Raw genomic sequence first — 70689 nt, 5'->3', positions numbered from 1 at the left:
TTTGGTGGCTGGTCTTCCTGTTTTCCCATTGTTCCAGATGTGTTCATGTATTTTGTGTTGTTTTGCATTTTTTTCCACTACTGTACAGAGGTGACTGTGGGGTCTTTATGTCCTTGAACTCTGAATTTTTGCAGCTACAAGTGCACATGTGTACAGATATGCATGTAATGTCAGGCATGGTTGTAAGGACATAAGAATATTGTATTAAATTTTTAAAACCACACTACTAACCCTAAATATTATAAAAGGCTAGAGAAAAGCAGCATTTTATGAAAATGTAATATTGAGCTGCAGCTGTATGAAGTGCAGGCACAGGAAGGAAGGAATGGGTAGAGGAGTTTGAGATCAGACAGATCAAGGTTAAGCATCTTTTCATGCATAGGAAAGCTCTTGTCTGCTTCCCACCAAGCACCAATGTGCCCGTGTCAGGCTGTTAAAATTTTGAGACATTCAGGTTGTTGAGTATTCTCTGCTTCTGCATTTTTAGGAAGGAGAAATCACAAAGAACTGGAAAGAGCTGACTTCCGTGAGCAGAGTCAGAAACTATTTGTGCATGTTCATCGTTTCAATAAACAATGTGGTGTTTCCTCTGTAAAAGTTTAAAAAAAAAGAAAACAACTCTGTTGAAAATGTTTTCCAGGTTTCTATTCAAGACATAATCAAGAAATCAAGAAAGGCTTGGGATTTTTTCAATACGGTACTTTCGAGTAAAGAAAAAAAAAACCCTGGAATATCTTTTTTCCTTTGCAAATTAATTTTTTTCTAGTGGAGCTGGAGTTGTAGTCTGAATAGCAGAGAAGTTGGAAAGTTCTTTGGAATATTATTCTTTGATATGAGTACTAAACTATTAAAATAATAAACTAATTGCAGTTAGACCCATTTAATTTATCTTTTTTGTCGTTTTTTTACTTAAAGCTTTACAGTGCTAATTTTTTGTGATGCATTTAACTAGAACATAGTGTAAGTATTTTCCTTTTTTAAGACCCTGTACTGTGATTCCTGTGTATCTGCACTCTTGGAAATGGGATTTTCTATCTTTTATTTTATTTTTAATTCCTTGGCATTTTTTAGATTCTGACTTCAATACCATTCAACACAGGACAAACAAAATGTTTCTTAATGGTTTCAAATAGTTTATCATCCTGAGTCTTCCTTTAATGAAGCTTTTGAGGACTTATTGAAATCCAATCCCTTCTTATAGGGATTGCAATAGGATATGATGATGAAATACCTTCTGCTGGCCTTCAGATAATTTTTGAAAGTCTGTTCTGTAAATCTTTTATGATTTAAGAAGACTTAAATCTTTTATGGTTTTGATTTCTTCAGTTGATTTTTTATGGATGTCTATGTGTTTCAAGCTTGTATAATTATGGAATTAGGCAGTCACCTTTGGAAATATCTTTCTGGATGATGTCTTGTTATCTGGGACTGATTTTTTTTTGTGTATAACTGGTGAGGTTTTAGAGGTGAAAGACAGTGTTGTGCTTCTCATTGGCTTCCAGCTGTGGTAATCCTTTGCTGACTTGTCATAGGGGAGCAATGGGATGGTGATGCTGCTGCTGCAGAGCTCACCCTTGTGTATCCATTTGTCCTCAGTCACCTCCCCTCTTCTTGTTCCTGTGAGAGAAGACCACTTCTGACACAAGTTGCTGATATTGAATAGTGAATAACTTATCAGAAAAACTTTATTTCAAAGGCAGGTTTTTGGGAGAGTAATTTTTATTAGTGAGGTTTTAATCCCTCTGGCCCGCTTAGAGGGCAAAGGTGATTTACACAGGTGAGCATTGATGCTGATCCTTGCTTTCCATGGATTGAGCACTTGCCAAATCACTCAGCTGAAACTTGCCACTTACATCCTGTCCCTGTTTTAGAGCTGACTTTCAGCCCTGTGTATTTTCAGCATGCTTTGGAAGTACTAAAGATATGGATTAGAGGTACATGAAGCATTAGTATTTCACATTACGGTTGTAAACTTTTTCATGGTCGCTAAGCCTAGCCAGATTTATTTGAGGTTTTCAGGTTGAATGTCCTCATGACCAACATATTCAAATGCTCATGTTCCCTAGGATTCCCAAGGTGGGTGTTTTCCACTGCAAGCCTGCATATATTTTGTTTATTTGTTTTTGTTTCACAGTCTCATGTGTATTAAAACCCCAGAACTTTCTTAGCCATCACAACTGCCAAAAGAGGCAGAAATATAGGGACTATTCAGAAAGTGAATTTAAAGACTCCACAGTTTTATATGGTGCAAATCAAAGATTACAGAATATTTAAATGAAGTTTATTGTTTTTTAGGTGGCTCTGGTTAATGGATTTTTTTCATGTCTGTCATTGGCAATACTCTTCTCTTATAGAACCAAGGAAGTAGCAGGAGTTAACGTTGTGACTCTTCCCACAGAATTGTGTTATTTTTGTGAAATTAATTTAAATTTCCAAGTTATAAATTGGAGGAGAATGCTACTACCAGCTTCACACAGTCAAAGCTTGTTTTCCTATAACTGTTCGGAAATAATTGTCTTTGGCACCTGGAAAGCTTAGCTCAGTTTCTTTTCTGTTAAAAATTTCTCTATGCTCATTCCTGTTTTACAGGTAACTGAATGATTTTTGTAGTTATGGTAGTCAGCATGTGGGAACTGTTGAAATCATAAAATGATTATCAGACCCATTTGACCAAGATTTTAATTCTGGAGTTTTTTTATTCTGCAATAGTTGAGGATAAAATGCCTTGTCCTGTTGTCAAGACCTGAATTAAAAGCAATAGGGGGCAATGAGATGCTTTTATTCTCTTTTTTTTAAATTCTGGTCTTATCTCTGCAAATTTGAAATACATAAATATGCTTGCAGTTCACCTGTTTTGTAGTCCTGATTACTGCCTTGAGTGGAAGGAACATATTTCAGTTGGCTTTAGACATTTGCCTCATTTTTCTGTGCTTGCAGGTTCTAATTGACTGGATTAACGATGTGCTGGTGGAGGAGAGAATCATTGTCAAACAGCTTGAAGAGGACCTTTATGATGGGCAGGTGCTGCAAAAGCTGCTGGGTGAGTCCACACAAGAGAAAATGACCCCAAAGCCTGGGAGGGCCCAAAATTAACCCCTTCCAAACTGCAGACCATGCAGTAACTCAACTTCTCAGGGAGATAGTTGATTTCACTGAAAGCTGCTTCAGCCATCTGCTGAGAGGGGAGGAAATCCAGATGATTCCTAGGTATCTGTTTCATGGACTAACAGTGATCCAGACAGCTGAAAAATGGGGTAGGAAAGGAGTGAAGAGGTTCATGTCTGTGGTGCCAGGCAGGAGCCGTGCGGTCCAAAATTTTGTCAGTCCAGTTTGCTTTTGAAAGCTTTTGGGCTGGGAGCTGTTCTGTGGTCCTGATAGTATTACTTTGGGGGAGAAAAAGAGAATGGATGGCAGCAGGCATGTGTTCAAAATGTGCACTTCTGTGTGAGTGACACATGAAGGGATACACTCGGTTGAGAATTTGGGATTTTGCAGCCCCCTTCTATCTTTGCAATGTGTGTGTTGATGCAGGAAGCACAGTGGAGAAGACTCAGGATAATGCAGTGATTTATGGGAATGCTTTCAGAAAACAAAGAGGCTCGAGGCTTCCAGTACCATGTAAATCCACACTTTTTCTTAGCCAGGCTACTCTCAGCTCATGTCTGATGTGTTTTCAAAAGTGGGCTGGGCTGTGGTGGGTGTGTGTGTCACTGTGGGGCAGGGGCATCTAGTGCTGCTGGTTCCCCTGGTTGCTGGACTTTCTGCACAGACCCCTTAAATGTGTTTTGATGACCATCCACAAGCTTTAAAAAATACTTAATGACCATTACCTTCGTGGGCAGTTGAAACCCCTCAAAAAATAATAACTTGAGGAATGAAAGAAGAGTACTTTGAGCACTTCTGGGTTAGCCTGCAGCCAGAAACCTCCAAATGTGGTATGGATCAGTTGTACGAGAAATTTTTACTGGGGAATATTTGCTGGAATCCAGTTGTTATTCATAATTCTGTTTCTGCTGCTGGCAGTGGGTTCACTGTAGCTGTCTCTGGTGTCACTGCTTTCTCACACTCCCTGTGGAGCCACAACTCAAGCCTCCAGACATTTAGAAGGTGCTTAGATGTACCTAAATATGTGTTTAAGTAAGACACTGAGGGGCTGGAGCATGTCCAGGGAAGGGAATGCAGTTGGGCAAGGGGCTGGAGCACCAGGAGGGGCTGAGGGAGCTGGGAAAGGGGCTCAGCCTGGAGAAAAGGAGGCTCAGGGGGGACCTTGTGGCTCTGCACAACTCCCTGACAGGAGGGGACAGCTGGGGGGGGTCAGGCTCTGCTCCCAGGGAACAGGGACAGGACAGGAGGAAACAGCCTCGAGCTGTGCCAGGGGAGGTTCAGGTTGGATATTGGGAAAATTTTTGCACTGAAAGGGTGGTTAGAACTTGGCACAGGCTGCCCAGGATGGTGGTGGAATCACCATCCCTGGAGGTGTTCAGGAATCCTGCAGATGTTGCATTTGGGAATGTGGTTTAGTGGTGGACTTGGCAGTGCTGGGTTAGTGCTGGGACTCGGTGATCTTCAAGGCTTTTTCCAACCTTCCAAATGGTTCTGTGGTTCTCTGTGTAGATCAGTCAGGCCTAGCATATCTCACAGGAGGAAAGATGGACCTGGACATCTTGCAGCCTGAGATCTGTAACTGCACCAGCAATTTACTAATTTATTTTGTTTTGTGCCTCTGACTGGAGAATAGATGCATCCCTCCTGACCTGGAGCTACCACAGCTCAGCCCCAGTCTTGTGCTGTTCTTCAGTAGTGTCTCTGTTTCTTCCTTCAGCTTCCTTCACCTTTCAGGAAAAACTAACAAGGTGGAGTCATTGAACTTCAAGTAGTAGTTAACCATTCCTTGTGAGTGAGAGGTGTTTTGTCTTGATAGCCGGGCCCAAAAAAAAAAGAAAAAGGGTGAAAGACAACACCTTGTCACAGGGCTTTTGCTGAAGTGGTTTGAAATAAGATATAAGTAAATGACTGATGGACGTGGAGCTCCTTGCTTAAGTAACTTTATCAAGGTGCAAGCAGTGCCAGAGGAGCTGGAATTGCCTGGTATAGATGATGTTGGTGTGAAAAGAAGTATATTTGTTTGCTGACTGACAGCTAACCTGGGAGCCCTAACATGTGACTGAAAAGTTTCTTTGCTTGTTTTGATAATCTTGATTAAATAATATTGATAAAAATTTCCTACTTTAGGTTGCTAGAAACAGTCAAGATGTTCAAAGTATTTGTTGGTTGATAACCTGCAAGTCTTTTATCTTTGGGTTACTAGAGCACTTCTGTATTGCTGCCACTTTAAAAAAAAAAAATGCCTTGTGCTGGATAAAACATCCAGAAGAAGCATATTCTTGAACTTGAGAGCAGAAATACATCCATTATTGGAATAAGAGGAATTTTGACAACTCTGAAACATTTCTGAAAGAGTCTTCAGATTCTTTAGAATCTCATTTTGTGAAAACAGTTTTGGTGAAGTATGTTTTTTGTTTTAGAGAGTGGAATAGTATATAATTGGAATATGGCCAACCAGTCCTGACCTACTGGACAGATCATCACAGTGAATTTGGCCACATTTTTCATGGGTGTGGAGAGAGAATAGAGATCAGCCATCAGATCTGATGGCTGGAGGACTCTCCCCACCTTCAGCTCCTTGCTTTTTCTTTTCTTAGAGACTTTTTCCTCCTGTCTCTTTTGCAAGGGCCACCACACAGAGGAAGAGAAGAATGAGTTGTCTATGACTTTGGCCACAAATAATTATTTTACTAAACAGAACTGAAATTTTAATAATGGAATTTTACACATTTTCCTGTATGATTTCATTTTGAAATCATGATGTGATAATGCCAACAACATGATTATACCAACTTACTCTTTAAATTAGTTCCACTGAACTAATCCTGGGTTTTATGAGTCTTGGGAGTTTGAAGATGCAAAATGTGATTTAGCTTAAATTCATACTTTCAGCTAACCTGACATAAAGCTTATCAAGCTGGAGTAAATGGTCATACAAAATATTTCCCATTTATTGTCCTAAACTAACTTTAAAAAAGTCCTGTACACCTGTGCTGATTCCTTGTGCTGTGAAGGCTGTGTTGTGACAAATGCTTTTTCTCAGTGTAAGAAATGGGGAGGTATAATTAATATTGCTGTTACCTTGATGTCAAGCTGAAAGTTGTTACATATTTTGATACCTGATTGATGAGCATGTTAGCCAGACCTTACCGTTTTGTCACATTTTTATTTGAACTGACACACTTCGGTGAAAGTTTTACTTTCAGCTATTTTTCCTTCCAAGGAAAATAATTCTCTTAGAAAAGTTCTAGTGGACTCCAGTGCTTGTTATCTCCACACAGTTTAGTCTGGTTTTGTCTGCCCTTATTTATTTATTTATTTATTTATTTATTTATTTATTTATTTATTTATTTTGTTTTTCGAATGCAGAAAAATTGGCTGACCGTAAACTGAATGTGGCAGAGGTGACACAATCTGAAATTGGTCAGAAGCAGAAGTTGCAGACGGTCTTGGAAGCTGTCCATGATTTACTCCGACCCCATGGCTGGACAATCAAGTGGAATGTTGACTGTAAGGGCTCTTATCATGTTTTCTGTCTCAGTCAATGTGATATCACTTAGGAAGTCTGCTAAGAGCACTTTTCCTCAGTATTCTCCAGCGCAGTGAAAAGCAAGAGGTTGGGTCTGCCTGTCTGTGATCAGAGAGTTCGGACTTATAAGTTAGGCTTAAAGGGAGGGCTGAATCTAGGCTTTGCTACCTGTGATGTTCCACTGTAGGCCTTATTAATTCAGGAAATAGGAGAAGAAGGATAAAAAGACTGTGCTGACCAAAAGCACTGCCTTTCCCCCCACCACCCCCCGCCCAGAGATGTTTCTTTAAAATAACCCCTCAGTATCCTTTGACTTGCTTCATTTCCCTTGTTCCCTGCAGCCATCCATGGCAAGAATTTGATTTCCATCCTTCACCTTCTGGTGGCTTTGGCCATGCATTTCCGAGCTCCCATCCGGCTGCCCGAGCACGTGTCTGTGCAGGTGGTGGTTGTACGGGTGAGTACCAACTCCTGGGAGGAGCAGAGGGCATTTTGGGCTGCTCCCACCAACTGCCTCCCATCTCTTGTCATTCAGAAAATGTGTGTCCCAGTTGTTTAGTGAGCCCCATGCCCAGGAATGCATTTTTGGATTGCATGTGCTTAAATGAGACCTAAGAACAGCACATCTTTAGTAGTTTGGGACTACCCTTTGCTATTGCAGTAGCAAGCTCAAAGTATGCAATGGAATTTTGTATAAGGAGGCATTGGACTTGTAATTTCTGTCACTCCAGTACAGTTCTTCTTTGTCATACATTTTTTGCAGAGAAGCCATTGAAACCTAAACAGGACAGGAATGAGTTTCAGCACATAAAATCTCCCTAGTCTGGAATGCCTGTTAGCAGTGTTGTTTTTCCCCAGTGACTTCATGTGCAGACTTATACATGTTGTTTTCCTTGGCGGGCCTGATAGACTTTCATCATTTCTTTCACAGTCTTGTGTTTTTGTTAGCTTTCCTTAGATATGGGGAAGAGATCTGACCTAAGGAGTCCTGACTGCTTCCCCCTGCCCTAGATACTGGTGTAATTACTCCTTTCTCTGCTTGGTGTCAACCATTTCCTTTCCCTCTACAAGGACTCTACTTTCAAGCATCTGTGCTTCTTTTTCCTTGCTTTCTATCCCAATGAAAGCTTCCCATGGGAACCCAGTTTTTCTCCCAGCTGCTGAACCCCAGGCAGATGTGTTCCAGCTGGCCCTCTGCTCCTGCCCGTTTGCTGTGGCACTCATTCTGCAAGTGCCATTTACTGTTCCAGCTGTGAGTTTCCTTTCAAGAATGAAGAAGATAGAAGTGATCCCACACCCTGTTTTGCAAACCTGGATCCCCTTACAAGATGCAGGGTGGTTGATAAGATGAGCTTCATTTTGCTTTATATTTAAGTAATGGTGTTTTCCAGCATGCCTGCCTGGATGCTCTAGATGTGCAGGATGTGATGTAGTGAGAAACAGATGGATGCTCCTGGTTCACAATAGGTGTTTGTATTATCTACAGGAGGTAATTTTGAACTGCATTAGTTCCTTCAGAGCTAAAGTCATTTAAACACAGTGTGTTAGTTATAAAGTAACATGAATGTAGATAGGAGACTGATTTATTTTTAAATTTATTTTGTCTGTCTTAGAAAGATAAGGAGGAATATATAAATATAAGCTGGTCAGCAGCTCTCTCACACCCTGATGCTAAAAACTTCCTTCTGTCCAGTACAGTGAAGTGTCTTCTGTGAATATGGCAAAAAAAAAAAATTAGGTAGAAAGGTAAAGCCTCCCTTTCCTTGTCCTTAGTTCGAGCTTCAGAACCATCTACCTCTAGAGCAGAGGGAAGGCTGTGGAGAAAGTTTTCACTTCTTTTCCTGTTGTAGGGACATAGGGGAGACAACATCTGGTTCACCAGAGTCCTTGGATCTTGAGACTAGGATGGCATAAAGGCTGACAAGAAACTAGGCAGGAGAGAGAGCAACACCTGTGTCCCCAGGGGAGTCAGGTATAGTCCCCTGAAGGTGTCAGGTATAGTGGGAGTTAGGCCAAATCCTAGAGGCTCTTGCTCTTGGATCTAGAGCCTGGAGTCCTGGAGATGGGCATGGCCACAGCTGGCCCTGGCAAAAGGAAGCTTCTCTCAGTCCCTAACCCACTGCTAGGAAAAGCTTGCAACTCTTCATCTTTGTTTATTTAAATGGAAAGCAAGGGGTGGTATGAAACAGAGCATGTTTGTTTCTGGAAAAAGAGCTTTTGTCTTACAGTTTGGTAAACGGAATTTTTGTAGTTCAGCATCCATACATAATCTAGTCTAAAAATACATACTGGATCTGTAAAAAAGATCTCTTTAAATGGAATTTGTTTAGCCTTTGTTATACTAATGGCAGACAGAATGGTGACGAGATGAAGATTGTTCCTAATCCAAACAAGAAAGCTATTATTAAGGAGATTATTGCCACTGTTACAATTTGTTTTAAAGTGATCTCTTGTTACATATCTCAGTAGTGAACATGGTTCTGTCAAACTAGATGGCATGTTAACTAAGCGGTGTTCATTTAAATGCCTCTTTTTGCTTAGATATACATTTGAGGGGGTAAATAGACAGTTTAAGTGACCTCTGTGCAAGTCTTTCAGAACTGATCCTGCATCAAGAGATCCACGCAAGATGCTGTGGGAGTATGCTGCAGGAACACACCCACACTGAATTTTTCAAAACTAGCTAAGTCTCAATTTCAGGGGTGACTTTGATTATCCACCTATTGAGCTGTCCTCACACTGTGCAGATCCCTGAGGTGCTTTTTCCCCAAAAGGACTGTGCTTACATCATTAAAATAAAGTGGTTTAGCAAGTTACTGCTCAGCCACGATGTGTGCATTTCCACGGCCCATCCCAGAGCAATGCAGAACACCTTATGGGCTTGTGTAAGTGCTGTGGGCTCTTTTTTTTCTTACTGTCACTGTCCTGATCCATAAAGTGAGATAATATTATGACAGGACTGTGCTACATGGAAGGTATTTATCCAGATCTCCACAGTTCCATGGAAGTTCTGCACTTGCCTTAAATTCTTCTCTTCCTTTAGCATCTTGAGGTGATAGACTGAGACTTTCTTCAGGTGCTGCATATTTTTTTTAAATTAAAAATAATTGATTTGCAGTCTGAGAAGTATCTGTAGCTCAGTTTGGGTCTGTCAAACAATGCACTATCCTTTTTTGGTCCTGCACTGTTAGTTTGCTCAGAAACCCACAAAAGTTTTGGAGATGACTTTGTTTTACCTTCCTTGGCAGGAAGAACCTTTAGCTGTCTACCTGTCTTTCCATATTGTGTGGAACAATTACAAGACCAACCCAGCAGAAACCACTTTTGTTTTTATTATTTCCTAATGGCCTCCATGACGTAGCCCCTCTCAAGAGCAGAGTTACTTGGAAGTAACTTGAAAGCCTTTCTGAAATCAACCTCCAGAATTAGTTTTCTTGCTGGTTTCTTTGAGTGAAATAGGAAATTGGGTAGCCATGGCAATGTGCACCCAAGAAGGGTCCTGGCAGAGCAAGGGTTTAAGTGGATCTTCTAGTTAAAATCCTGTGAGCAGCTACTCATAAGTGATTAGTTAAGAGTCTAGGGTGATACATGCTTTAATGCTGGTGTCACTCAACACATGCCTGTCATTCCAGCCCTCCTCAAGGAGGGCAGGGACAAGAGAAACTCTGTTGGTTTTGGTGGTACTTCCAGTGAGAATTGAAAATACTGAGATTTTCCAGCTGACTCTGCCTGCTGTTCAAAATGTAAGCTTCTACGGTGAAGAAATACCCTAATTCAGGAAAACAAAAAAGTTCTCAGAATTAAGTGTAAAAATTGTCCTTAAGGCTCACTGTGTTGGTTATTTTTGCAAGGCTCAGGAATTGTCATCTTTTATGCTTAGCTTGCCTCAGCCTCATTCTTAAAATTGCAGCATGTCCCACCTTGGTGCTGCTGGGAGATCTGGGTTATTTTTACAGTAATTCCCTTTTAGTCTGAGTTGCAGACTGAAAGGTCAAAGTCAAGCCAGGATGAAGAATAAATGTGTCTGGTGCCAGTGGTGAAAGGAATCAACGTTTTATCAAGGAATGATATTTGCTTTTGGATTGCAAGGTCAGGAGACCTAGCAATGCCCAGCTGCCTGGGAGGGGGAGCAGTGCTTCCTTTTCCACCAGCTGGGGAGCCAGTGTTGGAATCATTCCTTTTTCTTACTAGGCACTTGGAGGCATTACTCACAAGTCATCACTTACCGAGGTTTTGTTCACAGGTTACACCATCTTCTCCTGGGGCTCAGGGTGCCTGGAAGGTCCTGAGCCCTGTGTTAGTAAAGGACAGACATGGTGGGATGGAATAAAGACAGCATTGTTTTGAGTGCAGGAAAATACTGCCCTGTCAGATGCCTCCTCATTTTTCCATCCATGCTGTCATGCTGGCTTTTGCCCCAAAGCTTCTGGCACCATTCCCATGGCTCCCTGGGGGCAGCAGGATGAGATAGGAGTGTGATAAGGAAGTGAGGGCTGTGGAGACGTGGCCAGCTGGCAGCACAAAGCCCAGGGCTCTGTCAGGCATGGAGCTGTGACAGCCCCCCCCTGCCTCCAGCCAGGCTCTCTCCCTTCCAGCAGCTCTGCCTGTCTTCATTTCTTCAGCAGTGAGTGGAGGGGCAGGAGTTCCTCTTGCTGAGTTTCAGATTTCAATTCTCATTTCTCAGGCTGCTTCTGGGGAAGGATGTGTTTCTCCTCAAAGATGTTCTCCCTGATAAGTTCTTGCTTGAGGTTCATCTGGTGAGCATGACTGAGATGGTAAAGGTGTGCAGAGCTTGTGCCTGGGGGGTTGTTTCCCTGCTTACCTGAGCTGGAAAGCTTTATTAACCCTCCCCATAGTCATTCTGACAGACCTGGTTCCTAGATGGCTGCTGAGATTCGAGCTCTTTCTGTCAGCTTTGGGAGCACAGGAAACAGAGGAAAGAAATTCCTCCATTCAGGCATAGTTTTGAAAGGAACACAGGGAGATGCTGAGCAAGTTTTTCACTCAGGTGAAAGATCTTCCACCATCTGAAGTATTTTGAAACTGTCTCAACACATGCTCTTTCTCTTGCTTAGAGACTTCTTATTCATGCAGAAAATTACGCCAAGGAGAGAGTCAACCTGGTGTCAGGGAAGCACTGTTCATTGTGACATCATTAGCTGAGCTTTGTGCTCCCTGTGTTTCTGTGGAGGATGTGTCCCTGTCAGGGGTGTGGCAGTGGCCCCAGTGCCATGCCTGCTGTGGCAGAGCTGTGCCAGCACTCTGGAGCCTTGGCCTGGGAACAGCCACCCTGTTGGAACCCCAAAGCCTGGGAGTTTTGAACTTTCTGTGCTTCTGTGAAGGGTTTGGAATTTGAGGTTTTAAAATATAGTAATAGGTATGAGACAAAATGGAGGTTCTTAGGTATTGGCTCTTCTTCCTTCTTAGTCTTAGGTAGTAAATTTTAGTTAAATGGAAAGTACCACAGTACAGGTCACAACTGTTTAATCATTGAGTCAAAAGTATAATTTATATAGATGTTAGTTTTTAATTAAGATAGTTAGGCCTTAAAAGACCTTGTAATGAACAAGATACAGCTCCATGTTTTTATTTTTAGCTTAACTGAAAGTACTGTAGCACTCACTGTACTTTAGATAAGAATTAATAAACAACTAAGTCCAAACACAAAAATCATACTTCAGTCCTAAAGTAAAGGCAAAAAACACCCCCAATAAACTAGCCACTAATGCCACCCATGTAATTTCTGTCCGAAGAGAGTCAGGCTGCCAGATGTGGCTGGATGACACCATGACATGACCAGCTGCCCTGTGGGGATCTGAGATGAGGCTGACAAACTCCTAATTTGTGTTCCAGGCATTATGCTGACTGTGGTTGGAGGGGGAGAATTGTTAGTGAGGCAGTTAGCTGAAAATAAATGTGTAAATGCACATTTCCATACATCCCTTTGGCTGTCAGCCTGGTCAGTGCCACTGTTCCGGGGCTGAATCCTCCTGTGCCTCGGCTGTTCCACCTCTGCCTCTGTGAGACTTAGTGAATTCATGCAGTTCCGTCCTCTGGTGCTCTGAAAGATGCTGAATGAGCCCCTGATGAGCTTCTCCTTTGCTAATTGCATCTTCCTTTCCAGAAACGTGAAGGCCTCCTTCAGACCACTCATGTTTCAGAGGAGCTGACCACCACGACAGAGTAAGCACAAAACGCTTCAGTGCAGGATGTGAGACCATTCCTGAGCATGAGAGAGAAGTTTAATGGTCCCCCACCCTTGCTAAATTAATGAAATCCCTTCATGTGGTGCTTTTTTAACTACATGGCAACGACTTGGTCTCTGAAAATATGCTACAAGGGAGAAGTGTCCTCTGGAATTTCTTGTGTCTTGGAAACTTCTAACTGAAAGTGCTTTTGTGAGCCTTTTTCCCCTTGCCCACTTGATGTAGCTATACATATCTGCTTTGTGCTTTGTACTATTTTCTCTATTAAGTGAAGGGCTAATGTAGATATTTTGGGGAAGAATTAGTTTGACAAAAGGCAATTCTTCAGCATAGCTCTCTAAACTGAAGTGATGCAGTTAAAACTGCAAGGAGAAAAGAGCTCAGCAAAAACAAACGAACCTCTTTCCTCTCCAGTTTTTGTCCCAGCTTACTTTGCTTTATGTTTTTACAGTCCTTTTTATAAGGAGAAGGCTAGACATGCATTTTGGCTTCAACTGAAAGCTGAGGTTTTCCTTCACATGGCCTGAAGGCATCTTTTCTAAGAGGGGCTTACATGAGCCCTCCCTCAGTTTATCAGTGTATTGGCTCCCTGTAGAGTTGGCTCAGCTTCCCGTGGCTTTGAAGATAAATGAAGCACCATGTGGTGCTTAGTGGGGAAGATCTTTCAGATGGAAGCACTCAGAAATGAGATCATAACGTCTCTGTGTGGACATTAAAAATCTCACAGTGGTTTTTGCAGGATCAGAGCTCTGGCTCAGGTTTGTGGCCAAGATTCCTCCCCTTTCTTTTGTGCCCTTGAACAATGCAGTGAGCTTGTGCTCTCCTCCAGATGTGGTTTGCAAGATGTGATCTGCAGGCTGGGGCTTGGACATTTTTTAGCAAGATGTTTGGAGATTTGCATGTGTGTTTATACATACATTTTATGGAACTAATTAATATGAAGTATTGAGAGGTTGCTGCTTAATGTGTTGCATATCCAGATACAAGTACACCTATGGAAAATGCTGTGATCAGCAGAATCCAGCACTCACTGAATACTTTCAAATTCCTCTGTGCAAATCAGGGCTTGATTCTTAGCTGATAAATACCTGCATATGTCTGGTGATGTTACTGGCTATGTGTGTATTTCATATGTGGCAGTTTTATTTACATAATGTTATATTCACATAGAATGTGTTTTCTTCAGAGAAGAAAGGTTAAAGTGAGATAGATGGCTTTGCTTCTTGTAAGGTGTGTGGTTTAGATTATATTTGTGGAAATGCACACCCAAGCACATTTAGTCATTCACCCTTCATCATAAAAAGTATGGATTAGAAGTCATAATTGTATATAAAATGTAATTAAGCATTTCCATTAATTTGAAATGGGATTCCCTGACATCACTGGTGCTCTGTTGGGGGCATTCCTGCAGCACTTTGGGTCTGGTCTGTGATGTGCTCAGCCCCCTGAGTTTGCACAAGTTGTTGGCCCCCTGCATAATGAAGGGAAACTCCTTTTAGGGCCAGTTTCTTGCTTTCCCAAACTGATTATTCATTAACTAACTTAATGTTTTTGAATTCTCTGACTTGCAGGATGATGATGGGAAGATTTGGTAAGTAACAAACTTGACTCCTCCTCTCTCTCCTCCTCTCTCTCCTCCTCTCTCTCCTCCTCTCTCTCCTCCTCTCTCTCCTCCTCTCTCTCCTCCTCTCTCTCCTCCTCTCTCTCCTCCTCTCTCTCCTCCTCTCTCTCCTCCTCTCTCTCCTCCTCTCTCTCCTCCTCTCTCTCCTTCTCTCTCACATAAATCTGCTCATTTTTTCTTTCAACAGATCAAGACAATGGGTTGAGCAATTCCATTAGGTTGGAATGTGTTGTGGGGGCAGGTTTTGTTACATCATGCAGATGTGGAGTATAATGGGTAGGACCAGATCTAATTCCTTTGTATGGAGAATCTTATCTCCTGTATTTGCTAGACTTTGAAGTTTAGGCCTTGCCACCTGTATGTCTGGTCTTCTAAACAAAACCCATTTCTTTTGGTGTTGCTGCCAAGAGATTTCCCTTTTTGCATTTATTTTTTTTTAGTGCCATTAAGTAATTTCTCATTTTAAAGATGGATGCTCCTGTAAAGGATGAAAAAAGTAATTAATTTTCTGTATTTGCCAATTATAATATGTCAAAACTAAAATTTCTCCTCTTGTAATGTATCTATATTAAATATTAATAAGACACTGGGAAATAAGTAGTGTCAGGGAGCTATAGGGGCTAAATAATGTATCTTCAAGTAACAAGGAAATTTAGATTAAAACATGTTTAGTTGACAGTAGAAAACGATTAAAATGTGTTGTGTAAATAAAAAGTCTTTGATCATGGAAAAGCTGTTAAAACCAGGTTGAATTAGATATAGATAGACAGTGCTTTGAAGGTAGAAACATTATTTAAATATTTATACCATCTGTAATCTTTGCTCTTCATACACTGCTGAATCAGAATTCACTTGAGTTCAGTTCTAAGCTTCACTGATGTCAGGGGTACTAAGAGTAATTTTAAATTAACCAGATTAATGTCTGAATTTGACTATGAATGTGGATGCAACCATAGCTATTTAAGTTAGGATTGGGGTATAGTCAGAATTTGTTTCATTTTATTTTTTTCTTTCACCCACATACTTTGTGTACTAATTTTGAATGGCAGAAAAGGGGAATCAGTGATTATGTTTATTTTCGGTTACCTCTAAAATTCCCAGGGCAGTTTGCTCTGGCATGTTGCCTGACACCAAAATAGGGTGCTTACTTTTAGCTTGGGTCTCTGTTACGTGACTTTCTGAGGAGAAAAACCTTTAAGCTTTGGACAGGAAACCTGCTTCCCACACTTGTGCTGTTGGAGGTGTTCTGATTTCAATTTTTTCCCCCCAAACCAGAGCGTGATGCCTTTGACACGCTTTTTGATCACGCACCAGACAAGCTCAGCGTAGTCAAAAAGGTAAAAAGCAAAATCCTAGCTTTATTTTCCACGTTGCTTTATGTTCTATGCTTTTGGGAGGATATCCAGAAATATCCAGCAGATAACAGAAGAGGAATCTGAAATAGTGAAAAGGGTGTTTATCCCTAAGGATCGCTGTTTCAAAGCCAGATGATGTTTTCCACAGTACCCTAAAATGTGATTCACCCATAGAGAAGTTTGCTGAATATAAAGCTTTTACAAAAGAGCTGCTTTTGTCCAGGTGCTAAGCACTTATTCCTGTGGTCTCTTGGCTTGTCCTTTAAGGCTGAGCATCATTGCACAACACATCCATCCAGACACGTTTTTGACACTTCTTTGTGTTAGAGCAGAGGGGTAATGTAGCTGTTTATCTCTCTTTGCCAGCTCTTGCTGCTTTGGGGGAATATATAAGAGGCTCCATGTAGTTCCATCGGATAGTTCCACCTGGCTGTTAAGCAGCTTATTAGGAGAGCAGCATGTGAAGATCAGTGTTGTAAATTGTCCCTTCCCCTTGTGTGAAATAAAGGATGTGTGCTTTTAAAATAATGCTTTGAAATCTTGGGAAGATTTTTATCTTTCCAGCCTGAAATGTCTTCTAGAAAAGTGTTTTTTAATGGATAAAGAACTAACTTAACTCTTTCCACACAATAAAACTGATAGCACTCTGCTCTGTGTCCCTTCTGGATGTGGTGTAAGTGAGCTGACAGATCTCTGTGCTTCAATCCATTTGCACAGATCTGGTTTGTAATGCCAGGATTTGCATCTAGAATAGAAATCCCAGACCTGGGCTGCATCTTGGCTGTAATCTGTGTGCTGACTGCACACATCCCTCCAGGAATAGAGTTGTGTGCACAACATTGTGTTGTTCACACCTTCAAGAACCTGGAAGAATCAGTGGGGACAGCAAAGGCACCTACTGCTCACTCCAGGCAGCAGTGTCATCACAGGGTTCTCCCAGGACACTAAAGTTTGCTCGATGTGCTAGGAATGCTGCATGTAACAGCACCATCTGCCGAGTTCTGGCATCTGGTGCAACAAACCCAGCAGTTCTGTGTACTTTTTTTGTGCAGAAGCAGGCAGCCAACATGCATATTGTGTTTTAAAAAATGTCTTCAAAGGTTATGTTAACCCTTTCATATCAGCACTGAGTCAAGTGTCTCACATTGCTGTTTCTGCTGTTTTAATCAATAGTCTCTGATCACCTTTGTGAACAAACACTTGAATAAACTGAATTTGGAAGTAACAGAGCTGGAAACCCAGGTAGGAGGCTTTGTCTTCTTGGATGTAATCTGTGTAAATTGAAAATTTTCAGACATGGGCTTGGCTAAGCAGAATCAGGTCTTGTTTCCAGAGTTTAGTGAGCTGTGAGAGATGGTTATCTTATTGTGTCAGCAAAATGATAAGCACAATATCCAGGGAATTATACCAGGAGTATGGGTAATTTATTTGAGCCTGGCTTAGTCTTTCATTCACTGCTGTTTTACAGCTTGGCTGGAATAGATGGGCTATTGGATCTTACGTGACGCAAGAAATTGTTGCTTCATGCCTTAGAGATACCCAAGAATTTATATTTTTAGAGGATGTCACATGTGCCATATTGGGATCACAAGTGGGAAGTCTTAGAACTGCATAACATTATCCCCCTTAGCCAGTCATTAGCCATCTGGTTTGGTAGGAACACTGAATACGGTGGCTGAAAATATGTAGGATTTTATTTAGTGTTTGCTGAAACCATAAACAATCTATTTTGACTTGGGGGGAAAAAATTCTTTTGTGAAATCCCCTGTGAGAGGGGAGTCTTAATTTCACGTTTTGATTTAAGGACAAAGATTCGAAGGTCTAACACATACAGCTAAGAAGGATTCTGATTGAAATGAGAAATACTGTAGCACTGGGACTGGGGTATATAATGTACAAACATGTTTCCCAGGAAGTGTGGGGGTTTTTTTTTAACTACTGCTGTGAAGTTGGCAGGATTCCTCAAGCAAATTAAATGAACGTGAGGAAAGCAAGAAGAGATTCCTGAACCATATCACACATCTGTGCCAGAAAAAAAAAATTAAAATACATAATTTGGCCAAGCATTCTTTGTTTTTGTTTATGAATGCTGATTTACAAACAGATGCTTTCTCCTCATATTTCTCTTTAGTTTGCAGATGGTGTTTACTTGGTTTTGCTCATGGGTCTCCTTGAGGACTATTTTGTTCCACTTCACAACTTCTACTTGACACCTGAAAGTTTTGATCAAAAGGTGGGTAGAAACTCCAGGTTATGTTCTTTCTGCATTATTATCACTTTTTTTTTTTTCAATTGTTTTATCCTTTCTCCTTCTGCCAGGTGAAACAGAACCTATATTTTCTTCAGGAGATCTAGCAAAGAGGCTGTGGCACTTGATGGTTAAAACCACTTAAAGTTGTGGAATGAATGGGTAAATTCCCCATAGTTAAGGAAGAAAGGTATTCTGTTGCTGGCATCAGACAACACATAAAGCTTATGAACGTCCAGCATGAATAAATACAATAATGAGTGCTCTGTACTTTGTAGTACTTTGCATAACCAAAATAATTTTTTAGACTGTAGAACTGCCTGAAGCATTCTTCAGGTCTCTTGCTCTCAGCCCCACACTTGCTCTACTGTCCTGTGTCCCTCCTTGGGTTCACAATGAGAAAAGTGTTTAGGCTGTGTTTTAACGTCACAACCAAAAGTTTGCCTCTGTCTACAGTTGTTCCCAGACCTGCACATGCATCTGTGTATATTTGCTCTCTCTCTATCAGAATACCCTGAGCCTGGTCCTGCTGCAGTCCTGCATGTGCCCCCTGCTCATCATTCTGCCAGGTTCTGCAGTGCAGAGGGCAGGTTTTGTGTTGGCTGAGCTGCAGCAGGAGAGGGGCTAGGTCAGCAGTGTAAACACTGGCTAAAGTTAAAAGATGGAAAGCTTTGTGAGTGCTGTTTAAAATGGGGTTTTCATAACAGCTTCCACATGGATTGCTGCTGTCAGCCCCTCAGCAAAGGTACGTCTCTGGGAGGGATGGTTCTCTGTTACATCTCACACATCCTTTGGAGCTTTCTCTTGCTGCTTTATCCCATTATCTTCAATTTTTGCCCTTATAGAAATGCAGGCTGCTGAGTTGCAGCCAGTGTCTGTTTGGTTACAATTTTTTTATTACTGGTTGAAATTCATAGTGGTTACCAGTATTCCTGAAGTCATGGTGTGGTTTGGTGTGGAGATTCAGCCTTGAGGAATGGGGATTTGTAAATTGAAGGAGAGGTAGGCTCTGTGTTTGGGAGGGGAAAAAATACCACATTGAAAGTTTGGTTGATTGGTTTTGTCACAATGAATGAAGAGGAAATGCAGCAGGTGAAAGAGGTTAATAAAGTCCTGAGTAATAAGCTATGTATCTCCAGAACTGTTATGTGCTGTAACAAAACTCCACAGAATTCATAATGCTAATTACCTTGCCTAAATTTCAGTAAGTGTGGACAAGAAATCTGCTATGCAGATCTCTTTAAATTGTCATTTTTGTTCCTCAAAGGAGAGATTAAATGAAGACACCTACCTTCTTTTGCTTTCCCTTTTTGACCATTTTCTTTCCTCTGAATTTATGCTCCTGTGTGATCTGTGGAGGCTTGTTCAGAAGCTCTTTATGTACAGTTGGGCTTAGCTTGTTTTGCAGGTTCTCTGCACAGCCTGCCCAGGAACTGCTGTCACCAAGCACTTCATGCTGTGCTTAAATATGTAAATGTTTAATATTGATTTAAATAGAATTATCAAGTATGGAGAGAATAAAGCACCTAAAATTTTTTGATTAAAGGTTTTTGATGCCTATATAACTCTGAGATTCGAAACCCTTTACCTTTTTCAGGTGCACAATGTTTCTTTTGCTTTTGAGCTGATGCAAGATGGAGGTCTGAAGAAGCCAAAAGCTCGCCCTGAAGGTATGGACATGCCACTTACCTTTAAACTGTGTATAAAGTCATCAGAGCAGGTGCACTTCAAGTGCAATTGCATTCAAAGTAGCAACAGTCCCACAAAGTGGAGCTGTGAATGGACCCCTTGAGAGTTTTCCAAAGGATTCCTGGTCTGTGCCTGGGGTATATCATGCCCATGCTTCTTCATTGGAGCAGATTCACTGAAGTGTCCAAGTGGAGCTGTAGTGAATCATTCAAGAGCTGTTCAGTGCTACATTATAAATTCAGCTGGTGTTTTCAATAACAATCCAAGCAGAAAGCTTTTCATGGTCTAATTCTTGGCATTCTTACAGCTGGTGATAGTCTGGACTCCTGTGGTTGGATTTCAGTGACAGATAACTGGAAGGCTTTAGGGCTCTTTTTAGGACAACCAGTAGCAAATGATGATCTTGATTTATGTGGATGTGTAAGTCAGAACTAAAAAGTGTAACACCCAAGTTTTCCCTTTAAGTCTCTGAACTTTAAAATTAATTATTGATGAGGTCTGCATTGTTCCTTGCACTAGGGATAAAAACAGGAATTAAAACTTTATAACTGCAAATGAGCAATTTTTATTCCCGGTGTTACAGACTATGTATGTGTTATAATCTTCTGCAGAACAAAGGAAAATGAGGATCCCCCCCCAAGAAACATTTGGTCTGACTTAAAATGAGACAAAATGCTGATAGTAAATAGATTAACAAACAGTGGAAATGGTTACAGAGGGGAAAAAAGGCAAAAGACCATATCAGTTGGCTTATGTATGCTATCAGTACTGTTGTTGTAAACTGGGGGATGAAAAGTGATCCTGAGGAATGCAGAAAATTCTGAAGAGAATGATGAAAACCAGAAGAGGTTACCTTTTCATAAGGCTTTCTTTCATCCTTACACTATCATGAATAGTAAAACACTATAGCAGGTCTTGCTTGTGTAGATTTAATAAGCAGCAAAATGTGCTTTTAAATGTTTTACTGATTGAAAATTTGAATATTAATATAAGTTGGAGAGCCAAATTAGCTTGTACCACATTCATTTTTTGCTTTTTGCTGCTGCAGGATGTGCCATCTTTTTTTTTCTGTGTTTTCCTTCCTCTTCTCTGTGTGGCCATTCCTGGCAGCAGTTCCCAGCTGTTGGAGTGATTGTGCTCCTGTGGTATCTGTGTGCCTGAAAGTGACTGTGGCTCTTGAAAATCTGCTCCCTTGGAGAGGACAGCCACATCTTGGCAATGGCTTGTCACTCTAGTGTCATTTGTAAGGTCTTGGCAGTCTGTTTCACAGAACAAGAATTCATTTTGACAGAGAATCTGAAGCTCTGTGAAAACATTCTGTGTATAGTTATGCTCTGTTAATGCTGTACTCTGATCCATCGTTTGTTCATTAATAGGCTTGGAAACCTGGCAGGTGAATCCATGCCCTGAATTGGGTAATAATTGCCTCTTGGATTAGAATCATAGAATCCTTAAGGTTGGAAAAGACCTCTAAGATCATTGAGTTCAACCATTAACCCAGCACCATCGTGTTCACCACAAAGCCACATCCCCAAGTGCCAGATCTAAATTCCTCCAGAGACAGGGACTGTATCACTTCTCTGGGCAGCTTGTTTTGATGCTTGACAACCTTTCTGCTGGAGAAATTTTCCCAATACTCAGTTGGGAAAATCTCCCTGGCACAGCTCGAGGCTGTTTCCTCCTGTCCTGTCCCTGTTCCCTGGCAGCAGAGCCTGACCCCCCCCAGCTGTCCCCTCCTGTCAGGGAGTTGTGCAGAGCCAGAAGGTCCCTCCTGAACCTCCTTTTCTCCAGGCTGAGCCCCTTTCCCAGCTCCCTCAGCCCCTCCTGGTGCTCCAGTCCCTTGCCCAGCTCTGTTCCTTCCCTGGACACACTCCAGCCCTTGTTCCAGACCTGTTCCCTGGTCAAGCATGATAAGAAAGGTTATTAAATAATAAAAAGCTTTGTTAATCCATGGACCATATCATTGCAGAGCTCTGGATGTGGTTCAGTACCTCAGGTTGTGTGTGACTGCTTGTTGACTGCTTCTGTGGCCAGGGAAGTCATCAGGAGTATTTCCCAAAGCCTTTATCCCAGGTCTCTGACAGAAGCAGACTTTCTCTGTAGCCAGTTTTAGCTGAGGAAGGGCATTACCTTCTGTTTCCCAGAGAGCAGTTAGCTGTGACTATATGACTGTAAAGCTGTTTTGAAGCACATCATGCAGGGCATTTAAAAGGATTGGGGAGATCAGAACTCTCTGGATTTTTTATTTATTTTTTTTTTTTTAATTCACAATTCCATCAGCTCAGAGATGTGAGGACTTCTGTTCCTGTCAGGACAAATGAGGGAGAACAAAATGTAAATTAAGGGTTTTTCCTTTTCTTCTACAGATGTTGTCAACTTGGACCTGAAGTCTACCCTCAGGGTTCTGTACAACCTTTTCACGAAGTACAAGAACGTTGAGTGATCCTGGAAGCTGCTGAGGTCTCTTCACCCTTCAACCTCCTCAGACAGAAGTTACAATAAACACACCCTCTGCATGCTCCCATTGTGCCTTATGCTATGTACTTCATGCATTCTTCCTACAGTTGATGTGTTCTCTCTGTAGTTTGTAAGACAATCTCACTAAAAATGATGCATGTGTATTCTCTAGGTCACTTGAAAATGTGTAGGTATTTCACACTTTTTTTCAAATGGATCTGTTGTTTGCTATAACCCACAAATGTTCTTTTGAAAAGGAAGTATGCCACTAACTACTTTAATAAGCAGGGAAAACATGAGACCTTCCTCATGGCTCGAGATTCTTTGATTCTGCAGAAAGCTTTCTTCTGCATACTGCTTGGTTGCAACTGGCATTTGATGGTTTTCCAGGCTTAGAGTGTTAACAATAGAAAATCACCATTGGAATTTGTTTAGAAGCTGAGCCTTTCCTATTGAATAAGGGTTTGTGTGTTCTGTTGGGTGGGTTGGGCTGCGGGGAATTATAGGCACTGTCTAAAGCTAACAGCAAAAGCTTCAGTGTTGGTGTTCACCTCTTTCTACTCAGTGTTACTTCCATTTAGTGTTTACACAGAATAAGTCTTGTAATGGGGTGACCAACTAGTCTTCTGATGTCTAGTTTTTATTTAATATCTTTTCTGGGAGAAATTTGGTTGCTGGGGCCACTGTCACCTGTTAAGCAGGCAGCTTCAGTCAGGTTGGTCAGGAGCTGGTTACACAGGCAGGGGCTGGATTAGTGCATTTTCCCCACTCCTTCCTGAAACAGAGGGAATGTGCTGGAACAGGAGCCATCTGAGCAGGTTTTTGAAGCGAGCTTTGTGGAGGAAATGGGATTGGCATTTGCAGAGTAAATGATATGTGGGATATGTGTTCAATATCACCCTTTTCCTTAGAGCACATAGAGGAGAGATTTGGTTGCTGCTTTTATCTATCACAGCAGCAACTTTTGTTTTATGGGCAGCCATTCCTTTGGGTGAGACACTAGGCAGAGTGCCTTGAAGGAGAGTAGGTAGAATTGCTCTGCTCCATGGGCTCACTTGAGTCCTGTTGTAAGTTGGCATCTTCTTTCCCTAAAAATCGATTTTTTACACCAAACATTTGCTTTTGAGCTCAGATTCAAGAGGAAACATAGTATTTGAATGGTATAATTTTACAATTGGGATTTTCTCCTTCCCTTCTCAAACATTTTTTCGTCTCAAAGGGAGAGAAATGAGTTTCTGGTTCTTTGCTTTGTATTTTTGGGTTCTGAGTTCTAGTATTTGTATTAGTTGGATCACCTCCCCTCACACCTCTAAAAATAAAAGAAGGTAGGAAGTTGCTGTTTCTTTGCATGAAAAATTCAGATCCCCTCTGCTCTGCAAGGCTCTCTGGGGAATCTCTTCACGCCTGTATTTTAGGAAGGAGCTGACCTCTTGCTGTTGAAACTGAGCCTGGAACAAGTGGATGTGCAGTTCAGATGGGGCCACTGAACACCACAACACCAACAGAGGAGACTTGCACAGGTGCTAAGGCCTGGTGGGGCAGCTCTCCTGGCAGGTGAATGAAATTGGTCTGACATTTGTGCTGAGAAATAAAGGTATCATGAGGCTGGAAGGTCACTGAACTGAAAGGTCTCAAACTTTTAGTTCAACGCAGGGTTATTTGCAGGAAGGAAGTCTGTAAAAGAGTTGTCATTCCACCCCGCCTTCCACAGGTGATGTTGGAGGTGCCAGCTCTGTTTTTATTCTCTGAGTTGCTGGGAAAGACCTTCAGAGAGTGTAGCTTTTGAAACTGCAAGAAGTATTAACATGAAAAGCAAACAGAAGATAAAAAGAGATTGGTGAGGGTGATTTGGCTTGGGAAAGGGCAATGGCTGTTTCTGAGCTGGGATCATACAGCTGGCATGTTCAGGGCATGTGAGCAGGTTATGACAGGTTATAAAAGAGTGTTTTGTTGAATTATGTGTTTCTGGTCCCCTTGCTACAACCATGGGTCTCCTTCAGCATTCCTTCTGTTAATATCCCTGTCAGCCAGGACTGCTCCCTGGATCAGGTGTCACAGCCCATTCTGTTGTGGTTTTGTTTGTTGGTAGATGTTGCATAGGGAAAATGCTTTTTTCATTGCTTGGCTCCTGGCTGTCTGGCCAGCTCACTGTTCTGTAGACACTGTATTTATTGTTAACCAGATTTGTGAGCAGGGCAGATTGAACTGAAGTGTGGCTTCGTCCCAGTAAGCCCAGTTTCCAGGAGGAGCCATGTAAGTGAAGCTTCTCTATAAGTCTGCTTTTGTCATACCTTTCTGTGACACATGCACAATAATTCTTTGCCTCTCAGAAAGCTGAGTCAGTGTTAAAAATGTTACTCATTTTATATTTGTGTTACTGGGGTTTTACCTATGGGTACCAGCTGGAATCCTGTTGCGTTCATCTGGAGTGCTGAATGCACAACAGCATTAAAACTCCCGTGTTTTTAAGTATTTAATGAATGTCTGTCTTTTCCAGTCCATACAACTTGATTTTTAGGTGCATTTACTTGACACACTCAGTTACACTGAGCTGTATTACCACAGAAGAAGCTCAGATAGTCCTCAGCAGCATTCTGTTTTTCAAGATGAAAAACCAACAGTGACAGATTTTTTTAAAATCAATTTAAACCTTATAGGATTTTTTACTTATCTCCCCCACATCCCAGTGCTTTCAGTATTGATGTATTTTTAAGAGTATTTTCTACTGTTTTTAACAGTGTTTACTCTGGATTTCTAACTACTAAAGACCAGCCTTGCAGATAAAATTCTGGACTTGTCATATACTGGAGACATCCATCTTAGTGATAAGAGTTCTGTACTGTAAGCAAGTTACAATGCAATGCTATTTTTGCTAAAATTCACAGCAGGAGTATTTATGCATGTTTTTTTGACAGTTGTACTATTTATTCAAATAAACAAATATTGATCACTATGTTTTCTACTTAGTTTTTTTTTCCTCAACGAAAAAATCTGTGGGGAGAACTTTTGAATGGTGAGCTTCCCTTTGCTCTGGTGTGCAGAGAGCGTAGAGTGGCTCTCCAATACAGCAGGGTTGTGTGGTGAAGCAGGAAAATGCATTATCTGAACTTGTCATTGCTGTTGAATCCTTGAATTGTTCTTCAGTGGCTATTTTCATGTGGGGGGGGGCAGGTGTTTGTGGTGGGGGTGTGTGCATGAGAAGTGCTTTGAGAACTTAACAGAAACACTCACCCTGGGTCAGCCCCTTGGAGCAGGTCCAGGGGCTTCTTTGCCCTATTTTCTTGTGATGTATCCTCAGATTCTGGTAGCAAAACAAAATGTCCTTGTTAGAGGATCTCTTCTTGAGAGTAAGACTCAGCAGAATTTCAGGAATGTTGAAAGGGTTTGCTTATTGCTCTAAAATCTAAGAGAAAGGGTAGGAAAAATTCTAGGAACTATAAAACCATGTGTTAACAGTCTGCAAAGCTACAAATATGTGAAAAATACATAGAAAAGCAAAAGTAGGCATCCTAGGCATGAAATCAAATGCAACTCATGTAGGATTGACTACTGCTGTTCTGCAGAAGTCTGGATACTCCATGCACTGGTCACTGCATCAGGTTTTGGAGGATAACAGGTGTATAAATAAATACAACTCATACCTGGAGGAAATGTCCAGGGAGCGTGGTGTCTGTAGGAAGCTCTTCCTCTAATCAGTGATGTAAAAGGGGAAGAAGAGCAGCAGCACTGCCTGCTGGAGATAATTCTTGTCTCACATGAGGGTTTTGGGCTCTGGTGGGGCTAACTTCCTCTCTAAGGACAAATGAATTAATTTTATAGGTTTCTCCTTCTTGTCAGGTGGGTAGAATGGTCCTGATCTGCATTATAAAATACTTGAAGGAGAATGAGGAAAAGGTGTTTTGGGATGTAAAGGTGGTATTTGCACCACTTAATTAGTGGCTTTTCTCTGTCTTTGCTCAGAGTTAGGATTGAAAACATGAAGGAGACGAATTTTCTTGTGTTTGGGTTTGGTTGTTTATTAAATCTTATCTAAAGTACACAGAGGTCTGCAACACTTGGAGCTACCAGCTAAAAGTGAGCAAAACGGAGGTGGACTCAGCTAGTTACAAGGTTTCTTAAAGCTAAACAGTCCAATAGAGAATTAACACTTATTTATATTTTTGACCTAATAACCAAACTCCTGTGACCTGCAGTGCAGCATTAACTGTCCAACCAGAAACTACTGCCTGAAATCATGAAGAGGAAGGAAGAAGAACACAGAAAGGAAACAACACCCAAAATCCTCCATCTTGTCCCATACTTATTACTATATTACAAAAACCTCAAATATAAAACCCTTCACCATGTGAAATCACACACTTTTATTTTAATCACGCACCCTGACTCTAACTCCATCACTCAAATTTGGAAGCCTTCTCCAAGGTCTCAGGTCAAAAGCAGTGTTCTCCAGGGGGTCAGTGCCAGAAGGCACAGAAAGCTCAAAAATCCCAGGTTTCTGGGATCCAACATCAGAGCATGATCTTGTCAGCTCTTGGGTGTTTTTTTTAATTCTATACAAAGCAAAAGTGCTCTGTGAGTTCCAACCAGAGGCAGAGTAGCCCAGTTGTGCTGGGCAGTGCCATCCAAGAATGATCATATCTTTTTAATAAGTTCTGCTGCTTCAGGACTGCAGGGCTGCATGTTTCCTGCCCTTGTATTCCTGTTTATTTCAGTCTCTGCAGCAGGGACCAGCACACAGACAGTCAAGTTCCGGATGGGGCCATGGTTTCGTTTTTAAGAGCGGAGCACTGCGGCACAACTTCCCCTTGTGTGCTCTGTGTGCTTTGTGCTGTCCTGCGTGGGACACCTCTGAGCCTGGGCTCAGCCCCCTCCCCCAGAAACTGCATCCTGACTGCTGCGACGAGGTCTTGGAAAAGTTTCTAGAGAGTTACTGAAGGACAGAATAGTAAGTTTGGAAAATGGGACTACTTTGGGTGCTTTTTTTCATATTTAGTGTTCTTACTTGAAGATATTCTTAGTCTGTGTGGATTGTTCTTACTAAGAAAACATCTCTTCTGATGCTTATGAGCAAAGATGGCTCCTGAAAAGTCTGCTACTACACAGGGAAGTGAAAATAAGTTTTAAACTGGGTGCACAATGTGCATTCTCTTTTTTTTTTCTTACTTCTTTTGCAATTCCGATTTCCTAAAGGTGGAAATATTACTATTAACATTCCCATTTGTTTTTTTCCCCCCACCTTTGTGTGATCTACTTAGGAAATGTGTTTGAGCTAGGCAGAGTAAGGCTTTTGTCTTTTCAAACAGGAAATGAAACAGGTGGAACAGTTTGGAAGCATTGGAAAGTGCCTTGTGAATATTCTACAGCTGATTTGTAAGCCAGAGACTCCATTAGTGCTTTGTATGGTGCCTTGGGGAAATCTGGGAGCCAGAACCTGTGAAGACTTATGGAGGAAAAGTGAGCTGCCCTCACTTGAGAGCTAGCTGTTTATCAGTAGTTGTGACGTTGTGAGTTTGTGCAATAGCCTAGCTCCTGACCTAAGAACAATTCACTTCTTGGCAGCCACAAGAAATCAACCCCCCTCCCTTAGCTTTAAAGCAAAGCCTGTACATCCATGGCATTCTCAGAGAATGAACATTTCATTCAGAGGATGCCATTTCCTTTTGAATAGCCCATAATTAAGTATCTATTTTGTTGAAAGATGCCATAATGGAATGCCTGTACAGTCAGTATTCAAGCAGTTGTCCCTTACAATATACTCCAAGCACTGACAAAAAAAAATTGTGCAGGAGGATGGAGGCTGAAAAAAACCAGGATGTCAAGCACAGCTCTGAGCAGCAAATTTGGGTGGCAGGGGCTGGTTGTAGCAAATATAGAAATCTGTGTGTGAGAACCAACTCTTCTGGCCTTTGCTGTTTCTCAGTAAACAGCTCACCCAAGGAGGTGTCCCAGCCCTGGCATGTTCCATTTTATGTTGTTCCTGCAGGATGCTATTCTCTAGAAGCCTGTTGCCTGGGACCAAGCCTCACCAATATGCTGCACTGCCACATGAAGGACTGCTTGCGAATGCTAATAACGAGCAATAAGCAACGAGTCTATTAAATGCTGAAGAACTGCAGTTCTCAGGCTCTGAAATGCCTGTGGGAAATCAATATTGATAAATGCAAGCTGGAATACAATAAACTATGGGCTCTCAATGGTGTGTTACTATGTAGGCATAAGATCTTGGAGATCTAATAGATAATTCCCAATGAAGGGTCAGCAGTGATGATAAAAGCAAACAGGACTTACAAGGAGAGGAGCAGAGACCCCTGCGAATGCTGCAGTGCACCTCTCTAAATGTGGGCAGGTCTGGGTCCTTCCAAAAAGCTGTGATCATGCCGGAGGAAGCTCAGAAAAGAGCACCGAGGATGACCAGCTGGTTTTCCAGGGAAAGAGAACTGTAGGCTGTCTTTTCTTGGTTTTGGAAAGAGATGAGCATGGAGGGTTTGGGGTAGTAGGGCAGGAGTGACACGGAGCATTAACACAGTGGTGTGAAAAACGTGGGTCAGCTGGTCTTTGCATGGAGCCTTCAGGGGAAGCTGGTGGCTCAGAGCAAGAAACAGGAGACAGAGCTCCAGGTGATGTAGGGGCACACTCCACCTCCACAGGTCAGAGAGACAGACACATGTTTAAGGAGAGTAAATGTGTTGGCAGCATCTAGTGACCAGGCCCCTAGCTTGGCTCTAGGAAGGCTGAGCTGCAGATTGTTAAAGTTTTGGGGAAGTGGCTCTGTATCCTTGCACTGCTTATAGCCTTTGGGGCTCTTTTTTATTTTTCCCTAAGGTACTGACATGGGCTGGATACCAGGCAAGTTAATCTTATCCAGGGTAGCAATTCTAACTCTGACTGACATACAGGACTGAGGCCCTATTGCAAATTCTGAGTTTCAGGCCTTTCCTTGCAGGTTTCCAGATTTTAGAGTGGCTTCTGATGTTTGGGTTCCTTGGCCAAAAAGAGCCCAAGGGCGTGGCAGGTAGCACTCACTGCTTTGTAGTTGAAGGAAGTAAGAGATACACAAGTTGAATATTGCAAAACTGAGTGAGAGTAAATTGTGTTTTACACAGACCATTTCTGTTATGAGCTGGACTTCCCCAAGGCATCACAGCTGTCAGAAATTTAAATTTAAAAATAAGTTGTCCTTGGGTTGCTCTCTGTTAATTAACTTCTCTCAGTTAATTTCATCTGGGCAATCTTATCTCAGACAGTCCAGTTGTTCCTCAGGCACTACATCACTCAACTTCTCCTATCTTCTTTTATCAAGCACTTTTTAGAGATAGCATTTGGTTTTGCTGTCACCATAATGAATTCTCTTGTGACCCTTTCTCCTAGTGCCTCACTGACAAATTTGTACCAATTTGTGTCACCAGACTTATATGCAAAAGCATCCAATTGTTATTTTCTACTGATATTCTCAGCTTTGGCAAAATCTCTGTTAAAATAGGTGTTGATAACATGCTTTGACTGGAACCTGTAAGAAATATGTGAAAGCCTTCAGAGCAGCACTGTGCTGTTTGGTGTATAAACACCAAACCAAGCACAGGAAATGATGAGTAGAACACCACTTTAGAGATGTTCTGTGCCATAGCATTTGCAGCAGGTGCCTTTTTCTGCATGGTGGGAGCATCTCACTTCAGGCACCTGCAGCAGCAGCCAGGGCTGTCTCTGGTAGCAGAATGGAGGGAGCTCTATTACTAAAACTAGGATTAGCCAATCATTTAAATGCTCTGGATTGCTCTTTAAAAGTGCCATTCCCACTCATTTCACAGGAAGCCTTAGGAAACAGGGACCCCAGTGTGGGCACCCTGGGTAGACAGTGGGACAACTCTCCTGAGGGCACTTCTAATACGGAGCATCACATTTTCTGTTTGAAAAAGCACAAAACCAATCAGCATCCCCTCTTCTACAGTAAAAGTCTTCCTGGTCATCACATCTGCTCTGTTCTGGCTTCCAGAGATTTTTGAACTGTTGGGAAGGACGGATTCTCTTACTCATGCTAGAACCATAGTCTGCTATAAGTGTCCAGAGCTCTCATCCTTTTTAAATTTCTTTCTCCTCTGCAGGCCACAGTACAGTTGCAGTTTGTAATTATGATTTCTGGCACTTAAATCAATGTGCATTTAGTTTATGAAGAACCATCTTGCTTCTTGCAAGTCTGAAAGGAGGGGCCTTGAGAGTGGTGGGGAATGGAGCCACATTCAGATGGTGACCAGTCACAGGTGGAGTCCCCAGGGCTCAGCACTGGGGCCAGTCCTGTTCAATATCTTTATTGATGATCTGGACAAGGAGATCAAGGGCACATTGAGTCCTGCCTCGGGTCACACCAAGCCCTGCAGCTCCAGGCTGGGGCAGAGGGGCTGGAAAGCTGGGAAAGGCCCTGGGGGCGCTGGGGACAGCGGCTGGACATGAGCCCAGGTGTGCCCAGGGGGGCAAGAGGCCAATGGCACCTGGGCTGTGCCAGCCATGGTGTGGCAGCAGGGCCAGGGCAGTGACTGTCCCCTGTGCTGGGCACTGCTGGGGCCACACCTCAGATCCTGGGGCACTTCTGGGAACCTCAGCACACGAGAGACACCGAGGGGCTGGAGCGTGTCCAGGGAAGGGAACGGAGCTGGGCAAGGGGCTGGAGCACCAGGAGAGGCTGAAGGAGCTGGGAACAAGGGACAGGACAGGAGGAAACAGCCTCAAGCTGTGCCAGGAGAGGTTCATGTTGGATATGAGGGAATTTTTTTTGCACTGAAAGGGCAGTGAAGCATTGGAAGAGGCTGCCCATTGAAAGTGTTGGAGTCACCATCCTGGGAGAGATTCAAAAGCAATGCAGATGTGGCACTTGGGAACATGGTTTGTGGTGGGTGAACAGTTGGGATTCAATGATCTCAGAGGTCTTTTCCAATCTAAATGTTTCTGACTCTTTACTAGAATTAGTAAAAGAGATTATTCTGATACCAGTAGCTGTCCTTGTTTCCCCACAGCTGTACCAGGTCTAATAAAGGAAGCTGCTTATATGTAGTAACTTGTCTCAGTAATTTAACTACTGAGTTCTTGATTTAATATTCCTTAATTATTCCTTAATTCCTTAATTCCTTATTGGTAATTTTTATATTTTCTAGCACAAATCCATTAATACCTAGGGACTGAATCCTTATTTTTCACTTCAGTTGAAATAGGATTTTACTTATCTAATACAGGGAAAATATAATTAAATGCAATTAAAGCAAGTTATAGTTCAGGTCTTCAGGTTTTTTTTTTCCTATATTTTGATGGTTAACAGAAAAAAATTAAAATTGTTTTTAACTGCCTTTGCTTTGTACACATTTAAATATATTTTCAGATTTCTTTTAAAGTAGCAAGTGATCAAATAGTAACTGATTAAAAAATCCCCTTCAGTTCATTTGTTTTCTTAGCACTAATTTTGATCTTTACATGCCTTTACTCAAGTTCCCTTCCCCCAATGTTTTTTACCAGTTTATCAGGAGTGATTAAAGAAAATGGATCCAGGCTTATTAAATGCATTTACACAGCCTTCTACACTTGATCGGTTCTTAACTGAGGATGTCTTCACTAAAGGTATGAGCTTTATGAACCAGGACAAAAAAAAGGCCAAAGAACCACCTGAAGGGCCAAACAGAAAACGTGCTGCACAAATGAACTGCGCATGAAATGTATTTGTACATTCATGTACATGTACATGAAATGTATTTTCCAGCAGTGATCTCATGGCTGTATCAGAAATGTGTAAGCTCTGTGTGTGTAATTTGGCTGCTGACTCTTTTGGGGGCAGATCATGAAGAAACAACACAAAGTCCAGCTGGTTCTTTAACTGAAGTTTCACACGTGTGGATCTGACCAAGTGTGTTTTCTTCTTTCTAGAATTCTCCATCTAGATCTTACTGATTTGAAGAACATTGAAGCATAATTTCCAACAGCAGGCTTAGTAGTCTGCTATACCAGTTTCTTGCCCATAAGGAATTAATTAAAATGAAAAATAAACGTTTCTACATAGGGCAATTGGCCATATTGGGAATATCAAACTGATAGCAGATTTAGCTGCAAATTTGCTTTAGTCATATGTGATAATTGAAATGGATTTTGTTTGCTTCCATCCATAGGTGAGAAGAGGAAACTCATAAAACAGACCTCAAACAACCCCAAACTGGAAGAATTGAAACTGGTACCACTTCTTTTACTGTATAGTTTAAGCCCACCTCGAGCTGTGTTAAAGGAAACAAAGGACCTGGTTCTTTAACCTCTTCCAGCCCTGTAAATTGCCCAGCTCTCTGACCCCAGCCCACCACTCTCTAGAGATGGGAATGAGCTCTGCTTTTGGCATTTGGCTCCACACGAGCAAAGCAGAGCTTTTGTTTCAGCACAGTGTCAGGGTGGCTGGGGCCATACAGGATCAAGCTTCCAATGCAGTGAGCACTGCTGGCCGTGGAATGCAGACATAAACCTGAGTGACTTCTGATGTGACACCTCTCCTAACCTGGGCTGTGTGGGTGAGGCACGCCAGAAGCACCCAGTCACTCTTTCATTGTGGTGGTAACGTAACAGCTACGAGAATCCAGCCAAAACACTGAGCTGGGACCACAAACAGACCCATGTCAGCATTTGCTGTGACTGAAGAGAGATATGGTGCAGGTTTGCTGCACTGGTCCCATGGAGACTTTTAGGATTGCTCTACTGATTTGCAACAGCCTTCAGCAGCAGCTGGCTGAGCTGGCAAGGTTAGCAGAGAGCACAGGGGGTGGGATGAAGGGCATGCAAGGCACCATGAATTCAGGATGAAAGCTTGCAGGCCCTTGTGTGGTACATTGCATGCTTGAGGTAACTGTGAAGGATGAATCTTATTCCACAGGCAAGTACTTTATTTCCATCTAATTTTGAAAGTCTCCCTGAGGTGTTCAATCACTGTTTCAATTTCTCTAATGGCACAGTCCATGTAATGAAACTTCCTGGAAGAAAAGTGGCATGTGTTTAATGAAACCGGAACTCCTTGCATTATGGAGGTGCTGAAATTGTTAGAAATACTATGAAAATCAGCTTAAGATATGTGCTGTTGTTCGTATTTTGTAGCATTTATAAACATGTAAGTAGGTGTGTTTCTATGTTAGGTATTCATGCACATTTGAACAAAAGGATTTGACTTTGTGTTTTTCATGATGTTGTTATGCCAGAGGGAAAGTCTGAAAGGTGGTGCGGTAAAATTTCTACAGAAAGAATGGATTTGTTATTTTGAGGTTTCCAAAAATGAAAAGTTTCCCTCAGTTATGAAGATTTCTGTGAGCTTCAGTGCTTAATCCATTTCCTGTCAGAGATACCTGAAACAGGTCATCACTGTCTAATTTCTTTCCTTTGGGTGAGGAAGAGATGGAAATTGTGTCCTGAGGGAAGTAGAGTCCTCTAGGTTCCCATCACTGCCCCCTGATTGCCTTCTTAATCTAAAGATTTGATGGTTTCTCTGGAGGAAATTTGGGATGGATACAGGGACAGGGAGGAATCTTAAAGGGAAGAACAAGGGAAGCAAAGGAACTCACAGGGGAGAGAGCCTTTCTCTGCATTTTCATTTTGAGGTGGCTTTGGAGAACTGAAAAATGTGAAATGGCTCCCTGTAGTTACTATAAATATCCAGCTGCACATAAAATAAAAGATGATTACATTCAGAAGCCAGCAGCAAACTTCCCGAAGTATTCCTTTTCTACTTTCCCTGTTTACTCATTTTTAGATGTTTTTAGACATGTTTTTAGACATGAGGCTCTGCTCTGCAGCTGAGTGGGACACCCACAGAAGGCAGAGCTGTGTGAGCTGCAGGCTGTGGATGTGGCTGTGTTGAGCTGGGAGGGCAAAGCAGGGATGCTGTAGGTCTGTGCTCAGCAGTACTTGCTGCTTTCTTGACTTTCCTCTGGCTGTACTCCTGTGTTTGGGGTGCTGCTCAACCCCTCACACATCCAAAGTGTCCCCAAGCATCAGCTGAAGAGCAGAGCTTTCTGCTCTTGTTACTTCTTAGCAAAAGATGTGTATTACAGTTTGACAGCTTCTCAGTTCAGGCCTTTTTATTTCTTGTGCAGTTCCAAGCTTCTCGGAGACTTTTCAAACCCTTCTTACACTTTTGTTAATGTTGGCGAGCTTACGGGAATCTGCTATGAATTTTCTCCTCTGTTTACAGCAAGTGAAAAGGACATTGTCCACTCCAGGCACTCACTCGTAACAATTACAGCAGTAAAAGCAATACCCTTCCCTCTTACAAGAGGGATGTTCATGTTGGCAGCCAGTTGGGGCTACTGCTTTTCTGTTTTGCTTCAACAGGTCATTTTCTCTTTCTCTCAACACATGTGAATAAAACACAGGCTTGGAGAAGTGCTGAGGAACTGCTTTGTTCTCCAGTCGAGGAGCACATGTGGTTCCTCTCCCTCCAGACCTTGGCTTCCTGAGCAGCTTGCCCTTGGAAAGGCAGGAAGGATATTGGAAGGCCAGTGGGAGGACTGCCATGTTAGAAAGTTCCAAGGAGGTATTTGGGGACTGAGTGGTACAATACTGCAGAAAGAAAAAGGAAACAAAACCAGGAGATGAGAGGGAGGAGTGCTAGTAGCATGGATGAGTACAAGAAACTACCCACAGAACGAGCCAGTCCTCTTTTCTTACGAACTTCTTCCTGGCAGTTGAATTTGTGTGAATTCTGTGATGTGTGATGAAGGCAGCGGATGGGAAGTGTACTGCGCAGCATTTTCCCTGGTGGGAGGGGGAAGAGGGCCTCTCTTTCCAGCTGTATAACAGAATTCCTTGGAATGTAAGTAGCAAGATGTCTATCTCACTTGAAAATTAGGAAAAACTAACCTTTTAAAAAGCGACCAAAAAGCACAAAGGAAGTGGAGACTGAAAGCAAACCAAGATCTGAGATAAGGGACTGAAGAGAGAGGTGAAACAGAACATAGCAGCGAGTGCTGTATTGTCTAAACAACAGGAATATAATTGCTTTGTTTTCCCCTGCAGTTCTTGACTGAGTGGATTAACACAACTCTGAAAGAGGAACACATAGTAGTTAAAAGTCTGGAGGAAGACCTGTATGATGGGCTGGTACTTCATCATCTCCTGGGTGAGCTGCTGCTTTGAGTTTAGTTCTTGCAGGCATCTCATGGAGGAACTTTCCAATCAGAGAATAAACCTCAGGAATCACAATACCAGGGACCTGACATCACTTCTCACTGCACTGGGGGCCAGCTGTGATAATCACCATTTTGAACAAATTCCCACTATTGTTTTACATGGTGATGTTACTTCTAAGAAATTCTTATTACCTGTCAGTTGACACAATAAAAAGGTTAACCATGAAATGTGAAATTCAGTGAAATTACAGTGCTTCTGTAATGGAGGGTTTCAGAAACCAGGAACACAAAGGTGGCCTGCGGTGCTACCAGAAACATTGGGTGGAATCAGCATTGTAATAGATGTTTTCGTGCCTTTAAAAAATGAAAACAAAAACTAAACAAACCAACCAACCAAACAAAAAGAACCCCAAAATTTTAACAGCTCTTGGTCCAAAGAACTGTTTTGGTACTTGAACTGGGAAAAATCTAAGAGGCTTTTGGCACTATGTGGTGCTCATATAATGATGCGACCTCCTGGAGCAGCCTGTTTTCCATTTCTATTTTTCTATCTCTCCTGTTCCTACTATATTTGTCTTTCCATTTTTACTCTCTTTGGGGACATCTTTTAAAATCTATCTCCTTTCCACCAAGACTGAGAGCAGCAGCATGAGCAGGACTGGATGATTTTCAGTTTACTTGCCTGAGCAATGGGCTCAGATTTCTTACATATGTATGAGTTGATATTGACTTTGTACATTATCTACAGGAAAGATTCACTCCTTGGATTTCTGTAAAAGGAACACAAAGAGCCAGGACGGGGGTATGATGCTATAAGGAGTGACTTGGGTCCTCTCCCTTTTGTAGAGCTCTTAAATGATATTGAACATTTAAAACAAGACTTTGTGTGCTTTGCTGTCATTTTATGTTTCTAATTATTTTCTTTTTCCATACAATGATGTTAAAATACACCCTTCCTCTTCCTATGGACCCTCTGCAAAAGAAAACTTAGGATCTCTCAAGCTGGATGTTGACAAGATTGCATTAACGGAAAAAAAACAGCGACAGAAACTCTCTGTGATTCTGGAAGCTGTGGCCAAGTGTTTGCAACTGGAAGAAAGTCAGCTGAAATGGAGTGTGGAATGTAGGTGCAGCAATGAAATTGAAGAAAATTATCCATCACAGGCTTCCTGTGCTATAAGGCTACTTTGAGGCAATGTGCTGCCAGCACAGTAATTAAACAACCGGTTTTCATTTACTAGTTGAATAAAAAGTGAGATGGAAGTATCTGACCCCACCTGGGTCTGCCTCCTCTAAGTGTGTGGCTTGTGGATGACTTAAGAGCCCTCAGCACCCCTGTATGTCTCACTTTTATTCTGTGCTATTGCTAAATTTTGATATTATATAAACCTCTGATTATATAAAATCTGGTGTCCTGCCTGTGTTATGGCCCTCCATGACTTTGGGGTCCCCTACACAGGGGGAATTCATGATGTTGGGGGAAGCTCACATGTTTTGCACACTGAGCATTGTATATTTCTTTACACTCAACAGCTATCTTGGCAAAGGACTTACTGAGCACACTGCATCTTCTGGTTGCAATAGCAAAGCACTTCGACCCCAGCCTGGCTCTGCCTCCAAATGTTCAAGTGGAGACAATCACCATCGAGGTATTTGTAGTTTCAGTATTTGTTCCAGTAGATCCTAGAGTCCTTTCACAAGGCTAACCAGCTTAGAATTAGGAGAAATGTGTGTGCAGCTGTGAAAGAGATACTTGTATTTTTTGTGAATCACACCTTTCAGTTTCTGAGTTTGTTGGATTATATTGAGTTTTCAGTTTGGATACTCTGTCTTTAAAAGGGGAAAAGCGCAATGCTGTTTTTATTCCTCAGCCAGTGGTCTAAACTGAAAGCAGCTGTTGATCTCTGTAAAGAAGAAAATGAAGAAATCCTGCTGTTACTCTCTCTAAGTTTTTAAAATAGAAGCTTATATTCATAAATCATAAAGGTTTTTTTAATGCTGAAGATTTCTTTCTTTAGGTAATGGGAATTTCTACTCCCTTTCCGCTGGGGTCGCATTTTGGAATTTTTCTCTACAATCAGATATCTACACACTTTCTTCCTCTATTTTGTTTCTTAAAGTAAATTCTGAGACTGTAGGAGAATATTGAATAGCCCACAATTTGGGATATAATTGCAAAAATTGGCACCACCAGTTTGTATGTAAACACAGAATGTTTTTTCACTGTCTGAAAGGGAAGAGCAGCAAACACCAAGGACTTCCTCCAATGGGGAAGTAAGAGATTTCCTGTTGGAGACTGAAGAGAGCAGAAAGAAGCAAAAATCTCTCAAAGTACCTGCACCAATTGTACTGGAATTATTGAATAAATGCCCTCTGATAATCGTTGAAGGCAGCAAACAGGTCATGAAAGCTTGTTTATGGAACATTTTTGTGTGACAAACCCAACACTGTTTATTGTCCTTTCAACAGAACACCTCCAGAGGATTAAAGACATCAAATGCAGTGGAATATATCACAAAACACAAGTAAGAGGGGACGGATCTGGTTATTACACTGTCAATCAGAAAAGAAACACTGTGGGTGTGTTCCCCCTTACAAAGAGTAGCTGGGATCATGATGATGAAAAAGTTTAAGCCCAGGCATGCATGCATATGCATGTGAGTTGTTTCTCTGATTTCTTCCCCTTTTTTTTTTATTCCCCTCTTCATGTTTGGCATTATGGTGCAATACATTTATTTATTCTATATATAAACTTCTCTAAACCAATATGCATGATTATTCCTGGAGCTTAACATTGCCATGTAATTTCATAACAAATATAGTAACTAAATTCTAGGACTGTAAATTTACCTGTGCCAGACTAATTTGGAAAATTTTTAAACCCACAAAGGTTTAAATCTACATTTAATTTGTTGCTGTTGTGTCTTAAATAAAGAGGAAGGAGGCAGTTCTTTTCTTATTTTACTGTGAAAGAAATGTTTTAGCTTGCTGAATGTGTGAGGTACTGCCATTATGAAAGGAGTTAAGTAGCAGGATACCATTTCTATACCTGAAAAAAAATGGACATAATTTTAAGAAGTAGAAACAGATTTTTAAAATTTTTTTTATATGCCAGAACATCTTCAAGCTCTAATATCATGAGCAGCTTATTGGAAGAGGATATTGAGGATTGTGCTTGTAAAATGAATGTTCACTGGTGTGTGGGCCAGTTAAAATCTCATATGCTTCCAAGACCATGCCCAGATATTTAGTCAACTTAAAAATGTTTGTTGGAAACTCACTCTGACACAAAGTTGATGCCACGTTGAACTCTATCTCCTGCTTTACAGGATAGCAGATAAGCAAAACCTATGAATAAGATCAGCTCTGCTGAATCACTTTTCTAATTCTTGTTTTTTATTGCACTTCCAGAGAGAATACAGAAGCGCAGTCAAGTAAGTGCTGGCATTGCCAAGTTCAGTGTTTCATTATCTACTTTTACACACCATGTCCCAATCCAATTTTACCCCATGATAAAAATCAGTGTGCTCCCACTAAAGCTAATGGAGGGTCATGGATTTTTTTCCTGGTGTTTTTCTCCAAATGTCTTCTGTTAATGCCTGCTCATACCAACAGAATGCAGCTTGGAAACTGGGCGGTCACTTCGCCTGTGGGCTACAGGCAACAGATGGGAGGGGAGGCAGGGCATGAAGCTGGGTTGATGACCCAGAAAGAAACCTGGCTGGGGGCACAGTGCAGCTTGGATTTGTGCATGGACTGTTTTCACTGTTCAAACTATTTATAAAGGCTTCAGAACTGTGGTTCTCATTGCTACCAGGTTTTGTTGTTGTCTTCCCGCAGTTTGCAAATGAGATTTTGAAAGCCACGGGTACTCAGTTGTGGATGGCAGCTCAGTCAAACCAACATCCCCAGAGCTTTTACCCCTAGGGCTTTTGAGGGCTGGGAAACACTAGAGGTGAAAAATTTCCCTGTGTGCAAAACCTGCAGAAGGTCTGGGCACTGCTCAGACTTTAGTGTGAGCTGCTCTTCCCTACTGCAAAGGAGCACACTGCATCCCCAGAGAATCAGGGCAACCATTTGAATTCTCTGCTGTGTCCTTTATTTTGGCATTTTCATTCTTTGCAGAGGTGCAAACGATATAATTTAATATCTATTTATCACTTATTCCACTGAGTGTACTCTACTGTGGGCTAAAATTGTAAAAGAAACTCCAACACTCACCCCCTGCCCCGCACAAACAAACAAAGAAAAAAAGAAGGAAAAAAACCCCAACCCATAATTAGATGCTTCTGCTGGGAAGAGAAATCTTCAATTCACTCTTCAAGATGCTCTCTCTCTATTTTTAACACAGCTTTCTTAGCAAAAAGTGAAATCCCAAAGTGTGGCTCCAGAAGAGGGCTCTCTCTGATTTGTTTGATGGATTCGCTGATTCCTGACACTGCTCCTGCAGCAAGCCCCAAACAGGCGGAACAGAGAAACCTGAGGAATCCCTTTCACAAAAGAGGCTTCTCTGTCACTGTCTTTGGGGAGGAATTTCCCTTTGCTTTCCTGAGCTGTAGAAGCCAGCTCTCCATTTAATTGTGCTGCCAGAGTGCCTCTCCTTGCTCAGGGTGGTTCAAATATTTTGCTCATGCTTGAACCAGAGCTGTGCTGTGGCTGGGTGAGGAGATGGATCCTGCTTTTGCTGCACCTGGGCAGAAAGGGGAAAGTGAGGGTGGGACTTGGATGGATCTCATTTCCTTGGAAGTCTTTAGACTTCTGCTAGTTCTCTGGCACAGCTCTGCTGGCAGCAGCTCCTTGTCCACTTTAAACTGGGTGGCAGAACTGGCTGGTTTTGAGATCTTAGAAGGGCAGCATCTCCATATCTTGCTTGTGTTTTGTTTTTTTCTTTTTTGAAGGAAGGAGGCTGATTATTTTCGGTAAATTTGGGGTAACTGATGTTTATGTTTGAGGAGAGCTGTAAAACATACAGCTCTTCTGCTCCCTGCATTTTATCCCAGAGGTTCACTATTAAAAGACACCTAAGTGAAAAGAGAGAAACCATAGTGATGTAAAACTTAGCTAGTGCTCAGACTGGTGGCAGCAGAAACTGAGAACCTCTGCAGGTGAAAATTACAGAGCTGAATGAAGTAAATTCTTTCCTCTGATGTGGTCAGGCTGAAGAGAAGTCTGTCATCCTGTCCTCTGATAAATATAAAAGTAGCATCTTTCTCTGCCTCCCTGCTACTCTTTTCCTCCTTGGACTGTAAGTTGTAAATACCTTTCTTCTTCTGAAGCCACACTAAAGCTCTGATCTCTCGGTTATTCAAAGTAAAACCAATTAATGTTGTTTTGATACAGAAAATGATGCCTTTGATGAATTATTTAGCTGTGCTCCAGATAAAGTGGATGCTGTAAAAAAGGTAATTTACTTTTTTAGTGGACATCAAAATCTGTTAGGCCAAACTTAAATACTGAAGAAATTATTTATTCCTTTCCCCCTTTCTTCCCTGTCTTTTTTTTCTTTAGGCACTTTTAGAATTTGCTGACCAGCATGTTGGAAAATTAGGATTAAATGTGAAAGACATCGAATCTCAGGTAGTGTGCTCCAAACTGCATGTTACCTGTGTTTTATCAGCCATTTGGGTGTTTCCTCTCCCCATTAGGAATTCTCCTTTTTATTACTTTAATTTGAAATTTGCCAACATAATGATTTCCAGGTTTAGGTTAAGATATCAAGGTTTGGTCTCTGAAGTTCCTGAAGCTAATAATTAATGCCAAAATGCAGCCTTTGTAATGAATGCTGCCCTTGCAATGCTACAGGGAGTGATTTCAGTCTGCCCAACTCCTAAGGGTGCTCTCTTTGTCAGGATGGAAATAAAGGTGTCCTGAACATTAAAATGAAAACCAACCTGATTGCTGTATTAAATGATTGTTGATGCTGCATTGACTTCATGGTATGAAGGCCTTATTTTCATCACATTTCAAAGTCTCATACTCTGAATTAAGAGCTTCTTTAGAGTATGAAATTGCAAGAGAATTTGGACTGGGCACCTTGGGCTCTGGTAAATGGCGTGCTCTTCTAGTGGGAAACTGTAAGAAAAGAAGGTTTTCAAGTGTTTTGTCATACATAACTGGGCACACTTTTCTATTATTTATAGTTATGTATTTGTGCTCATCTGAAGTATTTTCATATTTGAAATAGTTTTTTTTACTAGCTGTCCTTTTACAACATTTTATTTTCACAAGTATGAATTTGGGAGCTTTATCTAACTAAATATGAAGTTCACTGTGGAAGAGGTTGAGCGAGCTGAGTCATTAGACTGTCTGCTTGCCTGAGTAACATTTAAATTGCTTTATTGCTAGAATGGCATTTACTGGAGTAGTTTACTAAAGCCAAATAATATTAAGGTAATTCTTATCTAGTTTTCAGATGGGGTTATCTTACTTCTCTTAATTGGACAACTAGAGGGTTACTTTCTGAATTTAAGGAATTTCTTCCTGACTCCGGCCAGCACCATGGAGATGGTAGGTTGTCATGTAATCATTTAGAGCTTGAGCCATCAAAATGTGTGTTCTGCCTCTTGCTCCCACTGCTGCTGCTGTGTGTGAAGTCCCATGCCCACAGTGTTTGCAGGAGATGAGTCTGGGGCAGTGCCAACACAGGCGCTTGGTGCTGTCAAAATATCTCAGAACAGGTCGGTGTCCTCTTCAAAATTAGCATCTCATGGGAGGCAAACACCTGTTACTTACATTTGTTTGGCATGGCCACGCTTCTGCAGGCTTCTGGTGAAATCCAGGGCTCTGTGTGGTGGGGAATGGGTGTGTTCCCTTCTAGCAGTCTGTCCTGCAAGCAGGATTTGAAGAGGATGACACCTCTTGCGTAGCAGAACTGGATCCCTGTGAGTTTCTTTATGCTGCCTTAAAAATATACCTTAACCAAGGCATTGATTCCCCTTCAGTGTTTGGGAAGCTCTTGAGAGTTTACATCCTTTCCTCCCCCGAGGCTGGGGGCTGTAACATACTCAGCCAGACCTGCTTGACACCTTTTACCACCTCTACTGGGCAGATTTCATCTGTGCTTTAAAAGTAAAAGTTGCCACCAGTCAGAAGGAAGTGTGTGCTGGGCTGCCTCCTCCACAGGTCTGGAATGTTGATATATTTTGTGATATTTGAGGTATTTTCAGATTGTCTCTGGTGTGGGTAGGCTTTTTTTCATTTGGGTCACTGAGTAGCTCTGCAAACCTTGAAACTGTAGCTATTTTTCCTGGTTTGTGCTCAAATTTCTGGAAGTGAAATGTGTCAGATATTTTTTTGCTTGAGAGCTGCCAGAGAAGAAAATCTCTCCTCTGGCATGGTTTGCATTACGGCTTTCCCATGCAGATGAAGCTTTCATCTAATTCCCAGCCTTAACACAGCTAATGCCCCTGGGCAATATTTATCTGTAACAAGAATTCTCAGAGGTCCTATATTAACAAATAAGTATTCCCATGGATCTTTTCATCAGGAAGTTTAAAAGCACAATTGTTTGACACCTAGGTTTCAAATACTGTCAAAATTTCACTGCTCTCAGTTGGTAACTGTTCAAAGCATTAGGAAAATAGGCACTTTTTTTTTTTAATCTAAGAACAGGGAAATGTATTTTGAAGGATTGAATCAGACATAATCAAAGCATTTCCATAGAGTTGTTTTTCTTCCCTTTCTCTTCCACTCAGTTTTCAAAATGTTTGGTCTGTTTCCACTGAGTTGGACAGAAATTTTTAACATTTCCATTAGCCTTATTCAGAGGAAGTCTCTGAATATTTTCTCATTCAAAATTTCAAGAATAACCATTTTCATTTTGGTTAAGCCCTATTCTAGCCTCACAGATGTCTTTCTGGAAATGAGATATCCCTAAAACTCTGGTACAAATCAAAGCTCAGACTTTCTAGTTCTTATCCTGCCCATCACTGGCATTAGAGAAAATCAGAATGGGGCTGGGTACTGCTTCAGTACAATTCTTTTTATAAAATGTACTACATTTACAAAATGTAGTTATTTCATTTTAGCAAAGTTACTCCAGAGGACTGGACTTGCTGTGGAAGTTTGCTGAAGTGGTGTCTCCCATTTGTTTCTGCTCTGATGCTCATTATAAAATGAAAAGCAGGATGACACTACAACTAAAAATATCGATCAACCATAGTTCAGCTGTCATTTGTACACAAAACATGTCTTTCAATTCCCCTGTGCTTTCTAACTCCCTGTCATTTTAGACATTAATTGGTGCAGTAAAGTATAAAGACGTAGCCTTTGCTGGGATTTAAAAGATCTCATTTGTTCTTGGGATGGTGACAAACACATGCACTGCTGGGATCAGTATGGTGCATCCACCTTACAGTTCCTTCTAATCAAAACCATTCCATGACTGAAATTCAGGACATGATCAACTGTGAGGTGCAAGAAGACAGCACTGCACATGGGTGGGTTTGCTGCAGGGTATCTGGGGGCATTTACAAGTAACTGTAAAGAGTGCAGCTCTGGGTAGTCATGAGTGTAAAAGGTGTGCATTTTCTGTGACAAAGAATACAATCACAAAATAGTCCAGGCTGAAACTAGGCATGATATCTGTGCAATTGGGAGATGGAGATGATGATGATGATGATGATGATGATGATGATGCAGGGCTTGTGTGCTTATCAAAACTGTGTGAACCTAGTACTTTTGCCAAAACAGGCCCAGAACTGAAACACCCCTGATGTCCTGGCTGCTGTCCAGCTGTAAATTCTAGGAAGCTGTCGGGCTCTTTTGAGTTGGGAAGGACAGCTGGACAAAGCGCCTTATCTTCAAGGCTTCCCTTTCTTATGTAATTATTGGTATTTCTGTCTGAAGATGCTTTTTCAAATGTGCATGCTGTCATTCCTTGAAAATCTCCAATGCATTACAGAGAGGGAAATGTGCCCTTTTTGCCCGTGCTGGATCACTCAGGAAACATTGGATTTGTTCATTCTGATCAGCAGATTGTATAGAACTACATGGGCTTAAGTTCTCCTGTCTGCTGACTCTCAGAGGAAGAAAACAGACCTGAATCCAAACAGACAGTCTCAGTCACCTGTAAACCAGAGAACCAGGTGAAACATAAATCTGTTGCTTCACTTCAGAGCACAGGGATTTTGCTCGGCTTATTCAGGGGGGACTCCCGTGCTTGTTGTCAGAGCATAATAGGGAACAGCAGCCTCCCAAAGGATAAATTGCCCAGTAGCTCAGGGAAGGCAGGAAGAGACAATCTGAAGTTCATTCAGGTCTTGTTACTCCTTTAAAGGAAGGAAATTTGCTAATTACCAGCCAAGTAAACAACTACCCTTAAGCTGTTAGAAGGGGATATTACTTTTGAAAAATCGTTTACAACTACTGCTAATGTGTGTGAAGCTGCTTTTTCCCTTGTGGAGAAGGGAGAGAAAAAAACAGTGAGTTAAAATGAGAAAAACCCCTCAGCTTTTATTCATAGACCTGTGCTTTATTTCTGATGAATGTTAAGGATATCATTACTACTATTAATGTGAATAATCATTTTAGAAGTACAGCAGAAACTTCTAGATAATAAGCATACCTGATCTTTGCAATTCTTAATGAAATATAGAGAACTTTATCTTTTTCATTTGTTCCAAGTGTGGTAAGCATATGGGCATTGTTTCAAAATACTCAGCAGTAGATTCCATGCATCCATTAGATCCAGTTAGGAATCTAGCCTGTTTTCCACATTAACACAAGTCTTTCACATGCAAGGTCTATTTTTAAATAAATAGATTCTTCTGCCCACCTCATGGGATATGTTTTGCTGGAGATGGATTTTACATCTAATTTTATATGATAATTGGTAAAAATTCTGAAGAGCGCTTCATCAAAACTAAGGAGAGGAAGTACAAGTACATATTCATGAATCACTGTATTCAGCTACTAGAGAAACACTTTTAAAAACCTGCTGTTGGTTAGAAAATATTGTCAGCTATATTAATATATCTCTCTCTCCAACAGCTCCACAATGTTAACCTGGCATTGGAGTTGCTAGCAGAGGGAGGTCTTCTGAATTTTCCTGTGAACTCTGAAGGTGAGTCATGACATTCAAACTTGCCTGGAATAGAATTGCTAACATCCCAGTTTAGCAAAAGTTAGGGTAATTGCAGGAAGCAGGTTCTAGAAATGATACTGACACATTTCATTATATGGCTGCCCTACAGCTCCTCACACAGAATGAATGGTAGAGGTAATAAGATTTTTATTAAAAAATCCTTATTTCTATACTAAAAAAGTTGGATTGTTATAAATTTAATAACTTTACACTAAACTTAAACTGTTTAGGAATTCAGTATTTGTTAAAGATTTAAACCAGTGACAGCTCATAGGGAAATTAGAGCAGCTGAGCTGGAGGCAAAGCTATTTTCCTGTCTCATAAAAACTTTCAGTGCATTAAAAGCAAGCTTGTTTCAGTGTTAAGATACCTTGAAGAATTTATCTGGAAAATCAGAAACACTGATCACTCTGTTCACTCAGAAGAGTGGTGGGTCAGTCTCCTGAATATGAAAGTCACAGGTTTTTTATGCTTGGTTCAGACCTGGGAGCTGAAACTTGATCCTTCATCCAAGTGAACACTTCCATCACTGGATCAATGTATATGCATGCACCTCTTTCTTTCTCCACCACAAAAACAAACAAAAAAGCTTCATTTGGATGAGTCCGGTTTTCCAATTAAAATACTCCACAGAAGAATTTGGTGCCAGCTCCTGGTGGGATGAGGGATACGGTTAATTAATGGGTGGTGCTCTGGTTGCAAAGTCTGATGTAGACGAGAAGGATCCCTCTGCAGATACCCCTGTGAGGCCCCCTTGGTGTTCTCTTTGAGATAAGAAAAACTACTTAATTAGAATGACTAATGCTAGAAAAATGTTAGAACCCTTGATATCTTTTTAGAAGAAGGTTGGTTAGAATTGATTCTTAGTAATTGGTTATTTCATACAAAGAACCTTGATGTAGTTGGACAGTGTTTCAATCCTGTACCCTATTGGTCTACTTTTGATCCCCCTCAAACACTATAAAAGTACATGTAGTAACCCATGTATTTGGATTGCTGCCTGACTCCCATCATGGAAGAAATAAAGCCTGTGGAAAAAGTCTGAGCTGCTTTCCCAGTCTCTTTCCATTGGCTGAAGAAGGTCACTGTGAGTGAAGATGAAATCACATAAGAGCTGACTGCCTACATAGGCAGTGCTTACAGACCTTGTGGCTGAAACCTGCCCAAGAAGGGCAGGGGAAAACCACAGTCTGACATCTTGCAGGGCACATAATCCCAGCATTCCTCTACAAGCTTTTTGCTGAACAAGGAAGTCAGATCTTTGTTAAAAATAAAAGGCATTCTTCCAGTTCTAGCTCCCTGTTAGTTATTCACGAGTGGGTGCATGTGTTGGGTACATAACACATGGTATCACTGAGAGGGGAAGAGAAGATTTAAGACTTCCTTTGTTTTTTCTTTTGTTCTCTTTTCCCACTACTGCTTTGGTGATGTCAGCAGTTTGCATGCTAGGAACTCATGAACTGTGGGCTTTTTGCTGTGCTGCACAGAGCTAGGAGCCTGGAAAGCTGAAGAGCTTTTATTTATGTTAACATTAACAGGGCAGTTGGTGTGGGCTCAGGTCTCCATGCTGAGATCCACCTTTTGTGTGAAAAGAAGTAAATCTGTGCTTTCCTTCCTTCCCTCTGGCTGTTCTGCACTGCCTCAAGCACAGAGCAGATCAGTATAAGAAATACTGGTGTCAACATCTGCAAGTCCTTTAGCTTCACTGGGGAAATCCTCAGCTAGTGAGTGAATTTAATATGATTTAGGGGTCCTTGCTACAGCTACAATATTGAGACTCTTCAAGGATGTCATTTTACTAGCGTTTCTTTGTTAGTCTTTCTCCCAGTGATTTACAACACTATAACAAGAACAGTAAATGCTCTGAATCCATTACCCTCTCCCACTGCAACTTTAAAATACAATAGCAGTTTATATAACCAAGAAAAAAGAGGCTGAAAACTAAATGAAAAAAGACCCCAAAACCAAACAAAAACCAGTGTATCAAATGGCAGCAAAACATGATGGAAGAATGACAAAAAAAAAGTATCAGGTAATTCCAATGTGATTCCTGACATAGAATAATCAGAAAAAGCTTCAAGATATGAAGCCCTATAAAATAATCCACTCTTTTTTTTGCTAGTGAATTTCTTACTCTGCATTATTTGCTCTTATTTGTCTTCCAGCAGCAGAGTTCAGCAGAAGTCCCTTTTCTTCAAGTTAATTTAATAAATTATTAGTTTCTACCTCTGTAGTTCCTATTTTGCTTCCTGTTGCAATTCCATTGTCCAAGTTCACGTTGTAATTAGGGCAAGGTGGGAGACTCTGGCAGGTGCAGTCTCATCCTGTTCCAGGGATTGCTAATACTTCCCATCTGGTTTTGTTGTCTCTGGTTTGTGTATCCACAGATATTGTGAACGGAGATACGAAGGCTATAATGCGAGTTCTGTACTGCTTGTACTCCAAATATGGAACCAAAGAAGCATGAAGAACGATGCCAAGAGCTTGAGATGCCTTTTTTTTTTTCCAATAGCACACCACAGTGTGATTTTTTTGGCTTCCCAGCTCTGTTTGTCATTGTTTCTGAGCATGTACTGGTGTTTGACACTTGCTGTATTAACATTGTATAGCAAATATGTTGTTCATGCAAGGTTTCACATACACAACCTAAACAACTGTAAATGTATGTCCACAGCTCATGTACTGCGTAATTCTAGGGCTGTAGCTTTTGTTCCACATCCTGCCTTCTGTTTTCTCTGAGCCCCGCCAATGCTGCAGAGAAATTAAATGTGTGTTTATTCTGGGCTCTGTGTTCTTTGCTCCTGAAGGTGATTTTGAAAGTTGTTGCATCCTTCCCATTTCCCTGCTTCAGGAAGTCTTTTAGTAAACTAGAGAGGAGAAAGACCCACCAGAGTGAGAAGGCTGAGACACACCTGAAGTTCTATACCTGCTTTAGAGAGGTGGCCAGTGCTGTCAGACAAGAGGTTACAAACTGGATGCCAAATGAAGAGGTAGCAAAAATAAAATCTGCACTTACTAGGTGTCTGAGAAATGTTTCAGTGCTCATTTGCTCAAATGCAGAAAAGGCACTCAGAACAATGTGCTGATGTGATTCTGTGCAGGAGTAGGGAGTTCTCCTGCCCAGCTCTAGAAGGATGCCCTTGTTTCCTTGCTAAGCCAGCGCCAAACTTTGTGCAGCTCCAACTGCAGCCCTGACACAAACTCTGACTAGCAGGGATGCCAATCCCTGCCAAGCATGTTGTGAGAGGGAGTCACAGGCCTGCACTTTGTCTGCAGTAACAGGTGGGCAGTGCTGGCTGGGCTCTGCAGCTGGTGGAGGTAGGGGCCACTACAGGTGGGAGCAGTGAATTCAGCTTCCCCCCACCTCTGACACCTGAGTCATCTCCTCAGGCTCTCCTACATTAATTTGTCCAGCCTCCATCCCCAGCCTCCCAGAAGTTTCCTGTGGATGCATCAAGGTAGCCATGACTTATTAACAGTCAGAACTCCTTTCAAAACCCCTCTATCTACTCTCTTGACCTTAAAATTGTGTTGCATAAAACTGGAGATATAATTAGGAAAAAAAAAAGCTTTAGTTTTTGGTTTTCTTTGCTTTCATCTAAACTGATTTAATTTCCTGCTGTCAGTAACTCTGACATTTGATCTCTGGTCTGATTCTCCATCTGTGTGTTAATGGGAAACCAGAGCTCACCAAGTGCGAGGGCTGACATTTACAGAGGAGAATTTGTTGTGTCTACCTCTGGATCATGCAGCCCAGGGAAGATCCTTAGATAGCAATGCTGGTAAGTCTTTTGAAAATGGTAATACTGCACAACTGCTAAGGCACAGAGCTGTGCGAAGTGCCCCGAGACCAATCCCTTCTGCACCAAGAATTAGTTCCTGACATTTTTACAGAGAAAAATACAATATGCGGTGCCAATGAGCTACCAAGATCACTTGATTCCCCAGCAAATGTTAGTTGTGTGTGCTGATCTGGACAATTTAAGTAAAGAACACTTGGCTCTTTCATTTACAAGTCCCCATAGGCACCTTGCTTAATTCCTTAATGGGCTTCCAAGAATCAAAGTGGGAGACCTGAGAAGTTCATTCTTGCTTCGCAGGATTTTAGGTTGCTGTAACACTGCACACAGAACACGGATTCATTGTGGAATGAATTGCTATTGAGCAGAAAAACCCAGGATGTGGCTTGTGGAGAGCAGAGGTGAGGGGGCAGGAGGGGCTGGGTAGTGATTTGGTAGCAGCATGGCCTTTTCCTCCTGTCCTGAACCTCTTGCCCTGTGCTAGTGATCAGAATTCAGTTCTGATATGTGACTCTAGGCATATGGCCTGGGCTAGGAAAAAATACACCAGTGCTGGGAGGATTAGCTGCTGCTGCCCTGGTTCAATGGTTATTACTCCTCAAGGAAACTTCTGGACTTTTCTGTGTGTGCTCTTAATTTTGTGTTCCCCTCCTCTGGCATAAATAAATCCAGTGCTTGTTCTTCCAACAGAGGAAGTCTAGATCTTGATATTTAATAACAGAAAGGGTGATATTCCCTTTCCAACACCAGCTTGCCTAAGCCTGATATAAACAAGTCATTATTTTGAAAACATACAGGTGAAAAAGATGGTTAATGTGTTTGAATCAAAAACATGCTGAGACCAAAAATTAACGTTTAAATCTGCTTTTTATGCTGAGAGCAAACTTATAATGCAGTTGATGTGTCTGAACACTTTGATAAAGGGCCTGTGTTTGATTCCTAAAACATGCTGTGGAATTTTACTAATCCATCATAAAAACAACCACTCTATAAATTGGTGTAGTTTACAAGTGCACTATTTACATTTGAGATGTAGCCACAGCCTAGGCACAGTTTTAATAATAAATATAAAGTGACAGATCTAAAAAGAATATTCAACACCTCATTTAGTGGAAGGCATCCCTGCCCACAGAAGGGGTGTGGGAATGGGATGATCTTTAAAGTCCCTTCCAAAGCCCTTCTGTTGCTTTCCCTGTCCCACAGGTCATTGGTGTGGTGGCTTTGGGTCACACCAGTAGCTGGGACGTGGGACAGATCTGAAGGGTTCCCAACTCCTGCTTGCTGTCATCTTTCCATCACCCACCCTTTCCAAAATACCCAGACTGATTCATAAAAGCACACATTTCTGGAGGTGGAGTGGCAGGGCTGTGTGGAGAGCAGCGCAGGTGGAAGAGGCGGAGTCACCAGGGTGATGTTAAGGGAATGCAGATGCACAGAAGTTTTCATTAACCGGATCAAGCCACTGACTGAGACTGGTACTGCCTGCAAAGCCTGAGACAGGGAACTGGAGAACTGTCCCTGCTGTCAAACATCCTTCTCCTCCTTGGGAACTGGTCCTGTCAGGATTACACTGACATTTCTGTCACCCCCCTCATGTGTCTGCAGCCCTGGAGCCAGGCCCTTGCTACTTTGCAATAGGGCAGGGGAACTGCAGATGGAAAATGCTGACAGCCTCCACCTGCTTGATGGGTGGGAGTGCCAATTCTCAGTGTCTGCCCTTTCCTTCCTTCTCATTTTCCCCTTTCCTTTATTCTTTTCCACTGGTTTCTATTGTGCTGTTTCTTGCAGGGAGCCATCCTCACAGTGGCTGCTGTAAGACTCTTTGGCAATTAGGCTTTCAAACCATGAAAGTAGCTCATTCAAATTCTTCCTCTCTGTGGGCTGTGTTTGTGTCTGTATGAAGGGACCTTGCTGTTCTTTCTCTTACAGGCTGCTAAAATTTCCCCAAAGAGTAAGAGCCATTGTCAAGTGATTTTTTTTTCCTAGTCAATTAATATTTTTATAAAGACTAGATGAAAGTGTTACTTTGGAGGAAACAAATTAGTGTATGTGAGCCTTTCTGCTTGCTGTGGAGATGGATGGGTTTCCTCTGCCATTCAAAATTTTCTAGGATGGTGAGAATGTGAACTGAGTGTAAAGACTGAGATATGGAGAGATGAGTTTTGAGACAAGTGATAATGAAATTAAGACAGCAGTACTGTGGACTGGCACATCTCTGCTGTCCCATCTTCACCATCAACCAACTGTACTTTCTAGAACTTAAAAATGAGGACAAAATGCCAAACACAACAAACCACCTCTGGGCTTTTTGCATTTTGATTTGAACAAAGTGCATCAGGGTAACTTTGCCATTCACTTCCCCCTTAGTTTTCTAAGTCTTTCCCCCCATGTCATTCCTTTACAACCAGAATCCCTGAAGTCATTCTGCCCTAGCCGCTGGCTAAAATTAAAGTTACTAAGGATTTTTTCCACTGATGCCCTCTCTCAGGCTGCACATAATTAATTTCACCCTCCTCACCAAGGAGCCAATAAAATCATCCAGAATAGAAGCTAAATATTAGAGGAGAACAAAGTAGCTTGGTCAGAAACCAATGAGTTTTATCTGTAGAACTGTAACTGGATGCTTAGATGGGAGCTCCCAAATCTGCTGCCATAAAATGCTGGGGAATTGTAGTTGGGGTGCTTCATGCTGTTCCCTGCACTGTATTCCAGGTGCCATTGGGATTTACCTGCTCCAGAGCTGCAGCCTGCACTGAGCTCATCCTTGGGCTGCAGGGAGCACATACCCCATGGCAGTGGGGTGCTTCAGCTTCCTTTGCGAACAGAGCCCAGCTACGGGGTTGTGCTCATGTTAGTAAATGGGAAGTTGAAATACATGATCTGAAATAGCAGTAGTGTAATGAAAATGTTATTTTTCTTTTTTTTTTTTTAATATTTTCCTGAGAGTGATGAGGTCTGGTTTGTCCCTGGGGTTAGACATCTTTCAAGACCACTTGTTGCATAATCCATTTGCCAGCCCCAAGAGGACATAATAAATATTTTAAAGTCTGTAAACACAGCACTAGTCAGGCTGTCAAGGATCAAAAGCCAGGAAAAACAAAATGCACAGTGTAGGAAAGCCATGAGTACCAAAGTAATTCTTGTTGTGGATGTTTTTACTAGAAATACTTTTGCAGGTGTGTGATCTGACCCTAAACACAACTAAAGAACACAATTCTGTTATAAAATAGGAAAAAGTCTAGGTAATTTGGGCCACATTAAGTTATACTAGTTTCATAGTCAGAAAAAGACTCCTAGTGGAGTCAGATATTTGTATTTTGTCAGCTATTCTGCAGACACACCAACTAAAATTATGGAAGAAATATATAAACCTCAATTTACAGCCTTATTCTAGCATCCAATTTTTCTATGTATGCTTCCCCTTACACATTTCAGTATTTTGGCATTTTGACTCCTTGTCAACCCCAATTTCCCTCCTTTTCATGCCTCCCCTTGTGGTGCTGACACAGGTGGTCCAACAGCTCCTTCCCCTCTCCATACTCAGAGCTGCCAGGGTGCCACTGGGAAGGTATCTGGTAGAGAAGCTATATTTGAAATGCAAAAAAGCTGTGTAGAAACTCTGGAAACACCAGCTGGCTGCTGTGTATAAGAATTTAAAATGTTTCTCAGTGGTGCAAGAAGAATTTCTTTATCTTTCCTCCAACATTAAAAAAATATCAAAGATAGCAGATAACATTTTGACTGAGCCAGTGTGTTAGGGATGCAGAAGTACAGCCAGATCCAGTAATGAGCTAATTTTCCTTCCCCCTTTTACCTTTTGATGCAAGGCAGCTGGGATATATTTATCTGTCTGTGTGTAGTTTTCCTGGCTGTGTTCCCTTTTTGGCAGGAAGATGTTGAATAGGGAGGGTTTGAAATTTTTTGAGTGTTTGAGAACTCCAACAGGTCAGCCTCTTCTGGTAGAGTTATGGTATCCTGGCTTTTTTTGTGGTTGTATAGGGGATTTCTTGAATTGTGTGTTCAGCAGTGTAGCTTCCCCTGGGTGTCTCAGGTTGGTAGTGAACAGGTGGAAAAAGCCTGGGGAAGGGGATTTTCCTGGATCTTGGACAGCAACCCAAGAGGGCGAGAGCTTGTTGATAGAATTTCTTGTAGGGGATCCCCACTGTGGAAATGTTAACTCTGGCTCACTGCTAACTTTAGAACCATGTAAAACACATACCCTGGACTTTATGCAGAGCAGATGGTCCAACAGGCTTTACTGGTTGGAGTGTGTCAAATAACAGATTGTCTAGAAAAGTTTGCTTGCTTTTGGCAGACAATTTAATTCAGCTCGTAGCGTGTTACCGAAGTTCACTGAGCATCTCTGCACAAGTGGGCAGCTAACACATTTTGTGTCATCTGCTATACCAAAAGTTTTTAAATAATAATAAAAAAATAAAGTAGAAGTTGTGTCCCTACTTGTTCTCTTGAGTGGAGGTGGGAAAAGGCAGCTCCAGTGTGTGAGTAGAAAATGAAATCCAGAAAATTGATTCATATTCCAAAGCCACAATCTCTTTCCAGCTGGTACAACATATTTTTTAAAATTCTCTTTTAATATGCCCTTTGAAAGAATTCCTCCCTTTATTTTAGAATCAGGAAAACAGAAAAGTCTCAGGCTCTATTGCAAAAAAAACAAAAATAGATTCTGCAAACTTTTAACACTGACACAGAGTAGGTTATTAAGTGTAGGACCAGCTATCGACAAACCCAAGTAGTGTTTAATAAGAAGTGAGCATACACAAACATGAATGTTAAAGTACTGATAAAGCTACCAGCTTGATCATATTAAGGATGATAGTCTTGTGAAAGACTCCTTGGAAGAGTTGGATTTTTCAGGTCCCTTTAGGTAAGTCATTGCATATTTTTCTCTTCGAAGCAGTTTATTGAAAACACTGTAGTGTAATCCAGGCAAAAGTACCCCGTTGAGCTGTCTCACCTGGGCTGGTCTGTCATGCTGAGCAGGCAGGGCAAGGCCTTAAACCCAAGTGATTTTCTATTGCAACGCTCTTTTAGCTTTATGAGATGTGTGACAGTGTGAAACTACTGCCCAGTTACCTCTTTGCTATTGAGAGAGCTGATGCATTGAACACCCCAGAGACCTGGCCTGAGACAGTGTTTACAGGTGATACCTGAGGAGCATGAAGTCCTGCCCAAGGTGCGGTCATGTCTTTAAAATGGCTTTTTTCTCTAATAAATATATCTGTAGCTGTAATCACTGTGCATGTTTTACTAGTCAGTGCCTTGTTGCACATCTCGCACGTGAAATCCCTTTGCCAAGGTGTGTCTTCTGTGAACCCATCCGTGCCCAACTCAGGGTGGTAGTCAGTAAGATCAGTGCATTCTTCAGAGCCCTAAAACCCAGTCTTTTTCCTTCTGCAGACCATTAATCCAGTGACTGCCTTACCCAAATTGGTGGTCAGCACTGCCAGCAGTGTTTTGGGTGCTGTGACTGGTCTGTAGGTGCAGGGTGGGACTTTTGTTGACAAGGACGAGGGTGGGGGGACACCCTCACTCTCCACAATTCCCGTGGGGCTCCGTGTTTTTCCAGACCCAGACGACAGCAGGCTCCCTCTGTGCAAATCCAGCTCTGCTGACAGACGATGCTGTTGCCAGCTGGCACTGTTTTATGATGACTTTATTATTAATCAGGGTTTGTCAGTTTTCTATTGCTTAGCCTGTCTTGTTCTCAGCAGTAGAGCTGCCAGAGCCCCCCGTGGGGTGAGGGAACTATTATTTTCAGTACCTCTTTTTCCACAGACATTTGCCATCTCCTGGGGAGAGCAAACCCTGCCCAGGGCCTCCAGCTCCATGGGTGAGGGGATGTAGCAGCACCTCTCAGGAAGTGACCTGTGAGGAGGAGCAGCAAATACCCCATGACAGTTTTGAGTCATGGCAGAGCAAGGAGGGAAGAGAATTTGAGTTTCACCTGGAGGAGGAGAGCAAGCAGACACAGGTAGCCTGGAAAAGGAAGAAACTTTGCTGGTACTGGGGATATAGCTGGAGGGTGCACAGGGAAGGTTTTTATTTTCTCAACAGCCTCACAATTCTCCTTGTCTTACCTTCCAAGAAGATGCTGACAGCAGGAGGACAGAGCAACACAGGCGAGAAAACACAATCCTGATGGATGGTTGGGAAGTTTCATGTCTGCGTCCCTTAGAAGAAAGGGCTCGGTGGCCAGCAGGCTGAGCATGGTGTGCTTTAATGCCAGCTCTGAGGTCCTAGCTTGTGCTGCTTCTGCTGGTGCAGAGCCTGAGACTTTGCTGGAGCCCAGCTGCATATAAGCTGTCACATAAATGCTCAGGACAATAGCCACTGGGGAAATGCTGGCAGGCAGACAGTACTTCCAAAGAGATTTTTAAAATGGCTTGGTAATCAAGTGTATCAAAATCAATCAGCAAACAACCTCACTGAGCATCCTGGAAAATTCTGTGACTTCTCACTGCCTTGTTCCTTGTGACGTTATTCCTACAAAACTGGGTATGAAATGCTGCCAGCACTGGTGGTAATACGTGGGTGGAAGTGACCGCACAGCTCTGAGGGCAGAAGAATAAAGGTCTCTCAGAGGTGACTGTGTGTGAGGAGAGGTGGAATGTGTGCCAGGCAGGCAGTGCCTTCCCTCCTACCTCCTCTACCGAGAGGAGGCCTTGATACTGTCCAAAAATGGCGCTTTCTCTGGCCCGTGGGTGTTCCTTTTCCAAGACTCCCACCACTGACTTTGCTGTGAATTCAGTAGGAGTTAAACCAAATTAGAGCACGTTGGAAAATCCTTTTCAAAATATATAGTCTGCCATCGTGGGGTTGCTGCATGGATGTCTTCCAGAGCAGCTCCTAGACCAAGCAGGACTGTCCCAGAGTGCTTGTGAGAGTGACAGACTCCACCCATGGGACACAAATGGAAGGCAGGGTGGGAGGAGTGTGGGCACTTGGGTGCTGACCTGTTACGGGGAGAGCCGTGGTCCCAGGCCTGGGAGGTGATCCCAGCTCCTCCTCCTCCCTACAGCTTTGCTCTGGAACAAAATCTATCACAAAGTTGGTGGTTCCAGAAAAATCCATTTGTTGCTGACTTGGAGCCAGTCCAATCAAGAAATGCTCCTTTGCAATCCTAGTAGCAGAATGAAAATGCTCCCTCTGGTTTTGCTCCTAAGCTATTTTGGATTCACTGCAGATAATTGTGCTGACTGTTCAGTGGCAGCTTCTCTGCACACTTAGCCATATTTGCATGTAGCAAAGAATATTGGACCATGAATGAGGATATTTCCTTAGTACTTCCCAATATCTCTGATTTCCTCTCATCCAAGCACTGAAGCAAATCCCGTATGAGTGATTTAAGAACCGATTGTCTATTCGGGAGCTGAAGCAATCAGATTATGGAAAACCTGCTTGCATTATCTTTGGAGAAATAGCTGTAGATAACCAGTAGTTTCCAAACACAGGGTTTGGTTTTTAACTGATTGATAATCAGACATGGCAAAATCCATCAGCAAATAGCCTTAACTAGTGTACTGGAAAATTAGCTAATAGCTGGAGGTATGCTCCTCTCTGAAATTATTCTTTCTGTGATTTGACAGCTGCAGTAATCCAATTGCAGTGACTTTAATTTCATATTTATCTGTCTGTGAGGATGTGTTTTAATACTTGATGTCTTCTAATGAAGATTATTTATTAATGGAAAAAAAAAAAGGAGGGTGTTTTGCAAAATAGATTGATTTTATAGCAAGCAAAGCCAGGGTGAGGCGCTCCTCATGCCATGTGCTGGAAGCACGGGTGGCCAAAGGTGATCTCCACAGGAAAACATCTCACCACATACCCGTGGCAGGGGCAGGCACTGCCCCTCCAGAGGGAAAGGGACTTTGGGGAGATGCTGCTGCATAACCTGTTTTTCAGATTTATTTAGGCCCTGTTACTTTTCATTTTATAATGCTGTTTCTCAGCTCTCTGTAGCTTCGACAGTGTGTATGGAGGGGATGTGTGTGTGCTCATCTGCCTTTCTGCATGCGAAAATCTATATAAAATTGCTTTTCCAGGTGCCCAAATGAGCATAATGACTAAATGGTGAATAATCCAGTAAATGAGACATTTCAGGAATCATTTTATGGTATGAGAAGCTGAAAATCTGAACAAACACATGCTGAATTAAAGAACTTTCCATGAGGGTGGGGGTCTCTGAGAAATACTATAGTTAGTTGCAAATCTGCATTTCTCTGTGATTCCAAATCAAGGCAGAGCTCTCCTTTAATTTGCAAAGGAAAAGGAAAAAAACACTGATGTAAAGCAGCACCTCTGGCAGAGCTGCTCTGTGCTAAACACTTGGAGGATGGCTCTACTTGGGTAGAGTTTCCTACCTGGTAGTGATGGGGTGGCTGTGCACTGGGACATGAGACCACTTTATGAAGACTATTTTTCTTTAACACAGTGGTCATCCTTCCAGCCTTTTTCTGTTTTCCAGATTCCAGTGTCTGCGCATGATCTCTATAATTCCTAATAGAAATATTCAGGCTTATTGCTTTCATTACTTTTATTTTCCTTTTCAAAGGATACTCCACTGCCTTGCAATTTAAACAAAGAAACAAACAAAAAGAGATGTGGAGCTGCCAACCTTTCTTTCCCACTCAGATTCTAATGTCATTATCAGTTATTTGTATGCAATTTTAAACTTTTTTTTTCTGGGCTTTGGTTTTCCCTGCCTTTAAACTTTGCACTTAATCCTACACCATGTTAATAAAGACATTAAAATGCAGAATCTGTCTGGAGATCTTTGCATGTTGCCTGGGTTTGCCTTGTGCTTCCCTCTCTGATGCTCTGGAGAGGCTGGGGCAGGGGAAGAGAGAAAAGTGGGGATGTGAAAGAGGCATCTCTGACATTACTGCTCTTGCAAACTTCTCCCAGAGCTTTTGTGGGCCTGAAGAGAGACAGGTGCATTCTTCATGCCACTGTCAGTATTTTTAAGGAGGAACCATCCTGAAGCAAAGGGTTCCATCCCTCTGCTTTCATCCTGGCTGATAACAATATGACAATATAGGTGCTAGAACATGATGAGGAGACGTGAGGACGACTTGAGAATTTCTGCCTTTATTTTTAAGTGACAATCCTTGTGTAATGCTACATAAAATAATTTGATGGAAGGACTCAGTTGCTTTGCTATCCTTATTGGGCATAGGGTGAACCTCAGGTGCTGCAGTTGAGCCCCGGAGCTGTGCATGGAAGGGTCTTGGTGGGACCACAGAAACCCAAGCAGTCGCTGTCTGGGGTTCATCTTCCAGGGGGGTGAACCCTGGCCTGTGGAACTGCTGACATGGCATGGTGGAGGAGACATCCCACAGCTTCAGCTGAGTGTCACCACAAGTGCTGCACTTGATAGGGATGTCCCACGCTGGCTGATTCTGTCTTCATTCCAGCTTTGCAAAACTCCTAAGATGCTGTTAACTGCACTAAGATTTTGCCATCAGTTTGTGATTTGGGTCAGCAAAAGTTGTTTTGACAAGATTTGGCTGTATTTTAGACCTGAAATTACTCATAGGGCAGGAATGTCTGTTATTATTGCTTTTCAAAAAGTATCTTCCTTCTGCTGAAAGAGGCTCTGCCACTTCTCCCTCCTCAAGCTGAATGAGAGAGAAGATTCAGCTGCAAGAGTTTTGCACTTTATTACCCAGGAAGGACACTTATAATTTAATGCAGCGACTGCCTATTTAAAGATTCCTAAAGGTACTGACAGCCTTGACATGGGCTCTGTATTCAGGAGGGTTTCTCCAAGAACCAAATATGTAGTTAAAACATTATTCACCCATGTCAGCCAGAAGTTGCCAAAGCAGGATAGGGTGGTCTTTTATTTCTTCTGTTTTGGTTCCTGTCCTATAGGAATATTTCCACTGCACTTAAGACAGAGATTTCTGACTGTATTTCCTGACCTCTTTGCCATGAGAACAAAATTATGTCAGGGCTGATATTCCTTCCTTCTTCCAAGCTGTAGTCAATTAAAATAGGCAAAGACCTCTTCCAACGAAGCAGTCATTTTGGGAGGGAAATGTATATTCAGGTGACTTTCTTTGCCCCATGCTGACCACGCACAGAGGACAGTGCGGAACACATGATGGCCATGAAAATGCGTAGGGCAGGAGTGTAGATCTGCCTGAGAATAGAAAGGCTCTACTCAGGGGTGTGGCCAGGTGTAATTGATGGGTCAAGTCCACTCGTATGAGATAGAAGGCAAAATGCTGGATCCTGCCTTTTGGTCTCTACTGCCACCTGCAGTGCAACAGGCTGGGGAAGAGGGGCTGGAAATGGGCAAGAAGCCAATGGCATCCCAGCTTCTGTCAGAGCCAGTGAGGCCAGCAGACGCAGGGCAGTGATTGTCCTCTCCCCCAGGGTAGCGGTGAGGCTGTACCTCAAATCCTGTATTCCGTTTTTGTCCCCTCACATCAAGAAAGATATGGAGGTGCTTGAGCGTGTGCACAGAAGAGAAATGGAGCTGGGGAATAGTCTGGAGCACGAGTCTGAGGAAGAAGGGGTGAGGGAGGTGGGGGTGTTTAGCACAGAGAAAAAGCGCCTCTGGGGGGACCTTCTGATTCTCTAGAGCTCCCTGAAGGGAGGTTGCAGGCCGGTCAGGGTCATGATATTCTCCTGGGGAACAAACAAGATGAGCAGAATAAATTACCACAAGTTGCTCCACAGGAGCTTTAGATTGGATCTCTAGGAAATCCTCTGTCAAGGAAAAGGATATCAAGCTTGGGAACAGGCTGCTCCGGGAAATGGCTGAGTCACCACCCTCAGAGAGGTTTCAAAGTCATGCGGATGTGGCGCTGGGGCACCCGGCTGATTGGTGGAGTAGGCAGTGTTAAGCTTGCCATTGGGCTGTGTGATCCGCAGGGTCTTTTCCAAACTCAGTGACTCAGAGACTTGACCGTGGCTCAGTGTGGAGGCACGGCTTACACTCAGTGATCGTTAAGGGTGCCTTCCAACATGGATATCGATGAGATTGCCAATGCAAGGCAGCTGACCAAGGGAAGTTCTTTGAAGAGGATTTACTCTGGCTGCCTTAACCAGTACACCAGGGCCACTCTGACTGGCTGAATTGGGCTGGGGACAAAGGGCGGGGCTAGCCCAGCTGTGGTGTACTGTGACATGTGTGACATCCTCGCAGACATGTCACAATGGGGGCAGCTATAAAAGGCCCCAGCAGGCAACGCTGGCCCTGTATTGCTTGGGCAAGCAGTGAGTACACACGTGGCAAGGAGGCTGGGCTGGGGACATGGGCTGGGGACATGGGCTGGGAAAGAAACGCTGCCGCCGGAGCTGGGTTCTCCCCCTGTGTGCAGGGACAGCCCCTGGTGCTGCTCCTGCTGCTGCTGCTGCGGCAGTGGGACAGGCATTGCTGCTTGCCACCTGTGTTGGGCCCTGTCCTTCCTGCCCCCAGAGCCCTGGCACTGGCGTCCCTGCTGTCCCCAGAGCCAGCTGCCTCCCTTCCAGCACCACTCAAAGCTTTCTTTCCTTCCTCCCGCAGACCATGGGTGCCTGGGTATTGTGGTTCTTGCTCTTGCAAAATGTAATCCAGTACCCACATCCCGTGGGTGATGGTTTGGATGAGGTGACACGGCTGCGAATGGAGATGCGTGCCAAGTTCCTGGAAGAGGAGAAAATTCGGCTGGAGCAGGAGATGGAGCAGCTGGCCTTGAAGCAGGGTGTCAGGGCCTGGGGAGACCTTCTCTTGCAGCTCTGGCACCTCTGGGCTGTTGCTGGGCTCCTGCTGCTTCTCTTGGCCCTGTGCTATATGTGGAGGAAAAGGGGCCTGAGGAGAGAGGAGGAGGAAGAAGCAAATGGTGGTGGAAATGAAGAGGAGGTCCGAATTGTGGATCCTCATGAAGGAGATGTTGGAAATGAAGGAGAAGATGATGACAACAATGGTGTGAATGAGGCGGAAAACATCAATGATGATGGCAATGCACAGGAAGTCGACAACGTTGCAGCAAATGAAGAAGGTGCTGCTGGAAATGCAGCAAATGAAGAAGGTGCTGCTGGAAATGTAGCTGGCAATGAGGTTGCAAACGTAGGAAACGACAACCATTTTGGCAATGAAGACGAGGAGTATGATCATGCTGATATCATTGGAAGAATGGTAATGGATCGCATCCAGTGGCCTGTGCAGGACCTGCTGAGAGGATGCCAGTGGACGACTGTCCTGATGGAGAGTTTTGCAAGCTACTTTCGACGCGTCTTGTCCAACAGCTTCTACCCAGTCCTGCAAGAAGCCATTGGGGTGGGCAGTGCCTTTGAAGGTTGGAGTCCCCGTGAGCAGGACGTTGTGTACCAGGTGCTGGTACCTATGACTGCTCCGCGAGGGCACAGCTTTCACCTGGAGCTGGACACTGCAGGGCAGAATCAAGTGAGGAACTTCCGCGTCCGCGTGCAGCAGGAGTGCACGTGTGGCAGGGCGCAGCGGGATAAGGACATGCTGTGCTTCCTGCACCACCCGGAGGAGCAGCTGCGGAGCTCCCAGGACCCCAGCCTCCTTCACACACTGTGCACCGACTCGTACCTCGACGTGCACAAAACTGCCCGCTGGTTCTACCAGCTGGTGAGAGCAGTGTGGCCGGCTTTGCTTCAGTCCCACAACTGGCATTTAGTGCTGCTGCCCTCCAGACGCTCCTGCCAGTTCAAGGTGACCAACGGCAGAGAAAGCTTCCGCATTGAGATACTCTTCGGGGTGCGGCAAGGCGACTCCGACATCTTTGTAAGCAGTGAGCTCAGGGAAGCCTGCACTTCAAGAACAATCTGGCCGGAGAGCTACGCCGTAGCAGAGGTGAAGTTCTTCAAGTACATCGCCAGGCGGGTGCCCCCTGACAGCTTGCACCTCAAATGCCTGCAGTTCTTCACCCGTCTGCAGCTGGGCTTAGGCTTTTCCACCTACACCATGAAGACCATTGTCATGCACCTCCTGTGCATCATCCCCGTATCACGTTGGCGCAGGAGAGACTTTGTGGCGCGACTGCTGGACATCAGCGAGAGCCTGCGCACATGTGTGGAAGTCAGACGCCTCAACCACTTCATTTTGGGCAACCGGAGGCTTCCTGAGGGGATCAGTTTGCCCCTGGATATCCAAATGGCCACATCATACAACCTCTTCTATGACCTGGAGTTGGATCCCATTGCCCACTCACAGGCCATGAGTCAGTATGTGGATCTGCACCGGTGGCTCAAACGGATCCTTAACAATGAGCAGTGAAAGAGGTTCTCCTGCAGAGAGCTGTGCTTGTGGGGCTCGCACCTGGTGTCAGAAAACAACCTGCCTGTCTGTGGGAGAAGAGGGCAGAATGTGGGATACAGAGAGGGAAAGACAAACGCTGTGTAGCAACATTGTGCCAGCAGCAGCAGCACTATCATGTCAACAGTCTCCCCAGCACTGCATCCAGAGATGAGCAGGTTGGCTACAGAGATCAAGGAACTCGTGAGAGGAAATAGTGTTTTTCCTTTTCCTGCTGTCTGGGCTCTGTGTGAAGAATCTACAGCCTGGGGAGAAGTTGACACAGACCTGAGTGTGCAGGACATGGAGAAGGCACTGCTCAATCGGCTGTGGCAATTGCTGCCATACCTTTCCTCTAGAGCAAAATGCACTTGGGGAGTCACAGCTGATGTAGCTGAAGAGGCCGTGGCCAGGGGACATGTGAGAGAGAGTCCCATTACCAGCAGGACTGGGACTGCCCCCACCTCTCTCTCAGAGTCCACTTTCCCTCACGGAACTTCAGCTGCTGCAAAGATGGTGATCTCAGAATCCCAGACGAGGGAATGTTTGAAAGGACCACCGGTGGGATCATCTGGTCCAGGGCTGCTCCAGGAGGTCTTCCTGTTGTGCATTGCAAGGGATTGTCTTCAGTTGGTTCTTGTCTCTCTCTGTTGAGGGAGAGTCCACAGTCTCTGGGCACTGCCCGGAATCAGTCAATGGACGGTGTTTCTGCTTGTCCCCAAAAAGGAAACATTTAGGTCAACGTTTTACCAACTCTGTTGTAGCTTACCTGATATTAGTATCTGTAATACAGTAGATTAGAACCTTTATTTTTATGTCATGTATATGTGTGTATGTATATATATATATTTATATATATATATATAATATTCATATTTCATTCTCTAAAGCTTCTCAGTGACGATATACAATACTAGAATAGACTAGAGCAGTACAATATTTTTATATGTATAATATCAATTATATAAAATATTTACTCATTATATCATGAAAAAAATTATTATTGAATTATAAGTAATTATGTTTAAAGTGTTCACTGTGGCACATAGTGTCACTATCTTTTGTATTTATATCTGGAAAGATTTTCATAAAGTAGATGTATTTATAACATGCATAATGTATAGATATATTCCATATATGGTATGTATTTTTATGTGCAAGTAAATCCATAGATTGTGTCTGTCTGTTGGGGACAGATAATTAGTCTGTATAGTTATTGATTTTATTTGTGACAAACCAGAAACTGCTTTGCTCTTGGTCCAATAAAGTACGATATTCCAGAATTGGGTTGTGCAAGACTTTATTTATCTCAACAGACTTATGGTTTTTGTCAACCTCATAAGTTGTGAGTATGGGCTTGTGAACAGAATTGCTACAAGACAGTGCTTTACAGTGGCTTATTATTTTACTCATTTATATTCTGGATTTTTTTTTTAGTTTTGTTAGTGCGATAGGTAAATAAATGCCTTCTGTAGGGAGAAATCACCCTGACAGGGAGGCTGAAATGTGCCTGGAATGACAATCCCCTATTATGTCTGAGCTAATCATGGTGCTTTATCAAATTTCTCATCCAAAGAAATATTTTCTTCAGTATCTGAAACAGGCCTCTGTGCTGACTGAGTGCAGCGTTAGCAGAGGCAAAGTAAAAGGGATACAGACTTAACTAAAGCCAGTTCTGCCTGTTTGATCTTGTTTTCTCTGGTGCTCAGCGTCTGAAATGAAAAAGGTATAATAAAAAGTATTCTTCAAAACTTATTCACTCTCAAGGGCATAGGCACTGAGTCCATCCAGTTTCTTTCCTAATTTTCAGCAAAATAGTGAAAAAGTGTCCAAAGTACATCTGTTTCCTTAGCTTGTAAACAGATGAACCTAAAGGCCTTCCAAAAGGTGTTAGCAATTGGAATTGCTACTTCTGAATATTTTGAGATTTTCCAGGTAACATAAGAAACTGTTTACATTTAGTTTAATTTTTGTTCATCTGTTGGTTTCTAAATTCCACATAACTTGAATAACAGTGAGAGGCATTGTTGGCATTCAACAAATGATTGCTTCCTCTTACTGCAGGACTACCTCTCCATCTCCAAAAGGACTCCCTTCTGACTAGATTTAGGCAGAAACATGTGCTAAAGCACAGCTTTGGATGCCTCAAACACTTCACTCCCATGCTGGGGAACCCTTCCAGCTTGCTGGCGTATGCTCAGTTGTAATCCAGGGAAATCACTGCAACAGCCAAAGGCATATTTCGATGATGATGCCTTATGCCTGAATGAGGACAATCCTTTGGAGTGCTCTCTGAATCTGCTGTCTTATGGAACTGAATATTTATAAATGTGCCACAGAAATAATATCTTGATTATCAGAAATAATATCTCTCTTTTCCGGCTCACTTCTGCTTTAAAATGGCTGGGAAGGAGGAATGAAATGTTTGCATGCTGACAAATATCATTACAATCTAACTCCAACCTGGGAGCCCCAGGCTTTTCTCCCACTAAATTCTCAGGATCTCTTCAGTGTTGTAATGACTGGCACTTGTGGTCAGTGTGGCTGCCATTCTGTGAGTCCTGACAGCCATCAAGATGACCCCATTCCTAATCTAGAAACTGGGGTGAACAGGACCCTGAATCCGTGGCATGCCCTTTATGCAATTTGTGTGTGAACAAACATGGATTTTAAATATTTATTTATATATTTATAAATACATTTTTATTTATAAATATGTATTTGTATTTTACCACACACACATATATATGCATACAAATACTTTAGATTGGTATCTTCTATATAAAATCAAGGTCAATTTTTCCCCCCCTGATTAGTAATTGTGAAAGCAGTGAAATTTTGGAACAGGTGGAGCATGTTGAGTTATGGAGGTTCAAAGACAGGCAATGATATTCAACTTGGTAGGAAGGCAAGAGTTTTTTAACTTCAGCTTTTAGAGTTGTAACTAGCTGTTCTTTCCCTGCCTGCCTTCACACTGAGTCTGTGGTTGCCTGAGGCATAGAAGAAAGTCTGAGTATCAGAAACCTGTGCTGCAGGATGAGGAGGATCCTGTGATGGAGACATCAAGATATAATGCCTTCTCCTTTTGCAATTTTGCTGAAAATTGATAATTTTTTTTAACATCCTGGCAGTTTCTCATTTAACTTTTCCCCATAAAAACTCATCAATTGCTTCATAATCAAACTAGCCAAGGCCCTTTATTAGAAATAGCAGTGTTCATAAGGAAGCTGCAACTAATCAGAGAGAACAACGTATGCACCAAAGTAGGTTTAAAACTAAAAACTCCTAAATCTTCAAGGTCAGGGAATGCTATTGTTTAGAAAGCTTGCTGAGTAAACATGCTGGCTTTTGCATACAAACTACAGAAACCTGTCACCATCATGTCAGCATTTTTCCACTTTTTATAAAATGTGTGGATTCTGGCCTTTTGCATGGCAAAACTCTTTGAAAGAGTTTGATGTTCATGAGTTCTGAAATGAAACTTGCTGATTTCTTAGTGTGAAATTATACTTTCATTTAAAAACTGAGTAAGTATTAAAGGCATTTAAAAGGTCTCTAAATTAGTTATACTGCTATAAAATTAAACAGTTTTTTTTTCCTATCTGAAAGAAATGGTGCAGTTTGACTGGTAATTCATTTTTTATTGTTGAAAAATTTTGTAGAGCTTTTTTTTTTTTTGTTAAACCAAGCAATCCAATGTATAGAAAACCTAGCTCTGACCACTAAGTGGCAACAATAGTAATAACAAAAATGCACAAATAGCTTTCCTTGCCCATGTGCGTTCCTATCTGATCCCTGGTCCTGTAAAACCAGCTTTTCAGTGGTGATCACTAATTACGTCCTCACCTGAGGCTCAGGTATCTGGACTTGCAGATACACTGAGCACAACTGGAACCAAGCTAAGCTGTGTGTGCATTCAATTTTGATGTGTTCACTGGGCAGAGGCTATTTACTTAAGAACAGGTACTGTACCATTGGCAATAATGTCATAGAGGCCCTGTGTGAAAAGCTAATTGCTCTGGTTTCAGAAGAAATGTGAGCAGCAGGCAGTAAAGAGAGATGGGATCAGAGGAAGCAGAAGGAGGAAGGCTGTCCATGAGGGATGTCCTGTATGCAGAGTCCTTCTGAGGCACCCCATGGAAAACCTGCCTGTGATCAGATATTTAAAAAATGTGTCTTCGTGTATGTGTGCAAAAGAAATTAATTCAGATCCCCCTCTATGCCTTCATTTTACCCATCCTGGCTTCTGGCTGCCTGCTGCTCTGCCTTTGATATGCTCCAACTTTTACGATATCTGTGTGTGTTACCTGAAGTTGAAGGAAAGAAAATCAAACTGTAGAATCACAGAATTAGCTGAGATGGAAGGGATCCACAAGGATCATTGAGTACTCCTGGCCCTGCACAGACACCCCAACCATTCCACCCTGCGCATCCCTGAGAGCATTGTCCAAACACTCCTGGAGCTCTGGCAGCCTTGGGGCTGTGACCATTCCCTGGGGAGCCTGGGCAGCGCCCGACACCCTCTGGGGGAAGAACCTTTTCCCTGATATCCACCCTAACCCTCCCTGACCCAGCTCCAGCCGTTCCCTGGGTCCTGTCCTGGTTACACAGAGCAGGGATCAGAACTGCCCCTCTGCTTCCCTCATGAAGGTGTTGAAGAGCACAGTGAGCTCTGCCCTCAGTCTCCTCCAGCTGAACAGACCAAGTGCCCTCAGCTGCACCTCACATGGCCTCCACTCCAGACCCTTCACCATGCCCATGGCCTCCTTTGGATACTCTCTAACAGTTCAATGTCTTTTTTACATCATGGTGCCCAAAGCTGCCCCAGAACTCGAGGTGAGGGCACCCCAGTGCAGAGCAGAGCAAGACAATCCCCTTCCCGCTGACTGTCTTCGTTCTTATCTAGCTCAACCCAGTCTGCAGATCCCAGACTTCAGATTCGGGACATACACAGCCTGGCTGTCCTCCGCCAACAGGCGTGAAGCCTTCCCAAGGTGGGAACACACTTGGTGGCACCAAGCAGATGGTGAGTTTGTTGGCACTTCAGCCCTGGCAACTCTGCCAGACAAAATGAGGCTGAGGCTTTGGTGATTTTTCAGTTCTCATGTTTTAACTCTTCTGCTGATGGCAAAAACAATATGGGATCATGAAAAGCACCTACTGCCCTCTTCAAGCTGCCACCCTCACACGGAAAGTAGCAGCTTTTCAAAAAGATTAGCGGAGAAAAACACATTCCTGTTCACAAGCCCACATTTTCTGAAGCAAGTAAATTATCCTGTCTGAAGGTTTTAATCTGAAAAAAGCACAATCTTCTGTAAAGAAGACATCTAACACCCATCTACATGGCTAAACTGAGGCATGGTTCTGAAAGCAACCACAAGCAGGGCTCTGTGCAGGCAATATTGAGCAATTTCAATAATTGTTGGTATTATCAGCCCTGCCTCCAAAAGAATTGAATACATTATGTGAGATTACAGAACAGCACTGTTATTCAGCTGCTGCTGAGACATGGGAAGAGACTAGTGTTATTATGCATTTAAATTATGGGGCAGGAAGATTAATGATGTGCAAATTAGCTTCATTCTATTACGAGTAATTTTTGCTTTCATTAGCCACTATCATCACCCAATGCCAACATTGCCTTACATTTACGATGTTCAGATGGTATATTAAATGCCAAATTATATATTGACTCACCTAATTTTCCATGCTGAAAGGCATTGAGTACAGAGAGAGTTTTTGCTTCTGTGGACCTCTGCTGCCCCTTTGTCAACTATTGCTATCAGAAAACATTCACAATGTGCAGCTTGCTTTAAATTGCAGGGCTTTGGGACCATCTATTTTTCTTTAGTTTTTCAATTAGAGACAAAGTATTAACTCAGTCTGCAGGTTGCTCTGCCTTCTTGGTAATGCTCACTATATCATTATCATATCATAATATTCTGTTTGCTGTATTCCTCATGGCAAAGCGATTATTTTCCTGGGGGATTGTTAAAAGGATTTACTGCTTTGACTGTCACAATGCAATATTTCTTCCACCAGGCACTTTTTACCTTGTAATGCATCTATGAAGTGTCAGCAGTCACCTCCTTCACTCTCTGGTCATGTTTTCTGTGGCAAGCACATTCTCTCATTAATCTCACTGTTAAACAATTTTTTTTTCTTTTAATATCATGGCAGATAATGTGGCAGACATGTACAAAGTTTGAAAATTCCTTAGTTTTTTATTCTAACTTCTTGTTGTAAAGAAGCGTCTTGCTATTTGAAAATAATAATTAATTTCACTGGGACTACATAGGCACAAGGACAACTCAACCCATTTGAGGTTAGCAGCATCTGCTTCCTTATGCTATCAGGTTTTAAAACAAATGAAAAGAGTTAGCTGATGCATATCCTGCATGCCATAAGAGAAAAGAGAATGCTTGAGATGTTAGTGTGCTTTTTCTCAGCTCTGCTATTTTGCCCTGTCCATTTTTCTACCCTGTGGCCAGAATTACCTGAGTGCTGGCAGTGGGTGAGTCCCTCTTAGCCCCAGCTTACTCAGGATGCTGTGCCTGCTGCACAGTGTCTCTCCTCACCTCTGGAGCTGATGAATTCTCCTCATGGAGAATTCCATGATGGATCTCTGGATTTCCTTTGCCTCTGTTCCTTCTGATCCAACATATTTCGCACAAAACGTGTGTGCAGCTTCTTGGCCCTGACTGGGTTTGTCCCTACACTTCTTGTCCCCGCCTGCCCTCCCTTTGTGTCAGGAGCTGCTGGTCTTGGGGATGAGACTGTGCCTCGCCAGAATAAATAACACAATTTGAGAAATGGATTTGTAAAGGATTCTCAAAGCTTGACTAAAAGCTCACACAGTCTTGTACATGCAAACTCTGAGATGAGGTGTGATGACTTAGGCTATAGAATAGAGAAGACATTGTTGAGAGAGAGACTGAACTACAAACAAGTTTCAAATTATGGCCTTGCAAAAAGAGCAGATATTTTGAAGAATTAGAACTGTGAAAGATTAATTGTAGCAAGACCATGTGGGGCAAAATAATAGGTGATGAGAATAATAGGTGTTAGAAGGATTAGTACCATTGTGTGGCAAAAGCTAACAGACTTAAAAACTTGTATAAGGTATTGTGACCAAAAAATAAGTTGGCTTCTGATAGAATGGCACAGAGTTTTACATCTCTTATGTTTCACCCTTCAATGAGACTAATAATGGAATAAAATCTTTAAAAACCCACCTCTCAGTTGCTCCATCTCTGTAGAGCTCGGATTTTCCAATAACACCCCAGGGAGCACAGGGGCATGGAACAACATGGGTGCTCTGTCCCTCAGTCCACCCTCGGACTGGGACACTGCACTGGTTTGGTGGCGTTCAAAATGTCAGAGTTGCAGCACAGATGAGAGTGTGTACACATCAGAGCTCAGGAATTCTGTCAGGACTCAAAGCATGAAGATGCTGAGCTAAAACGTGCCAGGTCTTCTGTAGTTTAAGGTAATGACTTTTAAAAGACTCTGACCAAGTTTAAAGGCCTTCTTCAACCCAGCCGTCTGTGGGTAGTGCAGCTTTTAAAAAGACTCTGACTTATCTAAAAGTCACACTTCTTAAGAGAACAAAGGAGAAGAATAACATCTCCTGGTGTTCTTTTATGCATTAGATGTAAGACTATCATTAAGGCAGGAAAGTGTTTGCTCAGGGAAATATGGCACATATTTAAGGCAATCTTTTAATGAAAATGGTTTTAGGCTGTGAACAGTCCAGGAGTATCTACCTGAAACACTGAATCAGAAGTGATAGTGAACTTAATACTTCAAAAAAATGACTTGGATTTAATACTTAATTTTAACTTTATGGAATGTAATAAATTCTATTTTATTGCCCTGGCTATAGTAAGTTCTATACTAGGATTTTGCTAAATGATCTGCTAAAGAAGGAATTATTTTCCATTCATAAGATGTGCTACTGCCAGAAGTTTTAGAAATCCTCTTCCACTAATGTTTATGCCCTCATGGGGGTAGCTTGGTTATAGTTGAGTTAAAATCTCATTTACAATGTGCTGTGACGATCTGAACTACCCACTGTTTCTCAGTGTATGTTTTACCCAAAGAACGGTTTGCTGCAACTGTTTGTATGGTAGGAGAGGGTGTGGGGTGATGGCTGAAAATGTGCGTAACCTCTGAATTTAAGAGCAAAG

The 70689-nt window shown here is 42.4% G+C and overlaps 3 protein-coding genes across 8 annotated transcripts in view; all 3 read left to right on the top strand.

Annotated features, from left to right (window-relative positions):
- Window positions 1–25157, top strand: part of PARVB (parvin beta) — a 49549-nt gene extending 24392 nt beyond the window's left edge. For both annotated transcript variants that reach the window (XM_062491803.1, XM_062491804.1), the window contains exons 4-13: window positions 2938–3040; window positions 6475–6615; window positions 6976–7091; window positions 12759–12817; window positions 14412–14431; window positions 15737–15798; window positions 16990–17058; window positions 17948–18049; window positions 19662–19734; window positions 22120–25157. In XM_062491803.1, the coding sequence (XP_062347787.1) occupies window positions 2938–3040; window positions 6475–6615; window positions 6976–7091; window positions 12759–12817; window positions 14412–14431; window positions 15737–15798; window positions 16990–17058; window positions 17948–18049; window positions 19662–19734; window positions 22120–22196 (822 nt within the window). In that variant the 3' untranslated portion in view covers window positions 22197–25157. The remainder of the gene's footprint in view (window positions 1–2937; window positions 3041–6474; window positions 6616–6975; window positions 7092–12758; window positions 12818–14411; window positions 14432–15736; window positions 15799–16989; window positions 17059–17947; window positions 18050–19661; window positions 19735–22119) is intronic.
- Window positions 25158–27048: 1891 nt separating this feature from the next.
- On the top strand, window positions 27049–48210 carry PARVG (parvin gamma). 5 transcript variants are annotated; one of them, XR_009933150.1, is made up of 14 exons: window positions 27049–27155; window positions 31709–31810; window positions 32353–32414; window positions 35231–35333; window positions 36326–36466; window positions 36877–36992; window positions 37813–37868; window positions 38755–38777; window positions 40684–40745; window positions 40852–40920; window positions 41749–41850; window positions 44319–44429; window positions 45334–45406; window positions 47815–47849. XR_009933150.1 is itself a non-coding variant. In XM_062491800.1 (13 exons), the coding sequence occupies exons 2-13, from the start codon at window positions 31732–31734 to the stop codon at window positions 47892–47894; spliced, it is 966 nt and encodes a 321-aa protein (XP_062347784.1). In that variant the 5' UTR covers window positions 27049–27155; window positions 31709–31731; the 3' UTR covers window positions 47895–48210. The 5 variants fall into 5 exon arrangements, 3 of the variants coding, with proteins under 3 accessions (XP_062347784.1, XP_062347786.1, XP_062347785.1); XR_009933149.1 differs by having other exon boundaries at window positions 44316–44429; XM_062491800.1 differs by lacking the exon at window positions 44319–44429 and having other exon boundaries at window positions 47815–48210.
- Window positions 48211–60766: 12556 nt separating this feature from the next.
- LOC134043756 (inositol 1,4,5-trisphosphate receptor-interacting protein-like 1) lies at window positions 60767–62482 on the top strand. Its single transcript, XM_062492489.1, has one exon. The coding sequence runs from the start codon at window positions 60767–60769 to the stop codon at window positions 62480–62482; it is 1716 nt and encodes a 571-aa protein (XP_062348473.1).
- The last annotated feature ends 8207 nt before the right edge of the window (window positions 62483–70689 follow it).

The sequence above is a fragment of the Cinclus cinclus genome, chromosome 4 (genome assembly GCF_963662255.1).
Source record: "Cinclus cinclus chromosome 4, bCinCin1.1, whole genome shotgun sequence".
Taxonomy (NCBI): Eukaryota; Metazoa; Chordata; class Aves; order Passeriformes; family Cinclidae; genus Cinclus; species Cinclus cinclus.
This window is presented reverse-complemented; position numbering and strand designations above follow the sequence as displayed.

What these genes read in the sequence shown, in the direction of transcription:
- PARVG (XM_062491800.1), top strand. Translation starts at nt 31,732, where the DNA reads ATGGATCCAGGCTTATTAAATGCATTTACACAGCCTTCTACACTTGAT. An exon ending in TGGAGACAATCACCATCGAG is followed by an intron (nt 36,993 to 37,812) that starts GTATTTGTAGTT and finishes TCCTTTCAACAG; the next exon opens with AACACCTCCAGAGGATTAAA. An exon ending in TTTTCCTGTGAACTCTGAAG is followed by an intron (nt 45,407 to 47,814) that starts GTGAGTCATGAC and finishes GTGTATCCACAG; the next exon opens with ATATTGTGAACGGAGATACG.
- LOC134043756 (XM_062492489.1), top strand. Translation starts at nt 60,767, where the DNA reads ATGGGTGCCTGGGTATTGTGGTTCTTGCTCTTGCAAAATGTAATCCAG.